The 60,948-nt window shown below is 46.8% G+C and overlaps 2 protein-coding genes and 1 long non-coding RNA gene across 7 annotated transcripts; 1 reads left to right on the forward strand and 2 right to left on the reverse strand.

The window, feature by feature from the left end:
* Nucleotides 1-6,293: 6,293 nt before the first annotated feature.
* Nucleotides 6,294-22,878, reverse strand: LOC128336369 (uncharacterized). Its single transcript, XR_008311936.1, has 3 exons — nt 22,373-22,878; nt 14,527-14,560; nt 6,294-6,825 (listed from the first exon to the last, which is right to left on the reverse strand). It is a non-coding gene; the product is annotated as an uncharacterized LOC128336369 (long non-coding RNA).
* A 4,013-nt stretch (nt 22,879-26,891) lies between these two features.
* TMEM114 (transmembrane protein 114) lies at nt 26,892-48,516 on the reverse strand. The gene is made up of 5 exons (XM_053276938.1): nt 48,486-48,516; nt 40,391-40,752; nt 39,145-39,225; nt 33,259-33,396; nt 26,892-32,528 (listed from the first exon to the last, which is right to left on the reverse strand). Exons 2-5 carry the CDS (start codon nt 40,572-40,574, stop codon nt 32,296-32,298), a joined length of 636 nt encoding a protein of 211 aa, XP_053132913.1. The 5' UTR covers nt 40,575-40,752; nt 48,486-48,516; the 3' UTR covers nt 26,892-32,295.
* On the forward strand, nt 46,592-59,590 carry METTL22 (methyltransferase 22, Kin17 lysine). 5 transcript variants are annotated; one of them, XM_053276936.1, is made up of 13 exons: nt 46,628-46,753; nt 48,684-48,738; nt 49,286-49,305; nt 51,116-51,270; nt 52,076-52,417; nt 53,545-53,585; nt 53,678-53,822; nt 54,071-54,142; nt 55,252-55,305; nt 56,472-56,552; nt 57,750-57,852; nt 58,052-58,220; nt 59,396-59,590. In XM_053276936.1, the coding sequence occupies exons 4-13, from the start codon at nt 51,165-51,167 to the stop codon at nt 59,483-59,485; spliced, it is 1,203 nt and encodes a 400-aa protein (XP_053132911.1). In that variant the 5' UTR covers nt 46,628-46,753; nt 48,684-48,738; nt 49,286-49,305; nt 51,116-51,164; the 3' UTR covers nt 59,486-59,590. The 5 variants fall into 5 exon arrangements, with proteins under 5 accessions (XP_053132908.1, XP_053132911.1, XP_053132909.1 ...); XM_053276934.1 differs by lacking the exon at nt 49,286-49,305; XM_053276935.1 differs by lacking the exons at nt 46,628-46,753; nt 49,286-49,305 and adding an exon at nt 48,098-48,155.
* Nucleotides 59,591-60,948: the final 1,358 nt, after the last annotated feature.

Consider the following 60,948-nt stretch of genomic DNA (forward strand, 5'->3'; position numbering starts at 1 on the left):
GTCTCGTGGAAACATTGCACTAAAATCATTTCACAAGGCTGGCTTTAGCATTGAAAGAAAGGGAGCCCTCAACTCAAGAAACAAAGGACAACCCTGCTGGGCTTTCTTATGGAAATTCACAAGAAGGGTATTCACACAGCCGGGGGGGGGGGGCGGGGGTGAGGTGGCACAAAACTTCCCTTCTCCCCAGATGATCTCCATACCATGGCCTCCTGGCTGCATGCACTAGGGGTGTGCACAAAACCAACTGGCTCCGATTCGGGTCCGAACCAGACCCAAACTGGACTGGGCCAGTTCAGTTCTGCACCCCCTCGACCCACCCCCTCTGGTTTGGTTCAGGGCAGTTCCTGGTCATTAAAAAAATTTTTTTGTACTTATCACCTGCAGGGGGCTTCTCCGAGGCTGCGGGGAGTATTTCTGGAGGTTCCCCTTCCCCCGCCGGCCTCCATTATGTGGTAAATTGCCTGTTTCTGGCAGTCTTTGGACCACTCTGGTCCTCACCCCATGGCGGTGGCCATTTTGGAGGCCACTGCACATGCCCAATGGGCCTCTGCGTGGCCTGACCCACGAGCCGAAGACTGCCTGAAATGGGCAATTTACCACATAATGGAGGCCTGTGGGAGAGGGGGAAACCTCCGGAGACCCACCCCACTACACACAGCCTCAGAGAATCCCCCCCCCGAGGGGTAAGTACAAATTTTTTTTTAAAAAAAAAATTTAAGATCATGAAACCTCCCTCTGGGAGTGGGGTTGGTCTGGTAATGAAATGAAACAGGGCGGGGGTGGGTCAGATCAATACCAGACCATCCAAACAAACAGGTTCAATGTTAAGCCTGGTCGACATTGAACCTGTTCACACACTAGCAGCCGGGCTACAGAGCCGGGTTTGGCGGTTCAGCAGCTCTGGGATCTGTGGGGCTCCTGGCGGTTCTCCTGGGCAACCAAGTCTAGGCTTGCCTGCTCGTGAAAACAGCCTTAAGATGTTCCTCTTCTTTGCCAGCAAACTGCCTCTTAGTGTGACAGTGCCACAGATGATGCCCAGCGACCACTGAGCAACTGCTCCATGTTGGATCGCACCCAAAGCTATGGCAGGTTCACACAATTAATCTCATGTCTGTTTGATGGAGATCTGGAACTTGCCAGCATGTTGTGTGAACCTCTTTCTACCTGAGCAAAGAGGCACCTTTCCAAGTGGAGATTCTCTTAGATTGAGCAGGAGGAGAGCAACCGGCCCTGTCCATCCCCAGCACAGCATCCCTTCAGTGGCTGTTGCCCGTGTCTGCCTTCTTTTTCTTTTTAGATTGTGAGCCCTTTGGGGACAGATATTCATCTTTATTTTTATTTATTTTTCTAGGCAACCCGCTTTGAGAACTTTTGTTGAGAAGTGATATATAAATATCCGTTGTCGTTGAACCTAGCTATTTTGATGAATCTCAGACTGACACTGCTCCAAACTGAGATGGTAATTACATGATCAGTTATCTTAGATAAAAGTTAGCTAGGCTTCTTGTCACAGTACCAATCTGAGATTTTCGAAAATGACTGGGGTCATTTTCTAGTATGCCCGAGAGGATGCATGCATGCATCGGGAATCACAGATTCCTGTCTAACTCGCATGAGATCAATCGTGTGAACCCCACCCCACCCCTGGTCTAAATAGCGACCCGTGTCTTGCAATACACTTCCATGATCCTGGCAAGGGAATCTCTCTCTCTTTTTAAAAAGAGCATGCTTTGGGTTAATTAAATAATTGCTTCTTTTAAATCATAAAATTATTTTAATCGCTTTATCCTGTTTTATATTGGTTGTGTTTTCAATTTATGTATGCTGCCTAGGGATACACATCTCAGTGGGTATATAAATATGATAAATTAAACAAACAAATAAAAAAAGGGGGGGTTGCAGATGTTATACAAGAATGCAAAAGCATTTCCTCTGAGAAGACTCTTTTAGTTGCCCCCATCAACCCAGAAGAGAGGAGAGATGGTCTTGTGGTAGCAAGCATGCATTGTCCCCTTTGCTAAGCAGGGTCTGCCCTGGATTGCATTTGAATGGGAGACTACATGTGTGAGCACCTGAAGAGATTCCCCTCAGGGGCCACTCTAAGAAGAGCACCTGCCTGCTTGTAAGCAGAAGGTTCCAAGTTCCCTCCCTGGCAGCATCTCCAAAATAGGGCTGAGGGAGATTCCTGCCTGCAACCCTGGAGAAGCTGCTGCCAGTCTGGGTAGACAATACTGAGCTAGACGGACCAAGGGTCTGACTCAGTAGAAGGCAGCTTCCTATGTTCCTAAGATGCTGACTGAACTGCTGCACACACAGAAACACTCCGCAGGTGAGCCTCTTCCATTGCCTTGATGCAGAAACACATTTATTGTGCTGCAAGATGTGATCATGTACCCCGCCCACCAAAGTGAGTCATTTAAGTTCACTCTTGCCTCTTCTTTTCCTTGCCCCATTTGAGACGATGTCATGGAAGGAAACACAGCTGCATCACGGTCTATTTTAAAAATGGCTCTTCCCATCTTTGAAAACACAACCTGAGTCTAGGAATTTGATCATTTGAAGAATTGTGGATGCTTGATTAATATCCTGGGTTTGGGGTTGTTGTTGTTTTTTTTCCCCTTCCTGCGAAACTAGATGCTGGGTTTTTTAAATTTTATTTTTTTTAATTATTTTTTTTTTTGCCGACTCACTTTATTTCTTGGCAGAGTGCAAGCGCCTGAGATGTAAGGGCTGTATATTGATCGCACCAGCTTCTGTTTGCATTATTTAGCTCTCGAAAAACATCTGTTCAGTGTTCATTAGTTTTGTGCGGGTGCCATGGCCATACGGAATGCCATCTGGTGGCTGACTCAGGGATCTGCCTTCACGCACCCATATATTCCAATCCAACAATGCCATTAACATCTGGCATGCCGTGGTACATGGTTACTTTTGTGGCACCGTAACAGGGAATCACTCATCCCTAACTACAGTGTAAATCCTGAATGCGGATCATGGCAGCCAGCTGAAGTTCAGGAAGAGCTCTCCTCCGAGCGACGATGCTAGGCAAAAGGGAAGAGGTTTCTGGGCCATACCGCTTGCTGCCAGTACGGGGGAAGTTTCTGTTTTTTGATGCACCTTTATAAATCCAGTATTTATATTGCAATAAATTGTGGCTGGGGGTGATGGGAGTTCTAGTTCGGAAAAGAGCTGGAGGGTCATGTTTGCCAACCTCTGGCCTACAGGCAGGAGCACTAGGCCTCTTGGAGTTGTGCTCTTTGCCCGTGGATATTAGCTCATGACACTTAGGGCTCTTCCCTTGTCAGGTAAACGTGAGCGGCTGGGCGCGCTGCTGATTGACATGACAGGGGCGGGACTTCCTCTTCAGACCACTGCACACGGCTGATAGAGGAGAGCTGGTCTTGTGGTAGCAAGCATGACTTGTCCCCATAGCTAAGCAGGGACCACCCTGGTTGCATTTGAATGGGAGACCACATGTGAGCCCTGTAAGATATTCCCCTCAAGGGATGGAGCCGTTCCAGGAAGAGCATCTAAGTTCCACGTTCGCTCCCTGGCAGCATCTCCAAGATAGGGCTGAGAGAGATTCCTGCCTGCAACCTTGGAGAAGCCGCTGCCAGTCTGTGGAGACAACCCTGAGCTAGCTAGACCAAGGGTCTGACTCAGTATATGGCAGCTTTCCTATGTCCCTATGTTAATGGCGCCATTTTATAACGTCTGGAGGAGGCTTAATACTCTGTATTACTTCGTCTCTACATCATGTTGCTCTTTTACCTGTAGACACCCGGTAAAGCCTTTTCTGTTCACTCAGGCCTTTAAATTTTTAAATTTTAATAAGACAGTAAAAGGGCGATGAAATACGCATTTCCGCACTTCAAAGTTTTTTTCAATGACTCTTTTTAAGGTGCAATTGGAAGTTAGAAGCGTAAATGTTTAAAAACATTCAAAAGTTTAAAAACTTGAAAACTAAAACGTGTTTAACCTCGAAACGTTTGCTCTGATGCTACATCCGTGGTTTAGTTTTTAAGTTTCTAAACTTCTGAATGTTTTTGAACTTTTGAACTTTTAACTTTCAATTGCGCATGAAAGAAGGACATTGAAAAAAGCTTTTAAATTTTAATTTTTTAAAAAAAATTGATCTGATTTTTTAAGAAAATATTTTTTTTAATTGTTTTTGTATTGTGTTTTGAATCCCCCCCCTTTGGGGGGGGTCTGTTATGCTTTCATGTATGTTTTTAATCACATGTTTTAATGTTGTGTTGTGAGCCGCACAGAGAACAATTTGTTATAGGGTGGCTAACAAATAAAGTTATATTTTTGACAATATTCATGACTGACAGAGCAGAATAACGAATACTATCTGCAGAAATCAACCCCATTTGCTTGAATTATTTGAATGACAGGCTCCACTGCTTTTTGTTATAGAGTTTTGCTTTTTAAAAAAAACATTAAAAAAATTATGCACCAAACCACATTTTTAAAAAAGCATCCTTTTTGGCTTTTCTGCCGTTATAAAACTCTTCTTCCCTAGAATGAAAATACTGAGTTGCATGCCACAAAGAGGCAGAAACAGGGGCAGGATGCCCGAATTACACCACTGAAAAATATGTAGCGAAGACCTCAGCCTTGATGCACCAAACAAAAGCATCTTTACAAACCTGTGCCTAAGGTAATGGATCCCTAACCTACGAAACAAACCACAGAAAAATAAATGTGCCTATTGATTGTATAAAGTCGCCTTTAACCCTTGTTGGAGAAGATGGTAACACTACATGTAAAGATAAAGTGAACAGGAAATATTGAAGACTTCCAAATAATGTTCTTTTAAATAATTCAGATGGAATGACATTTTTTTCCCCCCGTAGTGATCAGGAAACTATTTGTCTCTACATTTTTGCTCCTCAGGGACGGCGCTGTGAATTTTTATAAATATGTTTCTCACTCACCCATAGCAACCAGGAACTGCTGAAGCTCAGAGAGTAGCTATAGCAGGTATAGATTTGCCAGGGAAACACTCCGTAACATTAAATCAGTTCCCTTACACTTCAAAATATGTGATTTATAGGCATGCATTCTACTGGGCGGGGGGGATAAAAAAAAAAACATTAGAGAGGTTCAAAAAAGGCTATTTAGATGTGACAGGGAAATGTTTTCTTTTCCAAGCGGAAACAGCAGTATGGCTTATGCAAAAGTAGTTCATCTGGGGTTTGATGAGGCTTAAGGGGAAAGTTGAACAGCCCGGAGACAAATATTTAGCCCATTTTTGGAAATGGTCATGCTGAGATTCTGGAGCGGGACCTGGGGAGCAACAGCAGGAAAGAGGGTAAACCCTCACCTCTTCCCTGTGGACTTCTCAAAGGCATGTGGTGGGCCACTGTGTGAATCAGGAGGCTGGACTTGAAAAGCCTTGGGCCTGATCCAGCAGGGCTGTTCTTAGGACCTGGACACTTCTACATCGGCTGACGATATCCGGTCTTGGGACCTGCGGGAGCTGAGAACAGCAGCTGACATACAGAAGAGGAATGCCACAACCATGCAAGGATGTTGCGCTAGCTAGTTCTGCTCATTTGGGAGCTTGCATTCCAGACTAGTGTGGCACTGGTGCTGTACAGCCCAGTGGCATGTCTCCTCCTCCTCCTCAGTCTGTAAAAATGGCAGGGAAAGCTATTTCCTAATCTCGTTGCAAAAGCACGACGCTTCAGCACGCAGAACGCGAACACAAGAGATTGAAGCCTGCAGGCGGGCATTAAAACACAACAGCCCAAACACATATTGAGCACATTCTCACGATCACAGATTCCTGGGCAGGAGGGGGTTAACCCAGGAATCCCTCGTCATCTGGGGAACCAAGAGGCCTCCTGACCCAGCAACTCCAAACCTGGATAGCCTAGATCTGCTACCCAGGTTAAAAACAAGGAACGAGACCTTGCTGATTGTGCCATCTGCAGCACCACTGGCACCATTTATTTATTAATTATTATTTATTTATTAGATTTCTATACTGCCCTATCCATCCAAAGGCTCTGAGCGGTGTACAAAAACAAAAAAAAAAAACCACCAACAAACAACCATTTAAAACAATCAGCTTAAAACAAGATAACAACAAATTTTTAAACAGTTCAAAACATTTAAGAATAATTTAACAACCGTGGAAGGCCAAGCCAAATAAATAAGTTTTCAGGTCTCTCTGAAACTCTTTCAACTGTTCCCAGGTGGACGGCAGCCATGTTAACCATAGAGTCAGGTGGCAAGTGGGGCCAGGGAGAGTGGAGTTGTTGCAATGCTGAGCTGCCTCTTTGCTGCTCGTGCAATGCATTGTGGGATATGTGGATACCCCCCCCAGCTCCCAATTTCAGCAATGGAGGATGCTGCTGTGGTATTTGTGTGGGCTCATGAGCTGCAGAGCCCAAAGGCATGAGGGGAAGCACAAGATAGGAGCGTGCCTTCAACTCACCCCCCCCCCATATGGTTGTGTGAAAGAACCCACTTTTGTTATACAAATGGAGAAAATGGCATCATACCTTAAGACATGGATCCATCGGGTCACTTAATACTGTACAAGAATGCTTGCAAGCATATTGGAATTTGCTTCAGGTTATGACTGATGAGCAGGAAGACGAAGAGCATCCCCTCCCTGGAAGCAGGTACCCGAGATCTGGCCAGGCGCAGAGTAGAACACCATGTCCTGGCCATGGAGGCAGAGCCATTTCTGCCACACAGTTCTTCCAGCAGACAGCTGGCTTGATCACAGCTTGAATTCAAAGAGGAAGGATTGATGGATGGTCCTCCCCCTTCTCTGATCTCAGGGGCAGCTCTGGTTGATACCTGCTAGAATGGAATTAACAGTCAGGCTGGTTCCTAGCCCTTCCCCCAGCTCCTTTCAGCTGGCAGACAAGACTCCTCAGACTAGGGTTTCTGTGGATTAATGGCTCTTTCCCAAAAGCCATTGTTAACAAGTGAGCGGGCCCCACTGTTGCCATTGGGATTGCTAGCTCAATGGAGCTAATTTATTTGAAATAATTAGAGGATGGATCAGGAAGTAGAACTGGTCTTGTGGAAGCGGGCATGAATTACCCCTTTTCCTAAGCAGGGTCCACCCTGGTTTGCATTTGAATGGGAGACTACAGTTGAGCAGCACTGTAAGAGCTGGGAATGGCTCAGTGGAAGAGGATATACATACTTGCATGCAGAAGGTTCCAAGTTCCCTCCCTGGCAGCATCTCCAGATAGGGCTGAGAGAGACTCCTGCCTGGAACTGTAGAGAAGCCGCTGCCCGTCTGGGTAAACAATGCTGAGCTAGATGGACCGAGGGTCTAACTCGGTCAAAGGCAGCCCCCTGTGTTCTGATGAGTAGTGGGAGAAGTGTTTCCTTGCGAAGCTAGCCAGAGTCAGATCACTCCAGAAGGTGATTGATGACGGGAGGGTGCTTTTCTGGAATGCAGGTATGCGTTCACATATCGGTCAAATTTACCCGGAAGTCACGCAAACTATGGGGGAGCACTTCACACACAATTTGAGTTTTTCATGGCAGGTTAGAGTGTAGCCCGGTTTATATCTGGGGTTGAAAAATCCACTTTTTGCATCAGTTTGGGGGGGCAACTTCGAATTCGCAGAAAATCCTCACAGAAAACCCACAGTAAAGCCTGCTGTCTGCAAATGCTCCAGGTCAAAGGGACATTACCTGGGAACAGGTGTATGCAGAAAACCTGGGACAAAGAGGTACCCTGTTTTGGGGGGGTAGAATGGTGCAGCGGGGAAATGACTTGATGAGCAAGCCAGAGGTTGCCAGTTCGAAGCCTCGCTGGTACCTATATCACACAGCAGCGATATAGGAAGATGCTGAAAGGTATCATCTCATACTGCGTGGGAGGAGGCAATGGTCAACCCCTCCTGGATTCTACCAAAGACAACCACAGGGCTCTGTGGGTGCCAGGAGTTGACACCGACTTGACGGCACAACTTTAAACTTTACCAGGAAATTTCTAAACTAAAATTAAGGAAGCAGAGCAGTCCTGTGCGAGCATATGCTTCGGAGTCTGTTGGGTGTTGACTGTTCCTTCGCCAACAGATTATGGGCTGGACAGGACGTGATGAAGCGAGCAATTCCTTCTTTTTTCATTGTCTAGTTCATTGATTTTTAAGATGCTGGGAGTTCAGAGGCTACGGAAGGAGCTTGAAAGGAAATGCAGAGCTGGTGAATCTTGCCAATTGCTGGAGCTAAGGTGAGAGGTGAAGGGGGGAAATCATTTTTATGTTGGATACTTTAGCTTGTTTCGTGGCGATGAGAAAACAAATTTTGCCAGGAAAGGGAAGACCTGCCCAGCACGTTGAGCCAGGAGGGGAAGGTCAGGTATACAAGGTTGCACGTATCATGGTCTTGCTGAACCTGAGGGCACTGGTGAAGCTGTTCCCCATCTTCTCTCTCCTGCTTTGAAAGGCAGCAGGTAACCCAGACGGGGAGAGCGGAAGAGGTTATAACCCTCAAGAGCCAACCTGGGAGGACTATCATTTCACACCACTGTAAATGGATGTCAGCCCTTTGACACTTTATTCCACACCTGCCAGTGTGTGTGCGGCGGGGGGGGGGGAAAGGACAAAGGGTTGCGCATCAAATGCTGTTGAAACGATGCAAGATTATTCACTAAGAACTTTTAAAGGGCTTTTTCCAAGGTTGCAGGCAGGAGTCTCTCTCAGCCTTATCTTGGAGATGCTGCCAGGGAGGGAACCTGGAACCTTCTGCATGCAAGCAGGCAGGGGCTCTTCCAGGAGCGGCCTGATCAACTAAGGGGAATACCTTGCAGTGCTCACATGTCTTCCCATTCAAATGCAAACCAGGGTGGACCCTGCTTAGCAAAGAGGACGAGTCATGCTCACTACCACAAGACCAGCTCTCCTCTTCATGTGACAGAAAGTCAAATCCCTGCTAACTGAGCAAAGAGGCATCTTTTAAAAGTGGTGAGTCTCTTTATTTAGCAGGGGGAGAGCAGCTGGCCCTATCCATCCCCTGGCACAGCATCCCTCCAGTGGCTGTTGCTGGTCTCTATCTTATGTTTCTTTTCTTTTCTTTTCTTTTCTTTTCTTTCAGATTGTGAGCCCTTTGGGGACAGGGAGCCATTTGATTGATTGATTGATTGATTGATTGATTGATTGATTGATATCTGTGTAAACCGCTTTGAAAACTTTAGTTGAAAAGCAGTATATAAATATTTGTTGTATTGTATTGTATTGTATTGTGTCGTGTCATATCGTATCGTATTGTATAATATCGTATCATAAATGTGATGTAGCCACCATCTCCTCTTTAGAAGTGTGATTCCAACTTATGAAACCAGAGAACAATTGTGTGGATTGTTCTCTGGTTTGTCCCCTTAGCTAAGCAGGGTCCGCCCAGGTTGCATATGAATGGGAGATTAGAAGTGTGAGCACTGCAAGATATTCCCCTCAGGGGATGGAGCTGCTCTGGGAAGAGCAGAAGGTTCCAAGTCCCCTCCCTGGCAGCATCTCCAAGAGAGGGCTGAGAGAGATTCCTGCCTGCAACCTTGGAGAAGCCACTGCCAGTCTGGGTAGCCAATACTGAGCTAGATGGACTCAGTATATGGCAGCTTCCTATGTTCCTATGGAGGGTGAGCTAAAATGATGATGATGGTGGACAGGCTGACTACTGGCTCGAAGTATCTCAACAGAAAGTAGCTCTGTAGAAGAAGCTCAATGGAATACCCTCTGCTTTGCACCCAGGAGGTCCCAGGTTCACTTGTGGCAGCATCTCCAGGCAGGACTGGAAAAGACTCTTGCCTGAAATCCTGGAGAACCACTGGCAGCCAGTGTAGAGAAATCTGAGCTAGATGGACCAACGGCTGGACTCCTTATAAACCAGCTTCCTACGTAATCTAAGAGCTCTTTTCATAGGAAGCTGGTTTATACTAGGTGAGAACATGGGTCCATCTAGCTCAGTATTGTACAGTGGCTTACAGCTGGTCTCCAAGGTCTCAGATGGTAGCGTCTCTCTCAGCTGCACCTGGCCAGAGATTGAACCGGGGAGTTTCTCCATGCAAAGCAAATGCTCTACCACTGAGCTGCAGAAACTGTTGCACCTTGATATAAATGCAAGCGATGGCACTGTCCATTTCCAGGTCGATTTCCAGTGAGGAGCAACAGTGGGGAAGCCAGGGGGTTCTTACCAGAGCTGGTCTAAGCAACTCCAGGATGTCCTTAGCTGTGGCACCACTCCTGAAAAGGCCCTGCTCAGATGATTCCCAGGGCACTTTTTGACATGGAAAGCCCCAACGCAGGCTACTTTTAGGATTCAGCAGTATTGTACGGGATAGGCCCTATCCACCCCCAGCACAGGACCTCCAGTGACTGTTGCTGGTGTCTATCTTGTGTTTCTTTTTAGATTGTGAGCCCTTTGGGGACAGGGAGCCATCTTATTTGTTTGTTATTTCTCTTTGTAAACCGGCCTGAGCCATTTTTGGAAGGGTGGTATAGAAATCAAAATAACAATAGATAATAATAAATAATAAATAATCTTAAGGTTTTTATTTGTTTTATGTTGCTGTAAACTACCCAGAGACAGAGGTTAGGGGTGGTGTAAAAATATAATTAATTGGTTGATTGATTGGATTGTAGCTTGGGTGCAGATAAATTAGGGTTTTAATGGCTAGCTTTTTTAAAAAAAAGACTTGATTTTAAAAGTAGATTTCCATGGCCGTCCCTTTCATTTTTGGTTATGCTATCTCTCCCAAATGCATATCGGGTTAAATTTTGCCTTGCTGACTCTCAGACAAAGCTGGTCTTATTATTATTATTATTATTATTATTATTAATAGTAGTAGTAGTAGTGGTGGTGGTAGTGAATAATAATATTTTTGTTGTTGTTACTATTACTGCTGTTTGTTTGTTTGTTTGTTTAGTGATTTATTTGACAGAATATTTCCGTCGACTTTATTTAGTGACTTTTGAATTACAGAGGTAGAATGGGGGGCAAATATACTTTCTCCGTATGTTGTGGTTGAAGTGTTGTATTTGCATAATTCAAAGGCAGCTGCAGCCATAAAACTTCAGAGTCGGCGTGATTTATATGGCAGAAGCGGGGAAAGAGCTTGCCGCAATGGCTTTCAGTTTGGTGGTTTTCCAACACACAAGGCTAAATTTGGTACAGCTCACACTGTTAAATTCACAGTTTCCTACAGGGGGTTTCTCTGTATCCTTCAGCTTGAAATTTCTGTGCTTACCTGGTTTTATGCGGTGACAGCTGTAGATGTATGCGCGCGCGCGCGCACACACACACACACACACACACAATATTGATGTTGGTTTCATCTATCTATCTATCTATCTATCTATCTATCTATCTATCTATCTATCTATCTATCATATTTAGATACCACCTGATATATATCCAATTAAGAATCTAATTAAGATGGAGGTACTGATTGTGGGGGTCACAACCCAAGCGATGGTTTAGATCTGTCTGCTCTGGATGGGGTTACACTCCCCCATCCAAGTTCATGGGGGGGGAGTACATAGCTTGGGAGTGCTCCTGGATCCAAAACATTCTCTGGTTTCTCAGGTAGAGGCAGTGGCCAGGAGCTCTAAACCATATCTCAAGTCCTGACCCACTACAATCAGTATCTCTGTCTTAATTGGATTCAGCTTCCATTTGTTATCCCTCATCCAGCCCATTACTGCCTCCAGGCAGGCATTTGGGGGAGTTATGTCATTTCTTGATGAAGTTGATAGGCAAAATAGATTTGGGTTTCACTGGCATATTGAAAGCACCCTGCACAAGTCTAACCACATAAGAGGAGTTGCTGGATACCTCAATAACACATTCTGCTCTATTTGTAGAATCTAGTTCAGTCCAAATATGAGAGATAAAATTAGAAGCATCACAGCAGGTAACTGATGGTTCTGGATTTGGATCCAAGGGGGAGGGGGCTTGTACTAGCACTCCCACAACCCTAGACAACTCAGCTGAACGTGAACTTGTGGATGCAATGCAGGCAGAAAAGAATTGCTCTTTTGCCATGCATATTGCCAGAGCATAAATCTTCAGATGTGCTCTATGTTGCAACCTGTCTGATTCGAGTCAAGTCTTTCTCCATTTGTGATCTAGTCGTCTACCTTGCCACTTCAGCCACTTCAGCTCCCGGAATTTTTCTGAATACCACAGGCTAATTTTGAAGCAGCTTGGAGAGGATGCTTAGGAGCAATTGTGTCTATTGCTCCAGTGAGTTTGTTATTCCAAGTTTGCACCAGGTCATTGACAGAATCGCTGGCAGAGACAAGGCAAAACCCTTCCAAGGCTTTTTGGAATCCCATTGGATCCAGTAACCTTCTTGGGCAGACCAACTTAATGGGTCCTTCATCTCTGCAGAGGTGAGTTGCAGTTGCAAGTCCTACCTTCACCAAATGGTGGCCTGTCCATGACAATGGGGCCCCCACCCACAGAAAACCACCCTGATTAGAGTAAAAGACCAAATTGAGCATGTGACCAGCAGCATGCATTGGTCCAGAGACCAGTTGGGATAGGCCCATAGTTTTGTGATTGCTATGAACTCCGGAGCCGCTCCTGACAACCCAGTCCCATAGTGAATATTGAAGTCCCTCAACACCAACAATCTGGGCAGTTCCAATGCCAAACCCACAACCAGGTCCATCAGCTCAGTTAGGGACTCCACTGAACAGTGGGGTGATCTGTACACCAACAGTAGTCCCAATCTATCCTTGGTCCCCAGGCTTAGACAGGCTTAGTAAAGACACTTGATATGGGCCAATTCCCTGACAGGGATCCTGATAAGAGAGACCGCGTCCTTATAGACCACAGTCACACCACCTTCCCACCCACCTCCACCACAGAGTATCCTGTACCCCACCTGCTCCACCACAGAGTATCTTGCCAGGAGAAGCTGAGACCAGACTGCACCAATAGTCTCCCCAGACCAGGTCTCAGTATTGGAGGTCAGTAATGCATAGCAGGTCAGCTCCTTCATCTGCTATCAAATCATGGGTGATCTCCAGTTTGTTTTGGACTGACCTGGCATTACAAAGCAGCAAAGTGAGGCTCTGTGGGAGATTGATCTTCTCTGATCCCAGTGTTTCTCTGTGGTGTCATCACATGCTAAACTTTTGCATAGTAAAAAGTGTGTCCGTTGGCTTAGCAGTAGAGCACAGGCTTGCATGCAGCTCCCAGGTTCAATCCTGAGATCTCCAAGTAGGACTGGGACTAGGATGTACAAACCGGTCCGGTTAGAACCTCGGTCCGACTTGAACCAGGGGGTTGGGGGGGTCTAGGTTCTAATCGGACTCTCCCCCCCCCACAAAGGGAGTGCCAGTCCTGGGGCAGACGGGGCTTCCCTAGGGCTAGAGGGGATGGGAGGGAACTCAGAGGTACTTACAAGAAGGATCAGCAGGATTGGTGGCCATTGTGTGGGGGGGGGGGTGGCAGGACCATCAGCAGCTCCCCACCCTGCCCCTGCTGGCCTCCCCCATTTCAGGCCTTCTCCAGCCCAGTTCAGGCCACCACACAGACTTCTCCTGCACTATGGCAGCTTCAGATGGTCAAGGTTCTGTCCTCAACTGTCTTTCAGAATTGAGGCAGAAGCTACTGAGGGCACCATGTTGCCAATGAACTTTGGATGTTTAATGAACTGATTCTGTTTTTCCACGGTGACAGATAAGAGCAAATTGTGGAGCCAACCCAGATGAATGGATGCTGCAAGAGCTATACCACTTTATGATGACAAATATGCATAAACATGCATGACCACAGGATTGGAGGCAGCTATTTAGGCAAGGCCCTGTGAGTGGCAAATGATTCCGAGGGAAAAGCTTCTGCTGCCTGTCAGGGACATACATTACATCAAGGAAAGCATTATTATTATTATTATTATTATTTTACATTTATATCCCGCTCTTCCTCCAAGGAACCCAGAGCGGTGTACTACATACTTAAGTTCCTCCTCACAACCACCCTGTAAAGTAGGTTAGGCTGAGAGAGAAGTGACTGGCCCAGAGTCACCCAGCTAGTTTCATGGCTGAATGGGGATTTGAACTCGGGTCTCCCCGGTCCTAGTCCAGCACTCTAACCACTACACCACACTGGCTCTCTGAAATAATCTGAAATGTTGGTGACATTAATTATTTTGCTTTGGCCAAAGGTTGCTATGAACTTGTTTATGCCTGTAGCATTTGAAAGACCAACAGCATCTTCAGCAATATGGTTGTTGCGCCATTATATAGCATGGAAACTGAGTATAGACCTCAACGTCTCTCAAGTTTATAATCCAAGTTTTCTCTTAAAGGCAAAGTTCTGAGCCCTTATGTTTTATTATTGAGAATGTTCAGAAAGAATCGTGACCCTGAGCTAACATTTAAAATCGGGGCAGGGGGTGGGTGGGATGAACACGTTGTTTTTCCTTGCAAACACTTCTTCTAAACTTGGCCTGACTAGCCTTTTGTTTCTCTCTGCTCCAATTACCTCTCCAGTTTACATGATTAATTTGTAGCCACTGGCTAACATACATACTTGGCTGCCCGTGATTCCATCGCCATGACAGGAGCTGAAAAAAAGAAAAGAAAAAAGAAAAGAAAAAGATCATTATTTTCATTAGCATAAATAACTTCATGTTGATAGAGCTCCTCTTTCTGAAAACAGCTTTCTGCTGTGAAGTGTCTTTATCCATTACCCAGATATAATTGGAAGTCGAATGAATGTATCGGAGGACACCAAATATAGGCTGCAATAGTTTTGAGCTATGGTTGCGATGGTCTCTCTCATTATGGAGAGAAATGTGCGAGTGCATAGAGTAGGTTAGTTCAAGGGATGGGCTGAAATGATAGATCTTGGTAAGGCTTATGTCTATGGAAGAGACACATTGGCTATTGGAGTTAAGGCTGTGGAGTACCTTAAGTCCTGGTTTTGGAGGAACCCTTTCCCAAGTGAGAGAAGTAATAATTATAATAAATAAATAAATGAGGACGAGGAGGAGGAGTTTTATTTGTTAGCCGCTCCATAACAGGTAGTCCTCTGGACTACTCACCACAACACAATAGAAACATCCAACTTAGTCCGAAACACCCCCAGACTGGACTGAATGGGGGGTGGGGGCTCTAGGTGGTGCTGACTGAATTGGCCTGGTCCTGTTCTGATCCGGTTCGGACTCGGACCGGACCAGCCAGTTCCGTGCACACCCCTACTTTGGAGATAGGGAGCAGATCTCTCTCTCTCTCTCTCTCTCTCTCTCTCTCTCTCTCTCTCTCTCTATCTATCTCTATCTCTATCTCTATCTCTATCTCTCCATGTAAACCACTTTGGGAACTTTTGTTGAGAAGCGGAATATAAATATTCATCGTATGGTCATGTTGTCGTATCGTATTGGATGAGTCTTTGGGGACAGAAAACTATACTTACATGTGAAATTCTTCTACAAACAGAAGTTAGACTCCACTTTCAAGACTGTGCACCACCAAGACTCAGTTGAAACTTCCGGGCTCCACCCCTGGACACACACACACACACCCCGGATTCGGGACCCAATTGCTGAGCTGGAAGTGCAGACTGGGTAGATTTTTCCTCTGCAAAAAAGCAACACCCTGGACACGAATCCAATGCACACCCCAGCCACCTCTTGAATGATGCATTGCCATAATATGCTAGTGATGATATTCTAATAATAAATGACAGTAATTCATTTTCAAGACGTCACCATGCTGGTGATGTATTGCTGTAATAGATCACTGGAGAGCGGGAGGCAGGGTATTAGAGAGACAAATCTGAATGTACCTACCTTGCACAATCTATATATAGCGGCCTCCGCACTATAGGCGCGATGTTATACGTAGTACATATTTCTGGATAATATACATTTAATTCACTTGAACGCATACACTGGAGGAAGATAAACTGTGGCAGATATATAATCATCGTAAGTTTTCTGAATTAATTCAGGAAATCCAGTTGAGATTCGGAGGCTGCTACGCCAAGTTAAAATGCAAGGAGTCTGCTCGCACAGTCACAGATGCCTGGGTGGGAGAGGCTTGACCCAGAAACCTGTGGTCCTCTGGGGAAGCAGCAGTCTTCTCAACCCAACAGCTCCAAACCTGGGTAGCCCAGATCCACTACCCAGGTTGATCCATGATCCAGGTTAAAAGTGGGCTGAAAACAGAGTCCATCCTACTGTTTCTTTTGGTCGTCTGTACAGCTGATGTGTTCTCCCCTCCGGAGCAACAGAGCTACCAAATACCTGACGTGCTGTCCCATAGAAGGAGTGGACTTGTTCTCTGTTGTTCTTTTGGGGACAGGACTGTAACCGTTGGGTTGAGTGTGTGGTGATGTGTGTGTGTGTGTTGCAATTTCATGTATTATGTGTTTTTCCTTGATGTTTTAATGCTGTGTTGTGAGCAGTGTTCCCTCTAACTGGGGGTTCCCAGATGTTGTGGACTACGACTCCCAGAATCCCCAGCTGCAGTGGCTTTTGCTTGGGGATTCTGGGAGTTGTAGTCAACAACGTCTGGGAATCCCTGTTAGAAGGAACAAGGGTTGTGAGCCACACAGAGAACAATTTGTTATGGGGCGGCTAACAAAGTTTATTGTTATTTACTTATTTATCTTATTTAGCAAATTGGTTGATCGCCTGATTTCCTTAGACTTGAGGTGGTTTCCATATGTTCAAACAACAACATCAGGGAGGGGGGAAAGGAAGGAAGGAAGGAAGGAAGGAAGGAAGGAAGGAAGGAAGGCCCACCTGGGACAACCTCACAGGGCAGGTCGAAGTTGGACGGTTCTGAAGGTACACAGGTGCCAAGTCTGGAAGGGTTTTATAGGTGATAACCAGCACTTTGAATTGGACCGAGAAGCAAACTCGCAACCAAGGCAGCAACCTCACCAAAGGTGAAACATGATGATTATTCTATTTATATGATATTAACCTATTATAATATCTTATTATAGTATTATATTTATTATTTTTTATTATTAAATCCTGGAATGAGAACCATGATTGGGGATAGTAAACTTAAGGCCAAATATACCTTTTGAGGAGGGTCTGCAGTGCTGTGGTTGAACATAGGCTTTGCATGCAGAAGGACCCAGGATCAATCCTTTGCACTTCCAGTGAGGCTGAGGAAGACACCCCACCGCCCCCGCCTTGAGGACATCTCGAGAAGGACCATGGATGGAACTGGTAACACTCAAGCATACACTTCGCCGAGGCCCCATCCCCCATCTTATAATGCTAACTACTTTTAAAATATCCCTTGGTTTAATAAAATATTTTTTTTCCCCTGCAGTAGTCAGAGAAGCAGATGGGAACTGTCTGAGCTTCACAGATTGGGTGCCCTCTTGGTTATTTGTAACTATGAAGTTGGTGATTAAAGGTGACGTGTGCCATCGAGTCAGTGTCGACTCCTGGCAACCACAGAGCCCTGTGGTTGTCTTTGGTAGAATACAGGAGGGGTTGACCATTGCCTCCTCCTCCTCTGCAGTATGAGATGATGCCTTTCAGCATCTTCCTATATCGCTGCTGCCCGATTTAGTGGTTTCCCATAGTCTGGGAAACATACCAGCGGGGATTCGAACCGGCCCCTCTTGCTCCCTTGGCAAGTTACTTCCCCACTGCACCATTAGGTGGCATAGTGAAAAAATAATGTTCGTTTTTGGAAGGGAGGGAGGGAGGGAGGGAGGGGAGAGGAGAACCACTATGCAACTATAACATCCAAAATAAACAAAGAAAAATGTGTGGAAGCTTTCTCCATCAGGAAATCAAAACTTTGTCAACAGGAAAATGAACATATCATGCAAGACACGTAAGAAGGATTTCATTCCTCTGGGGTGGCAGAGTCGGCTGGCATAAAAGATAGAGTGGGATAAAAAATGTAAATAAATCTCACCATTCTGGACTGTCATCAAAAACAAAATTGGGAATTTAAGGACACTGTGACCTCAGTCGACGTCCTTTTTTCAGAATCATGCTTGAAAAGAGGAGGGTGTTGGGGATCTGGTTTCAAACTCAAATTCCAAATAATAGGCTTGAGGGATTACCAGTCCATCACCTTCATATAGAAAGAGTACAAGCAAGACTCTAAGTTTGTTGTTGTTGTTTTCCTCCGTCCACAAAGAGAAAACTTAATTTGTATTCATGAGTATTTCAGCAATGGCTTATAAAGACTACAGTGTAGACTTCATGCAAAGTTGTTTTTTTTTTTTTAAGAGTCCTTTTTGTCTACCTCTGGTGGTCTCACAACTCAGAAAATGGTGAATTTCTCATGAGATTCAGTTTGGGAAATCCCACTTTACTTCCAAATTCATATCTATGCCCTGGAAGATACTCTTCCAGGGCTGAACAAGGCAAAAGCAGTGACCTTGCAGTCTCCTCCTCTCTACTCTGGGAACATATCGTGGTGTAGTGGTTAGAGTGCTGGACTAGGACCGGGGAGACCCGAGTTCAAATCCCCATTCAGCCATGAGACTTGCTGGGTGACTCTGGGCCAGTCACTTCTCTCTCAGCCGAACCTACTTCACAGGGTTGTTGTGAGGAGAAACTTAAGTATGTAGTACACCACTCTGGGCTCCTTGAAGGAAGCGCAGGATATAAAATGTAAACTAAAAAACTAAAGGAAGTGTGCTGTTTCACCACACTGTGACTTTTCGTGCTCCCACTCCACATCAATGATGTCATGAATAGAGATGTGAAGGCCGGGCGGGAGCAGAAAATTTTGGGAAATATCCCCCAAATTAGAGACATAGGCAGCTGCTTTCTGCCAAGACAGACCAGTGGTCCATCTAGCACAGTATTGTCTACACAGACTGGCAGCAGCTTCTCCAAGGTTGCAGGCAGGAGTCTCTCTCTCAGCCCTATCTTGGAGATGACAAGGAGGGAACCTGGAACCTTCTGCATGCAAGCATGCAGGTGTTCTTCCACTGAGCTATGTCCTCATCCCCTAAGGGGAATATCTTACAGTGCTCACATATGTGTCCTATTCAAATGTAAACCAGGATGGACCCTGCTTAGCAAAGGGGACAATTCATGCTTGCTTCCACAAGACCAGCTTTCTTCCTTAAGTGCCGTCTAAAGTGAAGAGTTATGCACCAGGTTGGACCTTCCAGACCCACTTTTGGCACTTGTAAGCAAGTTTGGTAAGCTTTTTTAATAAGTTTGATTATGGCTACAAACGCTGCAGTAACCATGAGCAGCACAATGGAGGGGATGAGGGACATGCCAGAGTAGGACTTCCAGACCTGCTTTTGGTGGAAACATAGGAAGCTGCCTTCTACTGAGTCGGACCCTTGGTCTATCTAGCCAGTATTGTCTGTACAGACTGGCAGCTGTTTCTCCGAGGTTGCAGGCAGGAGTCTCTCTCAGCCCTATCTTGGAGATGCTAGGGAGGGAACTGGGAATCTTCTGCATGCAAGCAGGGAGATGCTCATCCCAGAGCGGCACCATCCCCTCCGGGGCATCTCTTAGATCGCTGTGGGCCTCGTAGAAAATTGCTCTTTTGTGTTCTGCCCAACCAAGTCCATATTGCTTGAAGATTTTCATTTTTGCAATAATATGAAATAACCCAGAAAATTAAGGAACAGGGCTCATTCACATGGCCATAGAAGGGTGGGCTGGAAGGAAGGCATGCTCCTATCTTGTGCTTCCCAATGTCTTGGTCAGAGAAGCTTGGTCAAGGTACTCAATATGCATGCCAGTCAAAAACCCACTGCAAGTTTTGGAGGGTGCAAAGATGGAAATGTGCATGATGGAAAATGATGTGATGGACTCATTTTCCATGATCCAAAATGCTGAGAAAGGTCTGGTGTTATACTTCACCAGAAGAGAGACTGTAAAACTGAGCATAGAAAATATAATAATGGCAAGAGAAGAAAAGTGTCTGCATGTTTATCATATGAGTGTTCAGATACAGACACACGGGAAGCTATTGTTTGGCTCTATGGTTCAAGTGCCCACACAGACACTGCAGGGACATTCCCCATTGCCGATATGGGGAGCTGGGACCTCCAGCTATCCCACAATGCATTGTGTGAGCGGCAGAGAAGCAGCCTTCAGTATTCCAGCAGCTCTACTCTGCTTGACCCTGCTTTGCACAGAACTCTATGGTAAACATGGCCACCAGCCGCCCAGGAACAGATTAAATTGTGCCGGGCCTGCAGTACAGCTTTCTTTGTTTCCCACCTCAGTTTTAGCCTGGGTAGCGGATCTGGGCTAACCAAGTTCAGAGGTACCGGATCAGAAGGACACCCAGTTCCCCAGATGGCCATGGCTTCTTGGGTTAACCCCCTCCTACCCAGGAATCTGTTGCCATGAGAACAGGCTCATAGATTTAGGAATGACTGCTGTTGCCTGATACCAATCTTATGGATTTCTGAAGAGTATCATATGCTGTGATAGTCCTTACTGATTCATGCTTTATAGAAGACCTTTTTTCCCCTTGCTTCCTCTCTGCAAGAGCATCAGCAATGCCAAAGCTCCTGCCAACAGCTTCAATATACCAGCCATCTTTCCAAAAAAAAAAAAGGCTGCCTCTGTTCTCCTTTTCATCTCCTTGAAAGACACAAGCTCACAGAACCAACCTGATAAGAACCAGTGGGCAGAAGAGCGTAGTTCTTCTTTGCTGACTGTGAAAGGCTGCAGAAGAGTGACACTTCAAAACAGCAGCCTGGACAGTTCAGAAGTGACAGGTTTTGGGGACCCAGAGAAGATGAAAACTCATTTCATGTTTCTAGACCTCAGGCGCTTGCAGGGTATACAGAGATGCTGGGTTCACTCAAAACCAAACGTGGGAAGTTGGGGAAAACAGTAACACCTTTCTTGGCTTAAAAAATAAACCTTACACTCTTTTCAAACATCAGTGGCACTTGGCATTCTGAACTTTGGGATTGGTTGCAACTCGAAACATAGCAAAAGTCTTATCTCATGTTGTGTGTGAGAGAGAGGATTCGGAGAGTGACCCGACCTTGCCAAGGCCCAAAGATGCAGGGTTGGAACTCGTCACTCACACTACGGTGGGTGCAAATTATTTTCCTGGACTGCTTAGATTGAAATCTGAACCCAAGAAGAATTCGGGATAGGCAGGCAAATCTGATTGGCTCCTGAGATTCGTATTGCTGAGACTGGAAATACACAGTGATCTCCAAGGTGTTCAAGGGAGGAGAGCAGGTCTTGTGGTAGCAAGCACGACTTGCCCCCTTTGCTAAGCAGGGTCTTCCCAGGTTTGGATTTGAATTTGTGAGCACTGTAAGATAGGATCTGCTCTGGGAAGAGCACCTGCCTGCTTGCATGCAGAAGGCTCCAAGTTCCCTCCCCTGTGGGGGGCTGTGTGCCGGAGAGGGGGGGGACAAACAGGCCACCTCCGCCCTAGCTACACCCGTCACGATATCTTTAGCTACTGTTATCAGGGAGTTACCATATTTCGCCAAACAGAAGGTGACCCTGAATGTAAGACGATGCCTTAAAAGATAGAGGTTAAGTTTATTTATTTCTCATTTCTTTCATTTATATACCACCCTTCCAAAAATGGCTCAGGGCGGTTTACATCAAAATATAAACAACAACAATTAAAATCAAAACTAAATCGATTGAACAAGTAAAATCATTAACATTAATATTTATTTATTTAATCCAGGATTTCCCCAGTACGGTACAAACGCCCATCCTTCCTGGTGCCGAGGAAGTTGATCCTGCTTAAAACCCTGTCTGTGCCTTGGGCAACTTCTCGACCTTATCAGGTGATTCCACCCTCCATGGCCAATTCCCACACACTCTAGCTTAGGGTCTCCATGTCCCCCGGAATTTAGGGTAGCCCCCGGATTTTGGCTCCTCCCCCCCAGCTGCTAAATCCCACCCATATTCACACGGATTTCAAATGCGTTGCCCGGATTACCCGGATTTTTATCTGGAGGGCAGAGACGGAGAGGAAAATAGACAAATCTGCCCAATAAATAAATAAATAAATAAATGCAGGTCAGTTGCCACATAATTTGCATAATATGCAAATTAGGCCACCCGGATTGGAGACACTTGGATACGGCAACCCTACCCACAGACTCAGAAAGCCAGTGGATTCGTTTTTAACCCTCTCCTCCTTCCGGAGATGCCCCTTCCCTCTCGCCATCCTCCGTCCTGCCGGCTACTCCGCTGTGATACAAACCGCCTCCCGCTTTATCTTCATCTATCTCCGCTCCCTCAGATTTATGGTTAAAATTAAGGATTTGGCAAGCTTCCGGCAGCTGCTGCCCTATTACTGCCAAACAATAGAGTGTAATTAATGTTTTTATGTTTAAGGAAGAGACAGCACATATGTTGCTGAGCAGTGGAGGGGCAGATTTATAGAGAACACACCGGAGTCAATGCCCATGTTTATATTCTTACCTGACAGATCGCGTATCATTTTCGAAAGGCTGCGCACCGATGCTCCCCTTCCCCGATTCGCCAGCGCGGCAGTGCAGCAGCCACAGAGTGGGATGATAGATTTCAGGTGACACAAGGAACGGGAGCAGAACGTCAGTAAACAGTTCGGCACATCTATTTCTCTGTAAGCAGATGGGCCTACTTAGCAGGGGCCATGACGCTGTGCTCTAGGGGCCAGTCTCCAGAGCATCACGTCTTGACTACAGCCCTCCCCTTTAAATGCCGGGAGGGGGGCAATCACGTCACAAATGCCAGCATGAGATTTTCAGCGCATAAAAGAGCACATCTCCGGCAATCGACATTTTCATGCTCAAAGGAGAATGGGACTGATGATGATGATGATGATGATGATGACGACGACGACATAGGAAGCTGCCATATCCTGAGTCCGACCCTTGGTCTATCTAGCTCAGTGTTGTCTTAACAGACTGGCAGCGGCTTCTCCAAGGTTGCAGGCAGGAATCTCTCTCAGCCCTCTCTTGAAGATGCTGCCAGGGAGGGAACTTGGAACCTTCTGCTTTTCCCAGAGTGACTCCATCCCCTGAGGGGAAGATCTTACAGTGCTCACACTTCTAGTCTCCCATTCATATGCAACCAGGGCGGACCCTGCTTAGCTAAGGGGACAAGTCATGCTTGCTACCACAAAACCAGCTCTCCTCTAAGCAGAGTTCTACGCAGAGCTCTGTCTAGTGAGTGGCAAGTCTGCGGAGCCTTCCCAAAGCAACACAATCAATTCCTGTCAGAAAATTCAGATTCATATTTGTGTCAGACATTTGGCGCTTGTCAGCATCATTGGAGAGATCCTTCTTCCGGGCCTGTCTTTTCAAAGTGACAAGCAGGACTCACAGTAATGATAAAGGCAGCTTTGGTGACCAGCGGACTCTGATATGGTTCAACTAAATCCACTACGAGACCTCCAGGATTCAGCCACAGAGAGCTGGTCTTGTGGTAGCAAGCATGGATTGTCCCTTTTGCTAAGCAGGGCCTGCCCTGCTTTGCATTGGAAGGGGAGACTCCATGTGTGAGCACTGTGACATATTCTCCTTAGGGGATGGAGCCGCTCTAGGTCTCAGATTCCCTCCCTGGCATCTCCAAGATAAGGCTGAGAGAGATGAGAATCCTGCCTGCAACCTTAGAGAAGCTGCTGACAGTCTGTGTAGACCAAGGGTTCTCAACGCTGGGTCCCCAGATGTTATTGGACTTCATCTCCCATAATCCCCAACCAAAGGCCACTGGGGCTGGGGATTATGGGAGTTGAAGTCCAAAAACATCTGGGGACCCAATGCTGAGAACCCTTGGTGTAGACAATGCTGAGCTAGATGGACAAAGGGTCTGACAGCTTCCGACGTTCTTATGTATTCTTGAATCAAACCCAAAATGGTTTCTCTTTAAAAAACAAAAAAAAACAAAATCAAGCTGACATATGTGAGCACAGGAGTGGAAGCAGGGTTTTTTTAATACAGAGGAGGGGTCGACCTTTCCTCTCCACACAACGCAGAATTAAGCTGTGGAATTTCTTGCCATGCGCTGATGGCCACAGAGAGAGCGAATGCCTGCAGAACAACTCCTCACTTCAGTGATGGCCAGCAGCTTGGGTGGCTTTAAAAGAGGCTTAGACAAATCCATGGAAGAGCAGGCTATCAGTGGCTACTAGTCTGGTGGCTATGAGCCACCTCCAGCCTCAGAGGCAAGATGCCTCTGAATCCCAGTTGCAGGGGAGCGGGCATGCCCTCACCTCTGGCCTTGGGGCTTCTCAGAAGCATCTGGTGGGCCACTGCGTGAAACAGGATGCTGGACTAGAGGGGCTTCCTTGGGCCTGATCCAGCAGGGCTGCTCTTATGTTCTTACGGCATATGACTACTTTTTACATTGATGGAAAGTGTGAGGGGAAAAAGGGGAATCTCCGGTCTCAAGAAAGGAAGGGACCATTCTCAGCTTTTCCTAAAGCGCCCTCTTGTGTTAACCACGGAGAATGTGAAGCCAGCCGCAGTTAAAGCCCACACACACACACACACACACTCCACCCCATCTTTCAATAGCACTTGAACTTGCTGAAATAATTCATTTAGATTACGCAGGGCTGCCAGTACATATTAATTAAATATCAATTTGTTCTTGAAAGACTACTTATAGAAGGTTCTCAAGTCGGGATGGGGACAAACCCCGGCTGCCACGTAATTAATTCTGAACGGCGCCAACCCGGAACACACACATTTCTGTGCCCCCACCTCGCCGCCAGCCCCCGCTTTATGTTTTAAAACTTGTGTGGCATGTTTACACATCCAATTAACAGTTAACAAGATAACCTTAGAGTACATTAATGAGATCAACGCCTTTTAAACAAAACATGCCAAAATTAATATAGGCACTTTGCAAATGCTGCCACATTACTACCTAGGAGGCGAGGTGACAGGAATATTGAAGGTTTCCCTGTTGGTATGGAGGCGAGAGGCCTGGGGGCTCATATGCATTTGTCAATGCGGTGGCCATTGGCATGGAAATACCACAGAGAAGCCGCGGTCCCGAGTAGCCACCCAACGAGCCAGTGGCAACCATAACCAGAGCACCCCAGATTAGCCTTGCCATGTCCTCCGGCATTTAGGGCAATCCCCAGATTTCGGCTCCTTCCCGCCGGCTACTAAATTCCACCCGGATTTTCAAATGCGCTACCTGGATTGCCCGGGTTTTACTCTCGATCCGATCACACGGGAGGGCAGAGAAGGAGGGGAAAGTATACACATTTGTCAAATAGAGCTATAAATAAATGCACATTAGTTTCCGCATAATTTGCATGAGATGCAAATTATGATATGCAAATTAGGCCACCCAGATTGGGGGAACTTTAATATGGCAACCCTACCCCGGATTAACTTCAGATGAGGGTTCTTGACAAAGGAGGCGCTCTCTTAAATACCCTGGAGAAATGAAACTGCTCTACAATAGCTCCTCCCCGATTTCCTCCACATGATCAGAACCTCCATCTGGGTTTGCAAATTCGCAGTACAATTAAGGCAAGTGCAGCATTCATTGCTCAAATCGAGAGCTTTAAGCCCCAGCCCGCCATCGAAGTTTCTCCGATGGCCCTTCGGCCTTCCCAGCATGCTTTGCACTGCCAGTAGAAGGGCGAGCCTCATTACATCATCCACTGCCCTCTGATTGGCTACAAAGGTGCAGGAGGCGGACCCAGCCCTGCTGGCTGCACAGATTGGAACATAGAGTGTGCTTTGCAGAGCAACTCTTCCAGGGCTGGTGCCCCTGGAGCCACAGTTCTCTATTGTGTCCATGTCCTGACCTCTGGGTAGGAAAAGTAGAATGGGTTTGCCCAACCAGAAGAGGGTTCTCTTTCCCTCCTACCTTGGTTAACAGCAGGGTAGAGAATCTAGGTTACCCTAGTTTGAGGAACCTGGGCTGGAAGGATTTTTGTGAGGAGATCCGGTCTTGTGGTAGCAAGCATGAATTGCCATCTTTGCTAAGCAGAGCATGTCCTGGTTTGTATCTGAATGGGAGACCACATGTGAGCACTCTAAGAGATCCCACTTAGGGGATGGGTTTGCTCTAGGAAGAGCATCTGCCTGCTTCCTTGCAGAAGGTTCCAGGTTCCCTCACTGGCAGCATCTCCAAGATAGGACTGAAAGAGACTCCTGCTTGCAATCTTAGAGAAGCCGCTGCCAGTCTGGGTAAACAATACTGAGCTAGATGGACCAAGGGTCTGACTCAGTAGAAGGCGGCTTCCTGGGTTTCTAAGTGCCTATAGAAACAGTTCTTTGTCTGGAAATCCTCCTGGAGGAACACCTCTGTTCCTCTCCAAAAAGAGTCCATCACTATTAGTTGTAACATGTGGCTTCATTTCCAGAATAAGGACCCTGAGCAGCCTGTGTGCATGCATTGCAGAGCAAACACAACCTTTTGCAAATGCACTGGTCCCTCACAGCCCTGCCTGGAGCATGGGCACTCAGGCATTCACTCTCTGAAATTGCTGACAACTGTTATACAGGGGACAAATACCTCTCCCAGTGCCCTGTCATTCCCTTCACAGCCTGCCACCTCACCACCTGCCTTCTCTAAGGTCCTTGTCGCACAGAATCAGAGTTTTCTCCATGATATAAACCAGAGGTGCAGGGTGCCGAGAAGACAGATTTCAGATTCCACCACCACCACCCCCCGCCCCACCACAGAGTTCCCTTCACCTCATTCTCCCTTATCAGGAGGCAGGAAGGAGAAGAAACTGAGGCAGCTTGAACAAAATGGTGTCCCAGGCTAATGAATGGAAACCAGCCAAATCTTTTAGGGCACGATTCCTTTCGCTATTGAGATGGGATGCCCAGGAAATCCAACCCAAGGGGCTGTGCTGTTGGAAAACAAGGCCAATTGGGTGTTGCATTAATTTGTTCACAAGCTCTGAAAAAGAGGCAATCTGTTTGCTCGTATTTGTGGTGATCAGCGCCTGAACTATGCCAGCTCGTCTGGTGGCTATTCGGGGACGGGCCTTCTCCATTGCTGCCCCGAAGGCTTTGGAACACACTTCCTGCTGAAATAAGAGCCTCCTCATCTCTGACAACTTTTTAAAGGGCAGTCAAGATGCAGTTGTTCACCCAGGCTTTTAATTCATTTTAATTAGGTTTTAATTGTGTTTTAATAGTTTTAACATTTTTAATTTTAATGGTTGAAATGTTTTAATCTTTTATTGGCTGTTTTCATTGTTTTGTAAACCGCCCAGAGAACTTGCGTTTGGGGCGGTATAGAAATGTATTAAATGAAATAATTAAAAAATAAACTGGCCACATTCTGACTCGGAAAAAATCTTTAAAAACCAGATTTATTACTCAGGCATATCCTGGACACCTGGCATTTACCTACTTTCCCCATATTAATTACAAACCAGTCTTGAGCCGTGGTCCCTTTAAGGCGTGCACACAAGTTGTTTTATGTCCGCTCCATTAATTGAAGATCCCGCTCAGATTGAATGGGGAAGGCCCCCCTCTGAATGCAGGTGCACGCGCACTGCCTTGATACCGACACCTGGAAAAAAACTCATTCCACACACAGATGGAAAAAATTAGAAGAGGACTCTGGTCTTGAGTCCCCCTTGTTTTCCTGATGACATCATTGGCCTTTGTCCATACTACGTTGCTCCTATGCAGAATCAATCAATCAATCAATCAATTAAGAAGTTATACAGTTATATAGCTGTGACATATATGGACCAAGAAAGTTCACAACAGGAGGCATGTAAGCAAGCACACTCGATTACAATGGCACAACACTCATCTGGAACCCAAGCGTCCAACTTCCTTTTATTCTATGATTTTTACATCTACGTCCGAGAAACCCAAAGCAGCGCCCACGGTTATGTTTATCCCCACAACATCCCTGTGAGGTAGGTCAGGCTGAGAGAGACGTGACTGGCCCCAGAGTCACCCAGTGAGGTTCGTGGCTGAACAGGGATTCGAACTCGGGTCTCCTTTTCTCCCAGCCCCACACTCTAACCACTACACCACACTGGCTGTCCTAGCGGAATTTGCTAGCGCAACATCCTTGCCCTTGCCGCATTAGTCTGGAACTGGAAGCCAGCCACTGTACACAGCTTGTGTGCGCGCGCACACAACATCATGTGTGAACAGGGCTTCAGCCTCACCCGCATGTGAAACGGCAGGTTTTGTGAGACAAAACAGCCCCCCCCCCCCGGCAGGCCTCAAAGATTTTCCTGATGCATTTCTCTTCTCAGAATTAAGTTTCACCTCCGTACGATACAAGCCAAGCGACGGTCGTGGCCATAAAAGGATGATTCGACAAACGCCTGCCCACTGGGCTGACACAGCCAGTGCCAAAGTGCTCAGGAAGATGTAACCACCATGTCGCAGTGCAGAGACATTGATTTTCTCTGCACCCTCTGTCTGCACAAGACAATATTACCTTTTAAATGTCGGAGGAGGCAAGGAGGCTCGGGGAAAGCAAAGTAATACTTCCGCAACCAGATGGGCGTCCCAAAGTTGCGGTCACTGCCTGGAAGATGATGAGCTTTGGAGAAAGGGCAGCTACGGACACTGAAAGATCATTATGCTGAAAGCCCGGCTTGGCATTGATTTTTAACAATCCCCCCCCCACCCCACCGCACCCCCATGCTAAAACAAAAGAGGGGGAAATAATTAAAAACAGAACCAACATTCCACTGGAAAAAACTTCCTATCATGTCCAGGCACCATCCATGGTTGACAGATATGGCAAGCTTAATTCTCCTCTTCTCTCCAAAATTGACCCTGTCAAGGTAGGAGAGCTCTCCAAAATTGACCCTGTAAGGTAGGAGAGCTGGTCTTGTGGTAGCAAGCATGAATGGTCCCCTTTGCTAAGCAGGGTCTGCCTTGGTTTGCATTGGAATGGGACGAAACGAATCGAAATCCCCCGAGGGGCCTCTAGGATTCAGTCACAGAGAGCTGGTCTTGTGGTAGCAAGCATGAATTGTCCCTTTTGCTAAGCAGGGTCCACACTTCCTTGCATTTGAAAGGGAGACTACAGGAGTGAGCCCTGTAAGGCATTCCCTTTAGGGCAGGGCTGCTCAGCTTCAGCCCTTCTGCAGATGTTGGCCTACAACTCCCATACTCCCTGGCTATTGGTCACTGTGACTGGGAATTATGGGAGTTGTAGTCCAAAAACAGATGGGGGCGGGGGGCAAAGTTGAGCAGGCTACCTAAGAGGATGGGGCTGCTCCTGAGAAAAGCACCTGCCTGCTTGTATGCAGAAGGTTCCAAGTCCCCTCTCTAGCAGCCTCTCCAAGATAAGGCTGGGAGAGACTCCTGCCTGCAACCTTGGAGAAGTCGCTGCCAGTCTGGGTAGACAATACTGAGCTAGAGGGACCAAGGGTCTGACTCAGTAGAAGGCAGCTTCCTCTGTTCCCATGTAGACTTCTGGGATAGTGCGAGCTCTATCACTGAGGTCTTTCTCTTCCCCAAATGTCCCCAGCCACAACTTCCATTGGTTGGGATAGCAATGCTATGCTAGTTGAATTGTTCCTAGACAGAAAGTGAAGGGTTAACCTTACCTTTAGACGTGAAGGGGTGTGGGGGTCAGGGGTCAGGGGGCTGGGGAGGCAGTGATTCGCATGTCAATGGGTTCTTTATAGACCAGCTTTGTAGCAGGCAAGCATACAGACTCACAGACAGAGGCACACAAACCACCGGACCTTGGGGACCCGGTCCGGTCCTCCAAGGTCCGGGGGGGCTCCAAATGCCGGGGGGCCTTGGCAGCCACCCCACGCCCACCCCACCAAACCTCCGGGGGGGGGGGGGAACTCTTTTCCCCTTACCCCGTGGCCACAAGGTGCCTGCAGGGAGGGAGCAGTGCTTCTCACTTCTCCCCCCCTCCCCCAGTGGCAGATAGACCAGAGGGACGCTAGCCACATCCATTTGGGCCAATCCCAGTTGCTGTGGCTACAACTCCCAGCATCCCCTGCCAAATACCATGGCAACTGAGGATGCTGGGAGTTGTACTCAACAGCATCGGGGATTCTCTGTTACCAGGAACACTGAAGGAGAGTCCCTTAGACTCGCTGGGTCCCAGAAAATAATCCAGGGTCCGACTCACTCTTAAAAATAAGTTAAGTTTACCACTTGTTTTCTGGCAACAAAGAGACCCAAAGAAACAGGAAACTAAACTATAACCAGGACTGGCCATCTAACCACTACACCCCTCGCCCCCATTCGGCAATGATAAGAACATAAGAAGAGCACTGCTGGATCAGGCCCAAGGAGGCCCATCTAGTCCAGCCTCCTGTTTCCCACAGTGGCCAACAGATGCTTCTGAGAAGCCCACAGGCAGGAGCTGAGGGCATGCCCCCCTCTCCTGCTACTGCTTCCCTGCAACTGGTATTCAGAGGCATCTTGCCTCTGAGGCTGGAGGTGGCCTATTGATCGACGAGTCCTCCATAAACTTGTCTAAGCCGCTTTTAAAGCTTAGACCAAAAAAAACCCTTTTAAAGTTGGGGGTGGCCATCGATAGACCTGCCCTCCATAAATCTGTCTAAAGGTAAAAGTAAAGTGTGTTGTCAAGTCAGTGTCAACTCCTGGCACCCACAGAGCCCTGTGGTTGTCTTTGGTAGAATACAGGAGGGGATGACCATGGCCTCCTCCCACATAGTAGGAGATGATGCCTTTCAGCATCTTCCTATATCGCTGCTGCCCGATATCGGAGTTTCCCATAGTCTGGGAGACATACCAGCAGGGATTCGAACCAGCAACCTCTGGCTTAATAATCAAGTCATTTCCCCACTGTACCACAAATTTGTCTAAGCCCCTTTTAAAGCCATCCAAGCTAGAGGCCAACTCCATTATTGCCTCAGCTACGATTCCATTCTTTTGAGGTTATTTCCCATTTTTTTCCCCTTGACTGTTGTAGTCTGTTCAGTTTCCTGTTCCAGCCACGCGATGTCAGCAGAGACCACAGAGTTTTCCTTCAAAATTCTTTCTGGTGCTGAAACCGGAGGATTCACAGCAAAGCCACAATTCTGCTACAGGACTTCTCCATAGCCCATGCACGTTTTGTGGGAGGTGGTTTGTTTAAGACCAAGTCCTCTCCTGCCCCTCTCTGTGAAAATTATCCAACCCTCATTGGGTTGGTTCAGGCAATATTTATAGCTAGAGGTGCACCTAGGTAATTTTGGAGCCTGGACCTAAAAGCCTTTGGAGCCCCCTGCTACTGCAGTTAAGTTTTACTCTTTTGTTAAAACAGTTATATCCTGCTCTTCCTCCAAGGAGCGCAGAGTGATGTACTTGCTTATTTTTATCCTCACAACAACCCTGTGAGGTAGGTTAGGCTGAGAGCTACATGACTGGCCCAGAGTCACCCAGTGAGTTTCATGGTTGAATGGGGATTCAAACTCAGGTCTTCCCGGTCCTAGTCCAACACTCTAATCACTATGCTATGCTGGCTTTTTTAACACGTTGGTTCTTGAGGGCACAAACCACCCCACCCAGGACAGACAAAAAAGGATTGTGGGGAGAGCAGGAGGTGTGGGGGCCCTGGACTTCAGCCCCGAAGTCCAGGGGTAAGAACGCCTCTGCTTATAGCCCAATCTGGCCCATGGAGTAAGGAGAAACATAAACCCTCCAGCCTTTTCTCCTCCTCATATAAGCCCCATCTCCACCATCTCACAGATCCAGACAGGGACAGACTAGCCACAGTTGAACCACATACATCAAAGCCTAGATGTGTCGCCCAAATTTGTATGGTCTCACTCCCCCGCTCCAAGGGACTGACCAAAGCAATATTGGTTTATGCATGTATAGGCTGTTTTCAAATGACCCCTCCCCAGTGTGGATGTGTGGGGGAAGTGGAGGTGGGTGGATGGAGAAAGTAAGCAGATCTGCATTCCCATTTGCATGATGGGGATGCCGGATCTGTATTGCCAATCAAGACCACCCTCTTACTGACATACGTCTTTCTTTTGAAAGGGGAGTGGGCACCTCTGCTCCTTCCCTCGAGGCAGCGGGTCCGAAATCCTAAAATCTGCCTTTTCTGCCGAATGCAGCTTTTAGGATTTCTGGGGGCAGAATTTAATTTTCCCATGTGGGCTAAGCCAGATGTTGTGGACTACAACTCCCTGAATTCCCCCGCTGCAATGGCTTCGGCTTGGAGGTGATGGGAGTTGTAGTCCACAACACCTGGGAATCCCTGTTCGGGGGAAGACTGGTGCTAAGATGTCATTGCTCGGACTCCTTGCCCCAAAAGGCCTGTCATCTTAGCAGCAACCCGACCCCATGAAAGAAAAAGGACTTGGAAGGAAAGCAGACACTGTGAAGGGTAATAGCAGGGACGAAAGAGTTGGGACGCAAGTGTCGAAACCTTTTAGCCAAAGAGGTCCCCAATGTACGGGCTGCATTACTGAACTCCCATCATATCGAGCAATCCTGACGCCGCAGACGGTCCAAGATCCGGGCAGCCAGGAGAAACGCCAGCCCAGTCAGCACCTCCGCCACAAAAGAGAGCCAGGCCAACGCCAACGACCAGCCAAACTGGATGTCAAGGCGTTCCAGGACGCTTCCTTTCCCCAGGATGAAGGTGGCTTCCCTGAATGCTAGGGCAGAGTGGGCGATGTAGAGGCTGACGCCGGCCAACGTGATGAGAGCTAAAGAAAAAACACAGAGCGCTGTTGAGTCTGGAGCCCGGCGTTCTCTGAGGGCTGTTCCCCATGGCCTTGCCATGTCCCCCGAAATTTAGGGTCGCTCCCGGATTTTGGCTGCTAAATTCCACCCGGATTTACACACATTTCAAATGTACTGCCCGGATTGCCCGGATTTTACTCTGGATCCGATCACATGGGAGGGCAGAGAAGGAGGGGAAAGCATACAAATCGGCCCAATAAATAAATAAATAAATAAATAAATGCAAATTAGTTGCCACATACTTTGCATAACATGCCAATTCGGCCGCCCGGATTTCGGGGGGCTTGGATATGGCAACCCTACCCCTAGGACTTGAAGTGGACTCGCAAAACTTGTGGACAGAAGGGACGTGACCAGAAGAAGCGGGGCCGAAACTATAACTGGGAGGATGGGTTCAAAGAACCAGAAGCCGCCTTTGGAGAAGCGGAGATATGGAGCAAAAGGGGCAGTCGCGATTCTGCTCAGAAATTATTGTCGAGCCCATTTACATACTATGCCATTTAGGCACCCGGATGTGGAAAACCAGAAGATGGCAACCCTACCTTCTGGGTACTGGGTGCACCCGCCCACCCCCGTTTGGGTCATCACAAGGAGCTGCCATAGAGGGGGTGGGCATGAGCCCAGAAGATGTCAGGAGCAGGGATGGCTGAAGCCCCACAGGATACAACCCACATTCACAGCTGTATTGTGTACCTCCAAAAAGGAAGAAGAAGCCAGTGAACACGATGAGGAAATAAGCCCCAGCCAGGATGCTGATGAATCCGGTCATTCCCGCAAAGACGATCAGGATGAGGCTGAGCGGAAGCAGGATCACAAAAGCTCCGTGCATGTCTGGAGAGAAATAAACACCATCCGTCGTAGGCTGGTTTTTTGGCGGGGGGAGCCCACACACACACACACACACACACACACACACACACACACATCGTTTTTCTGACTGCACCTTCAGGACCAAAGAACTGACTGTGGCATCTGGTTTTGCAGTCTAGAACCCGCTTCGTCAGAGGCAAGACTGAAGGTTCTGGTCCTCAGGAGCTTGTGCCCAAAGCTGGAGCCCAAAGCCCAGAGCGATAGGGAGAGGAAAATATGAGGGCCAGGCTATTGTGAGGCTATTCAAGGCCCTGCGGAATGTTCCGCTTCCTCCATCATCATCATCATCATCATCATCATCATCATCATCATCATTATCATCATCATCATCATCTTTATTTGTTAGCCGCCCCATATTAACAAGATGTTCTCTGGGCAGCTCACAACAACACAACAGTAAAAACACCCACTTCTCTTTTTAACAAAAATCAATTTTAAAAGCGTTCTGAATGGACGGAAAAGTCTTCACACGATGTCTAAAAGAATAAAGTGACGACACCAGGTGAGCCAGCCTTACTTGGGAGGCTATTCTGGAGAATGTTCCTGGGTCCTTCTATATGTAAAGCATAGGCAGGCATGATACCTATCTGGTTTTTTCCCATGCAGCCACTCACAGCTTGGCAGGGAGGAGCAGTTTCTATCGGGGAACCAGTGGAGTGGGGAAATATTCAGCCCCCTCCCCCAAGACACACTACTAATAAGAACTTGAGACCCCCTTCTCTGTCATGAACCCTGTCACCTTTTACGATCTCCAGTTACGGTTGCCACCGCTCGTTTGGTGGCGACTCGGGACGGGGCTTCCTCTGTGGCTGCCCCAGGGCTTTGGAACGTGCCCCCTGCTGAAATAAGAGCATCTCCTTCTCGGTTTGCTCTTAGGAAGACCCTGAAGACGTCCCTGTTTTCCCAGGCTTTTAAATGAAATCTTAACTTCTTAATTATATTTTTTATCTTCTGAGCTTGGCTCTTACTTGCTTCGTGCATTTTAACAGTTTTTATATTGTTTGTTATCCGCGGTGCCTTTTAACTTTGTACACCACAGATCTGTGGGTGCTGGGAGTCGAAATCAACTTGACGGCCCACTCGACTTGACTTGACACCACCTAGAGAGGTGTCTATATCAGGCAGTATGGAAATGTGATAGATAAATAAATAAGTAGAATAAAATACATATCAACCCACCAGACAGCTGCTTTCAGACAACAAAAGGGGAAAATAAACTAAAATAAATCCGGAAAGATAATCACAGATCTTTCACAGAATGTGTCATTCAGCCCTGGGGTAGTAATAACATTGTGGCCGGAATCCTTGGTCCCAGTAAGTGGGAGCTGAGGTCTGCGTTTAATCCACACGGTTTGGGATGAGACGTATTTCCCATGGATAGCTCAGGCATGGTGTTTGTGGTTTGTCCTTTACTGAAGGGCCCCTCCATGTTTATGCAGCGGGCTAATGGATAACTCAAAATTCCTTGGCGTTCTCGGCGGCCTCCTAGCAGTCTTGGGCAGAGCTGGGCTTTATCGCTTGTTTTCCTCCTGCGAAATGGGTTTTCGGTTTGTCTTTGCTGACCCTGCAAGCGGGGCTATCTGCCTGCCAGCTGCATAAACAAAGGGTTGCTGGGTGCTTCCCGACACGGCTTTGTTACAGCGGCTTTGTCTTCGGCCACAAAGGATCTGGGCTTTTTCGCTCCTCTTGGAGTAACGGCCGACAGCCAGCCAGGTGAAACTACAAGCTTCAGTTCCCAAATAACACTGAACAGCTGCTGCAGTGTGGCAGGGCTGCTCAGTGTATGGTGGGGACTTAAGAACAACTCTAGTGGATCAGGCCCAAGGCCTAGCTATTCCAGCATCCCTGCTTCACACAGTGGCCCACTAGATGCCTCTGGGGAGCCCACAGGCAAGAGGTCTGTGCATGCCCTCTCTCTCCTGCTGTTGCTCTCCTGCAACTGGTATTTAGCGGGATCTTGCCTCTGAGGCTGGAGGTGGCCTATAGCCACTTGACTAGTAGCCGTTGATAGACCTTTCCTCTATGAAGTTCTCCAAACCCTTCTTCAAGCCATCCAGGTTGTTGGCTTGTCACCACATCCTGTGGTGGAGAATTCCACAAGTTGATTATGTATTGCGTGAAAAAGTACTTCCCTTGGTTGGTCCTAAATTTCTTGGCAATCCATTTCATTGGATGACCCCTGGTTCTAGTGTGTTATGAAAGAGGGGGAAACATTTCTCTCCTCTTACGCCACATTGAATCTGTGCAAGCTGCAAACCTTTGTGGCTTTCCTCACATTGTCTTGCGTATTGCATTTTGCATCTTATTGTGATCAAAAGGGCTAGAAACTTGCTTTATTTTTATTTATTTATTTATTTATTTATTTTTAACGCAGAAACTGAGATTCTCAGGGCATGGAATTATGTAGCCAGTCCCAACTTCTGCAGCTTTTCTGTGCTCCTGTAGAATCAGTATATACACATGCTTCTGGCACGGACTGTGCAACCAGCCCACCCTGGGGTTTTGAGGTTTCATTTTAGTGGTTTTGTTTATTTTTAATGACACCCTGCTTTTCAGCCAAGATTTGCCCCCAAAGAGACTAACAGTGTAGTCACAGGAACATAGGAACCTGCCATATACTGAGTCCGACCATTGGTCGGGAGATACCAAGGAGGAAACATGGAACCTTCCACATACAAGCATGCAGGCACTTTTCCCAGAGTGGCCCCATCCCCTATGGTGAACATTTTACAATACTCACACATGTCATCTACCATTCAAATTCAAACCAGGGTAGACCCTGCTTAGCAAAGGGGACAATTCATGCTTGCTGCCAGAAGACCAGCTCTCCTTCTCCAAGTCCATAAAGGGCATGGTACTTTAGGGAAAGGTGAAGATATATATGGCAATCTCTTCTGTTCCTGGCAACTAACAATACAGTCTAAGTCCTAGACTTTTCCCTCCAGAGGGAAATTCCTCGACGTTCAGAGCTGGATAAGAGTATATGTAATAAATAAATTTATAAATGCAAACGGACATGTTTGGCAACTGTCCCTTGTTCTTTAGAAAATGTAGTTCCACCCTAAGCTTTTGGTAAGATAGGTTCTGGGTTTTGCTCATGAGGTCTAGAAAGTTGCTTTAAAAGAGAGAGAAAAAGCAACAGGCAGCAACCCAGAAAGCTAAGAGGTTTGGCATTCTGAGCTAATAGCTGGATTTTGGATTCCACAAAAAGAATCCTCTACAGTCCTCTTCAGTATAAATTGCCAGTACTTTTGAAAACCCGTCTCCCCTCCTCGCCTTTCCATGCTGCTATGACAACCAATCAATGATCCCAACTCAGTTCTTAATCATGCACGCCATTCTGTCATTACACTTATTCGCCAAACCGAGAGAGAGAGACACTTTCCTTGGGACATTGGTGCGATTGACCCTGACTCAGAGGCTCTGCTGTGATTTCTTCCCACCAACCTGGCGGATGAGAATCTGTGCATCCCGTAATGATGGAAGTGTGCGTGGCAGGGATGACAAATAAAAAGCGACCGCTTTGGGAAATTTAATCGTGAATGAATTCCACCTTATTGCGCCAGTCTAATTCAGGCGTGGGTGGTTCCTTGAGTATCGTTTCAGAAGTGAATTGTGAACTGAAGGACCACAGCTACTTTTCAGGCCCTATTTCCACATCATTAAGAAAGCCTGCACCATCTTCCCCTGGACCACTTTCCTTAAGAGGATGGCTAACTGAGGCTCTTTAATGGGGCGGGGGCGGGAGGGGGAGAGAGACGACGACAAGCAGATCGCCTAGAGGTGGGTGTTTTTCTCCATAATACCAGATTTTCAGGTATCTCAATGAAATGGGCTGACTTTCGCTTTAGGACAGGCCTCTTTGTACCGTGCGTAATTAATGTACGGAATTTTGCTGTCATGAGATGTGAGCACAGATGGTCACTCACTTAGATCGGCTCCAAAAAAAAGGCACATTCACAGCGGATACGCCTCTCAGTGGCGATGGCTAAATGGAACCTCCAGTTCCCAAGGCAGTCTACCTTCTGAGTGCATGTTGGTCGTGGGCTTACAACCGGGGAGGTTGGGGCCCTGCCTTTGTGCCCTGCTTTGTTGACTTCCCAAAGGCATCTGGTTGGCCGCCTTAGGGAGGCAGGATGCATGCGTGATTAAGGGGCTTCTTGTGGGTGTGAAGGTATGAAGCTTTGGTGCCCTGCACAGTTCTCCTTCCCACCTGACCACATGATTGGCTACACTGCCATCAACTGAGTCAGACCATAGGTCCATCTAGCTCAGTATTGTCTTCACAGGTTGGCAGCAGCTTCTCCAAGGTTGCAGGCAGGAGTCTCTCTCAGCCCTCGCTTGGAGATGCTGCCAGGAAGGGAACTTGGACCCTTCTGCTCTTCCCAGAGCGGATCCATCCCCATAAGGGGGAATATCTTACAGTGCTCACAAATCAAGTCTCCTATTCGTATGCAACCAGGATGGACCCTGCTTAGCTAAAGGGACAAGTCATGCTTGCCACCACCAGACCAGCTCTCCTCTCCAGAGGACTCCCAATCTCTTTGCTTTTGAAACACCTTGAAAGCATTTCCATTTTAACCTTTTCCCACCCCACGCCATCTGCACACCCTATTTGGGGAAAGAGGGGATGATTGTGAACAGATGCTCAATATGCAAGACGTAGAAGACTGTGCAAACAGAGTTTCCTTCTGGGCACAGAATCCAAATTACCTTTGTGGTGCAATTTCATATTTTGAATGCAGAATGCACATTCACTGGGAGAGACCTCTTTCCCGGTCCAAGAGTTCCTTTACAATCCAGCTACCAAAATCCTCGGGCGAATCTTGGATTACTTGAAAATAACTGTTATATTGCAAAGCATTCCTATTTATGAATCGCTGTTTCCCAAGGTGATGGCAGCTGAAACCTATTTATTTTCTGAATTAAAACTGAAGGTACATTTTGTACTTTAAAAGCTTTAATTGTGGCATGCATAAGAGTGAGAATCACTGCTACACACACTGGTCCCTGTCACCACCTGCACTATTCCTCACTTACAATACCAAATACTCTTCCAAAGGATGATGGAAATTGTTTGGTGGTGGTTGTGTTTTTTTAAACGCTGAAGGAAAGAAGAAATATAACTTATATTGGATGCCTCTATTTTAAATTGGAAGGAAAGCTGGTCTTGTGGTAGCGAGCATGAATTGTCCCCTCTGCTAAGCAAGGTCCACCCTGGTTTGCATTTGAATGGGAGACTAAATGTGTGAACACTGGAAAATATTCCCCTTAGTGGGATGGAGCCGCTCTGGGAAGAGCATTAGAAGGTTCCAAGTTCCCTCCCTGGCAGGATCTCCAAGACAGGGCAGAGAGAGACTCCTGCCTTCAACCTTGGAGAAACTGCTGCCAGTCTGGGTAGACAATACTGAGCTAAATGGGCCAATGGTCTGACTCAGTATATGGCAGCTTTCTATGTTCTTCTGCTCAGTAGCACCGAACACAGGACCTGAAGGGGGTCTCATAATTACTGGATGAAAATATAACCTAGAAATTACTAGTAGTAGTTATTCACAGCTTTTCAACAAAAGTTCTCAAAGTGGTCCCCTTGGGGCAAAATAATATATAAATATGGTTCCCTGCCCCAGAAGGGCTCCCAGTCATAAAGCAACATAAGGTAGACTCCAACAACAACCACTGGAAGGATTACCCACTTAATAAATTACTCACTTAGTAGGTGCTCATGTGAAGTGGTGATGTTTGCTCTCTCAAACCCAAAGGGATTTGCCAAAGACCTGCAGCCGTTTTTAACTGGAAGGAGAAGGGGGGGGAGAGAGGGGGGGATTGAATGGAAGACATTTATTACAGCCTTGTTTGTTATTGCCTGGACACCCATGTCAATGAGTGAGAGTGACCAATGATAATAAGAACAACAGTCATCATAAGCTGTGTTTGTAAGCTCCTAAGGGCAGAGACCGGTGCTTTGCTTATTGTGACTCTGTAAAGTGTCTTTATGGGTTTGTGATGCCTCTGAGCATCTGCAGTCCTTCTGTGCACTCAAGAACAGTCATATTGGCCATGGATATGGGGAGTGGTCCTCTGTCTGGTCTGCTAGGAAGGTTTCTGGGCACCTCTATGCCCATCCCTGCCTCTTGGGCTTGCAAGCCTCTCAAGGGGTTGTTGTGAGACCGAAATGTCACTCTGAATTCCTTCTCAAAGTATCAATGCACAAATAAGTCTATAAATAAATGTTTGACATGGGCATGTCAACAGATTTCAAAATTTCCCAAGAATTAATGTCTCAGTGTTGGTTTGGAGGCCATGCTCTTTGGTCCAACTCCCCAAAGCATAGGGGCTGACTGTCATCAGTGAAGGGAGAGCACTTTTGACATGCTCACAGGCACTCTCTTTGTCATTACTCCTTCAGCATCTCCAAGACAAGGTTGGGAGAAACTCCTGCCTGCAACCTTGGAGAAGCCGCTGCCAGTCTGTGTAGACTCAGTAGAAGGCAGCTTCCTATGTTCCTATTTAACAGAGCAACAAGTAGGAGGTTTGTACGCTCAGTTCCATTCCTTTATGCCAATCTATGACCAGCTTAAGACCAAGAGGCTTGTAAGTGTACATGAGAAAGTGCCTATGCCCATGCCAAAGGAAATGTTTGTGCTCCCTCATATGGACCAGAAGCTTGCTTACTCTTTCACGGCAAAAAGCCATCACAACCACTTACCCACCTTGTGGAAATCAGGCAACAGCAAGAGAGAGGCCATGCCCTCACCTCTTGCCTGTGGGCTTCTCAGAGGCATCTGGTGGGCCACTGTGGGAAACAGGCTTTGGGCCCGATCCAGCAGGGCTGCCCATATGTCCTTGTTCTTATTCTGCCCAGCCAGCCCACTAAAAGAAATGGAAAATGCCCTTTCTGGGACGCCGAGCTGGCATTTTGAAACGGAAGCCTTAGAGGACGTCTCAGGTGACTCACCTTGGCAGGTCCGCCATAGCCCTGAGTGGGAACTCATGCTTTCTGTGCGGTTGCTGGTCTTCTCCAGCTCCGAAGCATCGATGAGATACCAAAAATCTGTGCTGATGGCGGCCACCAAGAAAACGAAGCTCAAAATGCCAACCAGGGCGGCCAGCAAGGCGACGACATTCAGCGTGACCTTCATGGTTGTCTTCTCATGCCCAGTCAGGAGAGTGAAAAAAAACCAAAAGCCAGTCCGCTGTTCTCATCTGTCGCTCGCCCGCCTGTCCACCAGAGCGTCTTTGTCGGATGCACAACCTTCCGACTTTCTGCTGTTGGAGGACACTGTCCCGGATGTTGCTGACTTGAAAGGTGGTAATGATCTACAGGTAGGAACACAACCCAATGATGAGTAATTCAATCCCAGCCCCAACTGGTCCCTCTCTTCCCTACTCTTCGCCTCCAACGAGGAAAGCCGTGGCCAGCGGCCTCTTTGGAATCAGCAGTGCCATGGACTAGCATCCCAACTGCACTCCAGTTTTGTAAACCGGCAGGACACTCAGTGGGAAAGCCTGATCCACTCCATCTATGTGCTCAAGGGCTTCCTTTCTCCCAGGCACTCTCCAGTGCCTAGCCCTGCTCTGTCTTTTGCCTGGCTGTGGGGAGGAGCGCATCAGAGATCAGTACCACAGACAGCTCGCTACCGGAAAGTGAGGAGTCCAGGCTCCTTTTAAGCAGAGGAGGTGGGGAAAAGATAGATAACAACAGAACAGAGAGATGGTCGTCGCGTTTTCACACATGAGACCAAAAGCACTCTCTACTAGGCACATTTCTCTGGCTTGGCAACTGTGATTTGAAAACCGGCATAGATCAGAATGTCCTTTACCTGTTTTAAGAAAGTTCTTGAATGCACCCTGCCTCGTATCAGATGTTCCAAAATGTGCCTAAGTATTATGCAAAGGGCTCAAAGGTGCTTTTTGTGTCCTGTGTATATAAAAAAACCAAACACCCCTGCAGTGCTTCACACATCAGCACACATTCTTTTGAGTGTACGCTGGAGATTTTATTGCGAGTGAACTTAATAATGTAATATGGAAGGGAGACTAGAAGTGTGAGCACTGTTAAGATATTCGCCTCAGGGGATGGAGCCGCTCTGGGAAGAGCAGAAGGTTTCAAGTTCCCTCCCTGGCAGCATCTCCAAGACAAGGCTGAGAGAGACTCCTGCCTGCAACCTTGGAGAAGCCGCTGCCAGTCTGTGAAGACAATACTCAGCTAGATAGACCAATGGTCTGACTCAGTATATGGCAGCTTCCTATGTTCCCTATGAGGACTGTAGCAGAAGGTCTGGTCCCTGGCATGTCCATTTAATAGGGGTGAGGAAGACCCTGGAGTCTGGAGAGCCCTTAACAGTCAGAATTAAAAATATTAGGATAGATATTCTGATGGATGTCTTATCCATTAATGTGTGGCTACGGAACATAATCATGCAGGCATGCTCGTTAGGAGTGGGGGTTGGCTGGCTGCACTTCCCAGTGGGCAGACCTGGGTGTATTGCCATGTACAGGTGAAACTCGGAAAATTAGAATATCGTGCAAAAGTCCATTAATTTCAGTAATGAAAATTAAAAGGTGAAACTGATATATGAGACAGACGCATTACATGCAAAGCGAGATAAGTCAAGCCTTAATTTGTTATAATTGTGATGATCATGGCGTACAGCTCATGAAAACCCCAAATCCACAATCTCAGAAAATTAGAATATTACATGGAACCAAGAAGACAAGGATTGAAGAATAGAACAATATCGGACCTCTGAAAAGTATACAGTGTACTGTGCTTGATTGGCCAGCAAACCCGCCTGACCTGACCCCATAGAGAATCTATGGGGCATTGCCAAGAGAAGGATGAGAGACATGAGACCAAACAATGCAGAAGAGCTGAAGGCCGCTAATGAAGCATCCTGGTCTTCCATAACACCTCATCAGTGCCAGAGGCTGATAGCATCCATGCCACGCCGCATTGAGGCAGTAATTGCTGCAAAAGGGGCCCAAACCAAGTACTGAATACATATGCATGCTTATACTTTTCAGAGGTCCAATATTGTTCTATTCTTCAATCCTTGTCTTCTTGGTTCCATGTAATATTCTAATTTTCTGAGATTGTGGATTTGGGGTTTTCATGAGCTGTATGCCATGATCATCACAATTATAACAAATTAAGGCTTGACTTATCTCGCTTTGCATGTAATGCGTCTGTCTCATATATCAGTTTCACCTTTTAATTTGCATTACTGAAATTAATGGACTTTTGCACGATATTCTAATTTTCTGAGTTTCACCTGTAATGTGTGAATGCTGGTTCATATGTGGGTGCTCTTCAGGCTTCGAACACACTCATAAAAACAAATCAACCCTCGGTTTTGTCTCAGTGCCATTTGTAGCCATGGTCATGAATACCTGCTGGCATCACTCTCAAAATGTCTGTCTTCATCCTCCAGTGCCTCCAAACCCTATGATTTCCTGAGTGTGTGTGTGTGTCTGTGTGGAAGAGGAACATACTTTGTTGAGCTTATCAAGCGGCCTTTCTTCCTGAACATATTATTTGTTCACAACTGTTCTGTTTTGCTAGGAAGAACACAAGACCTTCATTGGTTTTTAACAGTTTTAAAGATGTTTTTAACAAAATAAAAATCTTAAAGCAAGGCATTGGGAAGGTGGTATGAATTGCTAATTTCAATTTCTCGTCTTCCACTGGTGCTCTTTCTCCTCTAGAGAGCACAGCTAAGCAAAACAATAAGGGTGGGGGGATAAAACTTTAATTCATGTAGATTAGAAGTTTCTCCAATATAAATAGGAATATAGGCATCTGAAACAGCCCTCTGTCTCACTCAGAAGAAGCAACCTTTTGTTTGTTAACACACATACACTCACAGATGGGGAGGGGAAGTGGGATGCAAGACTGAGTCACCTTACAAGCCCATACTTCAGTGACATTAATCTTCAGGATATTCTCTGCCATTCCTTTACCATCATCAACTGCCCCCCCCCCCCCGAACTATTAGTCAGTATTCTTTCTAACAAAAGAGCAGGTCAGCTGGCATTTATGACGGCAAACTTGTTATACCATGTTCATCCGTACCACTGTTTGGTGAGCTTCTCGCTGATGAATGTCCCCCCACCCCCAAAAAAGTTAAAAGTAATGCACCAGGGAAAGGATGCAACACCAGGATGCATTATAATTGTAAACCGCCCAGAGACTTGCGTTTTGGGGGGTATACAAATATGTTAAATAACAAATAAAATTATAGGCAAGAGCAGGGAAGAGAAGGTGGAAAGGTGAAACACCACCACTTCCCAGGAGGCAGCTGATTTCTTACGAAGAACCAAATCTTCATGAAAAGGTAAACCCTCCCCTACTGATACTGTTCCATACAATACCTGTACAATTCAGTATTGTATCAAATAGTCTCCTGGGTATCTGAGTCAATTTTCATCAGAATAGTTTCCGATGAAAAACGCCCCGATACGGCTTGCATCGCCTCAGACCTGATTATTGGTCCGATACGATGCATAGCCCCATTCTACACCTGGGGAGAAAACAGGGGCTCTTTCTGCTTGGGGTGTGTGATGCTCCTTCTTCCTTGGGCAGCCAAAGTCTCCCAGTCAGACAGATATTAAAATGGAGGTTGAGGCCCTTGTGAAAGCAGCCTTCTTGAGGAGTTAATGAACATTGATTCCCAGATGGGAATGACTCTTATTTGCAGAATTATGGCTGCTGCATGAGAAACGGCGGCAAATTCGTTTATCAAAAACAATGGGAAAGACAATGTGGGTGAAAACTAATTAGGATATACAGCTTGTCTATGTTGGTTTAGGACAAAATGGCGGATTCTGGAACAGAAAGTTAATCTAGGTTTGTTAAATGGGTGGGGGTGGTGCAGAGCGAGATCCCCAGCCCCACTAATGGAGCAAAAGGGCACCTTTTAAAAGTGGTGATTCTCTTTATTGAGCAGGGGGAGAGCAACTGGCCCTATCCAACCCCCAGCACAGCAGCCCTCCAGTGACTGTTGCTGGTGTCTGTCTTATGTTTCTTTTTCTATTGTCAGCCCTTTGGGGACAGGGAGCCATCTTTGTTTATTTTTTATTTCTCTATGTAAAAGGCATTGGGAATTGTTGTAGTAGTAGCAGTAGTAGAAGCCACTTAATGGTGCAGTGGGGAAATGACTTGACTAGCAAGCCAGAGGTTGCCCGTTCAAATCCCCGCTGGTATGTTTCCCAGACTATGGGAAACTCCTATATCGGGCAGCAGCTATATAGGAAGGTGCTGAAAGGCATCATCTCATACTGCATGAGAGATGGCAATGGTAAACCCCTCCTGTATTCTACCAAAGACGACCACAGGGCTCTGAGGGCGCCAGGAGTTGACACTGACTCGACGGCACACTTTACAGAAGAAGAAGAAGAAGAAGAAGAAGAAGAAGAAGAAGAAGAAGAAGAAGAAGAAGAAGAAGAGGAAGAAGAAGAAGAAGCAGCAGCAGCAGCAGCAGCATCCGCCTTCCACAGGACCCTCCTTCTTGAGAGAAAGCTGTTCCTTCTCTTAAATCAAAGGTGGATGATGCTCCTTAATCTGTGACCAGCCTCCTTCATACTGTATCTACCTGAATCCAAGACTAGATTTCCCCCAAGTTCTTTGATGTTAGAAATTGGGCGGGGGGAGTCATCTTAAATTCAGCGTTCCTTATGGGTAAATATAGGTAGGTATCTATATTTCTCCTAGGCATACCCATCGCTAATCCCATGTGTGGCAACTCTCGCGAGAGTTCGCAACCAGATGCCAATTAGCGATGGGATTGCTAAACTGCAGTAGCAATAAAGCCTCTAAATGATTCCCACTGAGTCTGTTTGATTGACTAAGAGGCGGACCCAGGGACAAACCATGTTCACATCAACGGGACAGGGGAGAAAATAGGGATGCGGCCGCTGGCAGGACAGCCACCGGAAGCAGGCGGCGGGCCAGGCCGGCCACCGGGAATTGTCTGGCTGGCTGGCTGGCTGGCAGGTGGGCGGGCAGGCGGGCGGGAGGAGGTGGCAGCAGGCCGGCTTTCCAGTCGGCCCGCCAGCCAGAAACCATGTGGGTTGGGGGAGAAGCGAGGCGGGGGGAGAAGTGGGCCAGCAGAGGTGCAAATGCTCTGTGCCCAGCCCAGCTAATAACTTCTATTTAATGTCTGTTTTTCAAGGGGTTTTCTTCTTTGCACACAAGGTTCATCTAGTCCAGCATCCTCCTGTTCCCAACAGCCGCCAGTTAGATGCCTGAGAGCTCCTAAGGAGACTATGATCATCATGATGGGCATCCCGTTTGGTCCCAGCAATTGGGCAAGCATGGAAATTAGTTTCCTGCTCCCCATGTGTTTATTGCATGGAGAGTAACATTTTTATTTATTTTTTAAATTGCATAGGGGAGTAATGTTTGCATGTTTTTATTGCATGGGAGCAACGTAAAATTGTTTTAAAGTATTTTAATTGGTTTCAAGTGGTTCTGAATTGTTTTAAGAATGTTTAGCTATTGTTTTAAGCAGTGTGTTTTAAATGGGGTTTGTTTTTTTATGTTTTTTAAAACTTTTTGGGCACTGCCCAGAGCCTTTGGATGGGGCAGTCTAGAAATGCAATAAATAAATGATGATTATAATATAATAAATTGCAGATAGAGACATAATTCCTCAAGGCAGCATTTCTCTTGTGAGGACATTGCACTTGACCATACTTCAACACACACACAGAGATTATAGAAAAATAAATATCAAATTAAATCTCTGTGTGTGTGTTGAAGTATGGTCAAGTGCAATGTCCTCACAAGAGAAATGCTGCCTTGAGGAATTATGTCTCTATCTGCAATTTATTAATATATATATACACACACACCTCCATAACAAAGTAGGCAACCTTGGTTTTCCAGCTGTGGATTGGTGAACTACAACTCCCATAATAAATTGCGGCAGGGGATGATGGGAGTTGTAGTTCAACAGCTGGCAAGCCAAGGTCCCCTACCTTAGCCGCCATTTTGGTCAAGCTGGCCTGACATCCGGGACATTTGTCCAGCCTAAAAGCCGACGAAGCCCTTTCGCCTGCCGGGAAGGCCCGAGTATAGAAGAGGGCGGGGCCGGACTCCTCAAGCCCAGGGTGGTTGGATAGCAACCGTAGGACGTGGGTGGTGATTGGGCGGCCATTGAGTCTGTCCGACAAGAGGGGGCAGGGCAGGTGGCTTGAAACGCGAATGTCGACTAGCGGTGCGTTGCCAACGGCACCGGAAGTAGGAAGCCGGAAGCTGCTGGGGAGAAAGGAAAATGGCGGCGCTGGCGTCAGACGCTTGGCTGCTGCGGGAGGGGAGGTGAGAGGCGTCGTTTTCCCCCCTCCCTCGCGGCCCTCTGCCCCCCCCTCGTCAAAAATACCGCCCCCCCGTCACTGCTAGCGTCTTTTGGCTGGCCTCATTGGAGCCCAGGCTGCCCCTGACCCAGGTGTCTCAGAATGTGGCATGCATGGTCGAGAGTGCCTCTGGGCATGTGGCGACAGCAGAGAGCACCTCCAGGGAGAGGAGGCTGGGGCTGGGGAACTAAATGGGATGGGAGCGGGGGATATATACACACACTCCAGGGCTTAAAATGAATCGTAGGAGTTGAGAAGTGGGGGCAGACTTGGTCCTCCTGCTCTTGTTGAACTGCAACTCCCATCACCCCCTGCTAACTGAGCAAGGAAGAGGCACCTTTTTAAAAAGTGGCGATTCTCCTTTTATTGTGCTCTAGGGACAGCAGTGGTCCCTCATTTGGGCGGCGGGGCGAGCAGCTTCTTGTTTTGAGTAGTTTTGGGTTGAAAAGTGGTATAGCCTGAACATGTTCTAAATAATAACAATGCTGACTCTATTCAATAGCATATAATTCAATTACATAGCCGTCAGTGATACTCAGGCTCTTGATTACCAACGCACACACCCCCCAGCCCCAAACTTGTGTCGCTCATTCTGGCAATGAAATGTTGGCAACCCTAGTTGCTGGTGTCTTTTTTTTTCTTTCTTACTTTTTAAAGATTGTGATCCTTTGGGGGGCAGGGAGCCTTTGTTTGTTTGTTTGTTTGTTTCTAGTCACCTAATGGCGCAGTGAGGAAATGACTTGATTAGCATGCCAGAGGTTGCCAGTTTGAGTCCCCACTGGTCTGTTTCCCAGACCATGGGAAACACCTATATCGGGCAGCAGTGATATAGAAAGATGCTGAAAGGCATCTGTGCAGGAGATGGCCATGGTCGACCCCTCTTGTATTCTACCAAAGACAACCACAGGGCTCTGTGATCACCAGGAATCGATACCGACTCAATGGCACACTCTATCTATCTATCTATCTATCTATGTAAACTGCTTTGGGAACTTTTGTTGAGAAGCAGTATATAAATATTGTTGTATTCGTATCATTCCCAGCCACAGGCGAGATGGAGATGATGGAAGCCACGATTGTGCAGGGAGTTGTAATTCAACAACAGCCAAGGTTGCCCTCCCTGTATTAGAACTAATAAGATGCACACTTATTAATAAGATGCACTTGGAGAGAGAGTGTGTGTGTGGTGGGGTGATGGTGCTGGTTCTGTGTGTGCCTATTCATCCCCAGTTCCCTTCCTCCTCTCTCCTATTGTCTTCTCATTTGTCAAAACTTAGATTTTTTTTCATTTTAACTGACACTCTCCTGTCTTTGCCGGTCCAGGAGCCTCAGCTGTCTTCTTGGCCATACCGCTATGGTCCTTAGGAGTGAGTTATGTTGGAAACAGTAGGGCTGACTTCCTAGGAAACATGCCCAAGATGGCACTGCATTAATATTAATTTTCTAGTAGTGTGGATGAGGTCTGGAACCTAGCTGTAAAATGACATGTTTCTATCCTTTGTGGTTTTGATCTGGGATTTCATGTCCGTGAGTGAGACTCAAGCAGCTTGATAGACTGATAGAGGAGTCTAGCACTTAAAAGTTTGAAATATTGGTCATCTCGACCCACATAGCCTGGGAAGACCCAGGTTAAAATCTCCACTCTGCCATAGGATTTACTGGGTGAACTTGGGTCAGACACTCTCGGACTTACCTACCTTACATAGTGGTTGTGAGGAAACATGTACACCATACTGGGTTCCTGGAGGAAGGGTACAATAAAAATATAGTAGTAGTAATATTTCCCCCATAAAACGTTTAGCAGTATTAGTCACAATTCAGAATAGCATCAAAAGTTGTCTCCATTGTAAGCTGTTTCTGATAAGTGCCTTTCCCCCCTTCTTATCCCTCTTCAGTAAATCAGTTGTGAAAGACTGCATAAGAGTTAGAGATAAATAGAAGAGTTCAAAGGTAGGTAGAACAAACTTTTTAAAATCCATAAAGACCCCATTAGAGCGCTCACAAGAAAGGCCTTCCACCTTGCATAATGTTTAATAAAGGGGAAATAACACATTCCCTAGACTGTGTTGGAGTAGTTGGTGCTGCTTGGTTGACTCTTTCTCTAGTAGCCTTAGCAAATGATCGAATTTGTTTTTTAAAACTCAGATAAAATCCTAGACTTCACCTTGTCTTGTTTCATGCATATGATTGCAAGGTCTGAGATGAAAAAGTATTAATAAAATAAGTGATCAAAGTAGCTGATATCTATACAATTTCAAGTGATATAGTCCAGAAAATGAAAGTACAGATAAGAAACTGCAAGGAAGGATCAACCAGTGTGATTTCAGTAGGAAATGACAACTGATTCAATTTCACACAGATAGGAGTGCTTCCGTCTTATTATATGAAGCTGGGCCCCAAACTGGGCAAAATAGTTTTTCTATGTTGAAAATTGTGCGGGGAGGGGGTGTTAAAGTGAAAAGAGTTGCTGCCAATTTTGTGTTGTTGTTTTTTTCAGAAGCACCAGTACATAGTTGTGTAAGTGGCAAAAACTGCACACTTTCAGCTGCATTTCTTGGGCTTGAGATTTGTCTCTTGTGAATGTGTGTCTTGTTAAAAACTATGTTTTAGTGGTGTGTGTGTGTGTGTGTGTGTGTGTGTGTGTGTGTGTGTATATATATATATATATATATATATATATATATATATATAATCGGAGGGGGGAACTATTATTCAGTAGCACGTCATTTTGGAATACTCTAGAAGGTAGCCATAGGAACATAGGAAGCCGCCTTCTACCAAATCAGACCCCTGGTCCATCGGACTCAGTATTGTCTACCCAGACTGGCAGCAGCAGCTTCTCCAAGGTTGCAGGCAGGAGTCTTTCTCAGCCCTGTCTTGGAGATGCTGCCAGGGAGGGAACGAAAAACCTTCTGCATGCAAGCAGGTAGGTGCTCTTCCCAGAGCGGCCCCATCCCCACAGGGGAATATCTAACAGTGCTCACACATTTAGTTTCCCATCCAAATGCAAACCAGGCTGTACCCTGCTTAGCAGAGGGGACAATTTATGCTTGCGAACACAAGACCAGCTCACTTAATGGTCTGACTCAGTAGAAAGTAGGTTTCTATGTACATTCGCAGCATAACATTTCAAGAGAGCTGGTGGCAGGCATCAGCAGACGCCTCTGTATTTGAAGAAAGCTGCAACTGGCCACTTATGGACATACAGAATTGCCCTATATAGAGTCAGACCATTGGTCCATCATACTCAGTACTGCCTGCGTTCAGTGCCAGTGTCTCTCCAGTGTTTTCCTCCATGGAAACAGGGACAAATATGAAACGGCCTGGACAGGACCCTCCATTTTTTTGCTCCTCCTGCCCGTGGTTGCTGCCAGATCCAGGATTGTGTCAAAGGCAGTTGATTCTCTGTTGAGGATCACGTTAGAAATAAGTGTCTGAGTTCTGATCGTGCTGAATAGCTAACTCTGTGGTGTTCTGCCGGTTAATCCCGTCTCTTAATGGCACACCTCGATTGCAAGGCCCACAGCCGCCATTCGGTAACGAGGAGTTTGTGTGGGGTAGTGTCAGAGTTGCTTTGCAAAGTTCTACTGCCAGGCTGTGCCTGTCTCTCTCTTACTGTTTCTGGATTGAAGCTTCTGCATTGTATTTCGTACGCTCAACTTGTAGTACAAGGGTCTGATTTTAATCATTCTAATCCCATGGGGGGGCGGGGGTGTGAATTTAAAAAGTTCTTGCCTGTGAGACTTCTCCTAGTCGTTGCCTGAGCTGCGGTGGAATGGTTGTAATTGCTGAGGAAGAAGGATCAGAAAGCAGCTGCTGTGAGGGGAACTGAAATACGAGATCACCAGCAGAGGTAGAGCTTTGCATAGAGCCCATGTGAGATAGACAGAGGGGGCAGAGGCTCTTGGAGGCAAAGTGGTTGAAAGGAGGAAATAATCAGTGAGCAGAGAATTCAGGGTTAGGGTTATCTGGGACAGGCTGTCTCAACTGCTTCATTCCAGACCCACATTGAGAAGGCAAAACCTTCCTCACCATTGCATTTCCCTGCTAAGGAAAATATTGTCTGTTGGTTAGAAGCACAAGAAGCTTTCTCTCTCTCACACACACACACTGGCATGTTGACATCCCTCTATAGAGCAGGCAGAGAGGGCTGGGTTCAGACTTTCAAACAGGATGGAGGTCCAAGTGAGAGCAGTGACTGAGGAGGTCCAAAACACTGAATGTTCAGGAATCGGAAGGCCATGCAGATCTGAAATGGCCAGCTCTCTGCCCGCTGGTCTCCATCTGAAATAAAACGGCTTGACTGACTGACAGCGTTTTATTATAGATGCTGCCATCACCAGCGCCCCATAGTAGGGGCAGCAGAGAGAGAGTCTATGGATGACCTCACGTTTCGAAGTGATCTTGTTCTCTCCGACGTCCACCTCCACACCCCTCGCCAGAGGCACCTTATGGTCAGACTGAATGCAGTGGGCCAGCCAGGTAACGTGTCCTTAGGAGCTGTCACTGTTCTCTGTGTGTGACCAGGATAAGCATGTGTGAAGCCTCTCTCCAACACCTACTGTTGGTTTTTAGCAGTTGTTGTATTGATACCGGTGCTAATAACGACAACATCATAAATGCTATTTGGAGAAAGGCCAAAGGAGGGCTTTGCGGGAGGCTGTTCCCAGGCAGAGGGAGCACTGATACCGCAGGCGTAGAGATAGGGGAGAGAGAGGGGAAATGTAGTCAATGTCCGAGAAATGGAGAGAGCAAAACCTCAGGTCCCCAGTCCTGCTCGAAACGCACATTGCAGTGAGCATCCCCTGACGCCAGGTTAGGACGCTTGGGTGTGTTTGCCAAGTTCAGTGGGGACTGGGTGAGCATTGCCACAAGCTTCTGATTCAGGATGTGTGTCCACTTCCGCTGCTTTATGAACTGAAGTCAAAGATTAAAACCTTGAAATTGTTGCAAGGTGCAACAGGGAAGCAGCGAAGGGAGGTGTGGGGGGCGGTGGTCATAGTGGTGGAGCAGGGAGGACAATTTATCAGCGGGATTCTGAATCCTACATTCATAATATGGCATCCAGACTCTCAGAGGAGCATCCTATGTAAAGGCTTATTAAATGGGCAGATATTGGGGAAATAAAACTTTAGAGAACGAGGCAAGTTCTGATTAGAGGGGTTTCGTGATGCTTAGACAGTATCGATGTATCATCCCTGCATGAACGATACACCAAAGTTTAAAAGATTTTACAAGGCCCTACTTCTTATATTGCACTGTTGGGCTTTAACTTGTTCCCTCTCAGTATTTCTCTCGCAGTTCAAACTCCTTTTGGACAAAAGTCATTTGAGCTCTGAGAACAAAGAGAGAGACTTTAAAAAAGAAAACGTCAGACACCAGAACAAATGCCTAGACGGATTAAATGCAGAGCGTAGCACTGGAAAGGAAGGAAGCCCTCGGGAAGAAACCGCAGCTTTGTTGGATGAAGACGGGGACTTGGAGGTTGTCCGGAAGCCCCAGTTGCTTGATGCAGAAGCAGAGAATTGTTCGAGGGACAAGGTATGTCCCATCATTTTGACAAGAGGTGGCAACGTCTTAGAAGAAGAGGAGGAGCAAGGAAATGGCTGCTCGGATCTTGTTAAAATAGGTCAGTAAAGTAGTGTTTGAATATGGCATAAAACTCATAAACATAATAAGCTGCCTTCTACTGAGTCAGACCCTTGGACCATCTAGCTCAGTCTTGTCTACACAGACTGGCAGCGGCTTCTCCAAGGTGGCAGGCAGGAATCTCTCCCAGCCCTCTCTTGGGAGGGAACTTGGAACCTTCTGCATGCAAGCAGGCAGGGACTCTTCCCAGAGTGGCTGCATCCCACTAAGGGGAATATCTTGCAGTGCTCACACATCAAGTCTCTCATTCATATGCAACCAGGGCAGACCCTGCTTAGCTAAGGGGACAAGTCATGCTTGCTACCACCAGACCAGCTCTCCTCTATAATTGAGTGACTAAAGATCTGAGCGTAGAGAACTCAAGGGAGGAGATCTTGTCTTGTAGCAAGCATGAATTGTCCCCTTTGCTAAGCAGGGCCTGCCCTGGTTTGTATTTGAATGGGAGTAGACATGTGGTAGCACTGAGATGTTCCCATTAGGGGATGGGGCCACTCTGGGAAGAGCCCCTGCCTGCTTACATGCAGAAGGTTCCAAGTTCCCTCCCAAGAAAGGGCTGGGAGAGATTCCTGCCTGCCACCTTGGAGAAGCCGCTGCCAGTCTGTGTAGACAAGACTGAGCTAGATGGTCCAAGGGTGTGACTCGGTAGAAGGCAGCTTCCTATGTTCCTAACTGTACCCCTTGGATACACACACCCAGTTGTTAGAACAAACTGCCGTTTCCCTTCGCTTGGATGCCATAGGGTTTATTTGGAGCCCCAAATTTCCGATTTCAGTCCCTGAGCACAAGGAGAGGGGAGGGCGTGGGCCTGAGGCCCGACTCTGCTCACGTGTGTGATGCTAAACTGTTCCTTAAGTGGCTCTGTCATCTGTGTATATCATGGAATAGCTCAGTGGTGTCCCTGGGGGAGAGGGGGCCCGTGTTCGCCCCTCTCCCCAGTGGCCCCTCAGAGTGAGGGAGATAATGAAGAAAATGGGGGGGGGGGCAGGAGCCCAAGGGCCTGAGTTCCTTGAACCCATCTGCTCAATTATAGCCACTCCCCTGGAATAGCTTTAGGACAAATTTAATGCAGTGGAACAGTTGCTCCCTTAACTGGTTTTGCTTTTCCAGAGCACACCATGGCAACCCCTTTAGAAGATGTGGGCAAACAGGTGAGGAGCTTCTCCTCTTCCCCCCCGCTCCCCGGCCCCGTTTTTGCCGCACAAGCACCACCCTGCGCTCACTTTTCCCTCCTGTCCCGAAGGTGTGGAGAGGAGCCTTCCTCCTTGCAGACTACATCCTCGGCAAGCCAGACCTGTTCAAGGATCGTGCGGTGCTAGAGCTTGGGGGTGGCGTCGGCTTGGTCAGCATTCTCGCGGCCAAGGCTGCCCAGAGCGTTTATTGTACAGGTATCAATTTAGGACAGTTCCCTCTGTGGGTTGTGTGGTGGTGTTGTTTATAAAGAGCTTGAGTGAAGAGCCTGTCAAGCTCAGATGTCTAAAAAGTACAGGGGATTTGAGAGAAGAGTCGAACCTCTCTTGGTTTTGCTCTCTTTCTTTCTGTCTTTCTTTCTTTCTTTCTTTCTGCACGATGTTGTTTTCTCCCTTTTGTCTTGTTGCAAAGCATCACAAACATTTCCTTCCTGAATATTTTTAAGATGTTGGTGAAGATCTTCTGGACATGTGTGAACGCAACATAGCATTAAACAAGCAATGCACTGGACCAGCAGGTAAAAGAGTGCTCGTGCTCTCTCTCTTGCACGCACACACACACACCTGCTGCCACTTGCATAAGAGGCAGCAGTCAGAGGCCACTCTTATATCAGTATCTCAACGGAGGAGAAGCACCTTTCCCCATCATCTGCTGCCAGGTTCTTCCCAGTGGCCATTTTCTTAGGGATTATTGACATCAGGTCCGCTGCAGCCTACTGAACAGCCTTGAGTAGCAGCAGCAGAAAAACAACAACCCTTGATTATTATTATTTTTTAAATTAAGATTGTGTAGAAACTGCTTTGAGAAGCCTTGGCCTGAAATCAATCGAATAATCTTACGAATATATGAACCCTTCCTTCCGAGGCAGACCCTGGATCCACCTAGCTTAGTATCATCTACACTGACTGGCAGCACCTCTTCAGGATCTCAGGCAGGGGTCTTTCCCCTCACGTGCTACCTGTTCTTTTTGTCTGGCGGGGCCTGGTATTGAATATGAGGCCTCCTGCATGCAAAGCGGAATAGCTCTACCACTGAGCTTTCGCCCCTCCTCTCCCAAAATTGGGCAGTCTGCCATATGAAATGTTTACATCCTGCTGTGTCCTAATGCAGCTCATCTCTGAACTCTTTCTTGGGTCTGTCTGCACTACAATTTGCAACAGTTTCAAGCCTGTTCAGTTGTCATTATTTAACAGCTGAAGAACCCCCAAAATGTGAGAGTGGAATTTTTTTTCTTTCTGAAATGCCCTATATAATGTAGCAGGTTTTCCCCTCTCCCAAGTTCTTACGCATGTTTTCTTTCTTGTTCCATGCCACACTGGATAAATCCTGGAAACTGTAGTTCTGGGCAGGATCATGGAGTCGCTGGGAAAGAATTACCAGCAATTTTACAGGACTACAATTCCCCCAGACTTTCAGTGGTGGTGGAACCATGGCAAGAGGCCTAAATTCCAGAGGAGTCTGTCTGTGTGTCTTGCACTTTTTACTCTGTGTTCTAATGAAAACACACTTTGCCAGTGATGCCAGTTTTAAACTCTGGTTTATCTCATCACTTGTTTTGACCCCCAGTAGCCTGTTACCTAAAGAGTATTTGCAACTTGTTTACATCTACTCCATATGGATTTTCAGGAAGGAAAGTTAAGGTCCGAGTGCTGGACTGGCTGAAAGATGAATTCTGTATGGGTGAGTATCGGGTTGGATTTCTTAACAGTTGGACTGGATTCTTTCTTTCCAGACTGCTGAGCTAATGACCTCCTTGCATTCAAGGCATACCGGAAGCCCACGGTTTAGCTTTGGAGTACATAAGTAAAGCAGTTTGTTTCTGAGAATGTGCAAAGTGTATATGCTACATCACTACAGCACACTGAGCCTTGATATTCTCCTGGCAATCTAGAGTGGTCAGGGGTGTGGAGACAACCTTAAATGCCCTGTAGAAGAGAGAGCTTCTCATTACAAAATGGGGTTCTCTTTTTATATTTTGTAGCTGGATATGGGAATCCAAATGCAAAATGCCTTTTCCTCAAGCCTGAATATGACTTGATATATACAGTGTTCTCATTGCACATGGTGTATTACAGAGTAACCTAAAGTGGGTGGGTTGGGATCTGTGCCCCCAAAGAGCTTACAACTGAAATCTCAATATGGGGAGAGAAGAGTAAAGAGAACGAGTGGGAGCAAATCCAGTTGTATATAAAGTGTGAAGTGTGCCATCGAGTCAGTGTTGACTCCTGGCAACCACAGAGCCCTGTGGTTGTCTTTGGTGGAATACGGGAGGGGTTGACCATGGCCTCCTCTCACGCAGCATGAGATGATGCCTTTCAGCCTCTTCCTATATCGCTGCTGCCCAATATAGGTGTTTCCCATAGTCTGGGAAACATACCCGCGGGGATTCGAACTGGCAACATCTGGCTTGCTAGTCAAGTCATTTCCCCGCTGTGCCATTAGGTGGCTTCCTAGTTGTATATATACTAGGGCTTTATTCCTGTTAGGGATAACACTAAGGAAGTAAGCCCAAGACTTGGCAGGAAAGGAATAAAAGTGGAACTTGCTTTGCATATAGAGCTGTTCTGTTGGGAACAGTCTACGGTGCATACTGATGAAATGACGGGGGTACCTTTCACAGTGGTCTCTTGTATTTAGTTGGGGGAGGGCTACTTTCCCCGTTCAGCCCAGCATAGTCTCCCTAGGAGTAGCTGTTGCTGGCATTTCCTTTGGGTTCCTTTTAGATTGAGAGCCGCTATGGAATTAGGGACCATCTTCTCATGCCGTTTGTTATGTAAACTGCTTTTTAAATATTTGTGTTGAAAAGTGGTGTATCAGTATTCTGAACAAGGTTTGTTTTGCTGTAGATCCTGATGCTCGCCACAGTTGGTCTGAAAAAGAGATTGCTGAGCTGTATGATCTCACCACTGTGATCTTAGCTGCTGATGGTAAGAAATCCCTCTGGAGAGCGAGTGGAAGACCTTCTCCGAGATGCATGCCAGGTTGCACAACCTGTTCCATGGTTTGTTCTGCAACATGTCGACATCATAGGAGCATAGGAAGCTGCCATATACTGAGTCAGACCCTTGGTCCATCTAGCTCAGTATTGTCTTCCCAGACTGGCAGCGTCTTCTCCAAGGCTGGAGGCAGGAGTCTCTCTCAGCCCTATCCTGGAGATGCTGCCAGGAAGGAACTTGGAACCTTCTGCACAACATCTTGTGCTAGCCCAAAAAGTGGTCTGGAACAGAGCTTTGCCCTGGTGTGACAGCATTATGCTAGCACAGCACAGCACCTTGGGTATTTAACCATTTATTAACACATGTAGCCGATTTATAGTTAAAGCCCACTTTTATTTGAAACGGTGCTCTATTGATGATAAGCATGCTAATTTTGTTTAAATTAAACAGAACAGGTGTGAGAGCTGAGTGGTCCTGGTCCATATCCCACCTTGGTTCTGAATTTGGTGAGTGGCCGCAGGGAAGCCACTGGGTGACAGCCAGACTAAAGTAGTTCTGCACAGTTGTACTGAAATTAAGTAGTCCTTTAGAGTAAACGTTGCTCTAGGGCAGGGGATGCTGGGAGTTGTAGTTTAGCCACATCTGGAAGCCCCCAGACTGAGAACCCCTACTCTAAAGTACAACTCCTGAGTTGTATTACTAAGTAGCTCCATTTGGATCTTGGCCGCTATTCTCACCCCCTCTGCAGCAACATGGGCTGGTGTGGCACACACACACACACAAAAATCATATAAAACAAATTAAAGTCACCATCAATAAAACTGTAAAACATGATAAACTAAAGACTTGATAAAAGAGGTGTGTTTTCGAAAGTCGCTTAAAAGCAGTCAGAGATGGAGAGGTTCTGATCTCATGTGGGAGCGCGTTCCAGAGCTTTGGGGCATCCCTAGAGAAGGCCCGGTTTGGGGTCACCGCCCAACGAGCCGGTGGTAAATGGAGCAGGACCTCTGGCAGCGTTCATGAAGAAGGCGGCACTCTCTTAAATTGCTCTCTGGAAACAGCCTAAGTGTGTTTGCAAGAATCCCCTTCAAGACAGCTATAAATGTCTTTACATGCATGGACTCAGAACCCCGATGGTCTCTTTACAAGTAAAGAATTGCCTTTTTACCCATTTTTCTTTTATTGCAGTATTTTATGATGATGATCTGACCGATGCCTTTTTCAGAACGCTGTACCGCATCACCCACAACTTGAAAAACCCTTGCACCGTCTACTTGTCGATAGAAAAGAGGTGAATAGTAAACTACAGTGCGTTGTTGCTTCCTCTCTCGTCGCTAATGCTAGGGAGACGTTCCAGCTGAGAAGTAGGCCCTCTGTTTCTCCAAAAGAGGGTTTCTGACGGCATGCCTCTTCCTTCAGCAATTGCATGAAAGAAAGGGGTTTTGTGACTGTGTTTTAAAATACTTTCAAATGGACCTCTCTGTTGCCAGGTTCAACTTCACCTTAAGACACATGGACGTTGCCTGTGAAGCCTACAGTCACTTCCAAGAGACCTTGAATGACCTGGTGAATATCAAAGACGGCAAAATGACCTACACTGTGGAGTCTCTTCCGCTCTCCTTTCCTCAGCATATTCTTTACGAGCGGGTTGAGGAGCTGGTAGGTAGAGCGCGCTCTCTCCAACTTACTTCTGGGTAGAGATGCAGAAGCTGTCTTGTAAATCCAGCTGAATGGAATGGGGCATACACGATAACTAACAGTGTGATTAGTCACGTTTTCTCAGTCTGAGTTGAATGAATTACTCCCTAGTAAGAATGCAGTCCCATGCATATTGACTTGGAAGTAAGTCATAGTTGCACAGGGACATTGGAAGCTGCCATATACTGAGTCAGACCATTGGTCTATCTAGCTCAGGATTGTCTACCCAGACTGGCAGTGGCTTCTCCAAGGTTGCAGTCAGGAATCTCTCTCAGCCCTATCTTGGAGATGCTGCCAGGGAGGGAACTGGGAACCTTCTGCTCTTCCCAGAGCAGCTCCATCCCTTACGGGGAACATCTTACAATGCTCACATGTAGTCTCCCATTCATATGCAACCAGGGCAGACCCTGCTTAGCTCAGGGGACATCATGCTTGCAACCACAAGACCAACTGCTAAGGAAGCTGCCTTATACTGAGTCAGGCCATTGCCTGTCAAGCTCAGTATTCTCTACCCAGGCTGGCAGCAGCTTTCCAACCGATCTTTCCCTTTTCCACCTGGAGATGCTGCCAGTGATTGGTGTTGGGACCTTTTCCACACAAGGCGGATGCTCTCCTTGGTAAAGAACACAGCGATCACACAACAAGCGCAAAGCTCCCCTGGTCCCGCTTAAGGTGAGGGAAGCACCCACCATCTGAGCTGCAGCCCCACCCCTGGTCCCACTGAACTCAATAGAGCTTACTAAGAGTCCATATGACTGCAACCTAAATCCATTAACCAATAATCCTTCCAAGTGTGTTTTTTGCAAAGATCATCTGTGTGACAGCAAGCAATGTGTGTTGGTGGAAAACGTGGCAATGGCTGTTCATTTAAATTAAGTCTGTATACCGAGAGTCCAAACTTCTCCTCTTCTTGTATGATTAGGCAGATTAAGCTCTCTGTGCTTTAACTCAGAAACACATAGCCCCCACCCCCAAGGTAAATGTTGAGTGGCAGCTGCCATACAGAAGGTGATGCTTGCATTGACAGTGAAGTCCCAGCTCATATTGAAGTTTTCAGTGGCTTGATTTGATGAGAATTCCGCTAATGACGTTAAAAGATCCCAGTCAGTTTTGAAAACGTTGTCTTCGCCTCACAGGAGTTGTGGAAGATTACTGCTGATGTGGCTTCTGAAAGAAGCAGGCCCCCTGAGACTGAGAGGAGACAGGAAGAACTTTGTACAGAATAACTCTCCTGTAAGGCTTTGCCCAAAATGTATAGATCCCAACAGCCAAAATGATTTTGAGGGGTGTGTGTGTGTGTGTTTACAAGCAAATTAAATGCATAGCAGCAATTTTAGGCTGGTTGTGATTTATAAGAAGTTCTCGTTTTGAAACTAGATATCTGTCCCTCCTCAGGTCATTTTATTTTTGTGAAAGCCACACAATCAGACTGTGTATTATCTAAACTTCTGGGGGTATCACATTTTCAGCTTCCTCTTATCGTGGCATATTGTACTGTGGAAATGTGAACCATTTTCAGAGCAGCGTAAACACTTCACCACTAGATGTCGCTACGACTTGACTGAAACAGCACCACAGGTTAACAAAGTCTAGTAGTGGCTTACTCACGAGTATTCTGCCATTGCTACTGGCTGATGCAAGTCCTATCCCACAAAGAGCAGTGACAGAATATTTTGCAATGAGGAGGGACGCCCATTCCTTTCCCTCCTAGAAAGTATTGTGGGGTGTGTAAAGTAAAGTGTGCCGTCAAGTCGATTTTGACTCCTGGCGCCCACAGAGTCTTGTGGTTTTTTTTGGTAGAATACAGGAGGGGTTGACCATTGCCACCTCCTGCACAGTATGAGACGATGCCTTTCAGCATCTTCCCATATCGCTGCTGCCCAATATAGGTGTTTCCCTTCGCATGGGAAACCTACCAGCGGAGATTCAAACCGGCAACCTGCTTGTTAGTCAGACATTTTCGGGCTGTGCCACTTAAGGTACACACCCTGAATTCCAGTTTTGCCTGTAAACAGGCATGCATTGAAGGAATTGGGGGATGGGGAAATCCTTTTAAGCTGAGCACATTTGTACATACAAGAGATCGGAGATGCAATCCCTGGCAGGATCTCTAGTTTTTAAAAAATCTCAACCAGCAGTGCTGAGAGTACTGAAGAATACTTCACTTGGCCAATATTGGACTAGATGGATCAGCGTCAAGGCAAATGCATACGTTCACCCCTTTCCCACTCTTGAAACAGCCTTATTGCAAATAGAAAAGCTATGGTCAAAATAAACTCTGGGATAACCAGTCTGCATTAAAGGATCTTGTATATAGGTCCATCATGAATGGGAAATACTAATGCTTTCTTTTGACAGGTTTCCAACCAGATTTCTCTCTCTCTCTCAAAATAAAAGGTATGTTGGGTGGGGGAGAGAAGTTTGCATAGTACAACAAAGTATATCTGCTAGATCTGACACTTTCCTGTACAAAAGAAAGACTAACGTAAGCTTGGATTACTGCAAACCAACCAAGATAAAGCAGAAACACTGCCCATATGTGACTTGAACAGGTGTGCGGTCATTCTCAAGGAAATGCGTGCACCAATTCATGTGTGCAACAAAATATGTGAAGAGTTCTAAGCCTTCCTGTTCAAGTTGTAGTCATGCAAACATTTCCAGACTTGGACACAGGTGCAAGTTTCCCCAA

The sequence above is a fragment of the Hemicordylus capensis genome, chromosome 13 (genome assembly GCF_027244095.1).
Source record: "Hemicordylus capensis ecotype Gifberg chromosome 13, rHemCap1.1.pri, whole genome shotgun sequence".
Taxonomy (NCBI): domain Eukaryota; kingdom Metazoa; phylum Chordata; class Lepidosauria; order Squamata; family Cordylidae; genus Hemicordylus; species Hemicordylus capensis.

Bases quoted from the DNA above. Each gene is read 5' to 3' on its own strand.
- TMEM114 (XM_053276938.1), bottom strand. From the start codon at position 40,574: ATGAAGGTCACGCTGAATGTCGTCGCCTTGCTGGCCGCCCTGGTTGGC. The intron at 39,226-40,390 runs GTGAGTCACCTG...TTCTCCTTCCAG, and splicing joins GCTATGGCGGACCTGCCAAG to TTAAAAACGGCTGCAGGTCT. The intron at 32,529-33,258 runs GTACACAATACA...TTTTTTCTTTAG, and splicing joins CTTCTTCTTCCTTTTTGGAG to CTCTCATCACGTTGGCCGGC.
- METTL22 (XM_053276933.1), top strand. From the start codon at position 46,710: ATGGCGGCGCTGGCGTCAGACGCTTGGCTGCTGCGGGAGGGGAG. The intron at 53,586-53,677 runs GTGAGGAGCTTC...CCTGTCCCGAAG, and splicing joins TAGAAGATGTGGGCAAACAG to GTGTGGAGAGGAGCCTTCCT. The intron at 56,553-57,749 runs GTAAGAAATCCC...CTTTTATTGCAG, and splicing joins TGTGATCTTAGCTGCTGATG to TATTTTATGATGATGATCTG.